At 43.1% G+C, this 72,089-nt stretch overlaps 1 protein-coding gene across 2 annotated transcripts; it reads right to left on the bottom strand.

Moving 5' to 3' along the window:
- Window positions 1-14,137: 14,137 nt before the first annotated feature.
- Window positions 14,138-59,165, bottom strand: LOC139373524 (semaphorin-4A-like). 2 transcript variants are annotated; one of them, XM_071114134.1, is made up of 15 exons: window positions 58,878-59,165; window positions 48,422-48,674; window positions 32,769-32,929; window positions 32,413-32,472; window positions 31,006-31,104; window positions 25,474-25,579; window positions 24,137-24,259; window positions 23,485-23,612; window positions 23,214-23,395; window positions 22,475-22,619; window positions 21,795-21,984; window positions 21,569-21,684; window positions 19,122-19,285; window positions 16,446-16,537; window positions 14,138-16,220 (listed from the first exon to the last, which is right to left on the bottom strand). In XM_071114134.1, exons 2-15 carry the CDS (start codon window positions 48,516-48,518, stop codon window positions 15,358-15,360), a joined length of 2,526 nt encoding a protein of 841 aa, XP_070970235.1. In that variant the 5' UTR covers window positions 48,519-48,674; window positions 58,878-59,165; the 3' UTR covers window positions 14,138-15,357. The 2 variants fall into 2 exon arrangements, with proteins under 2 accessions (XP_070970235.1, XP_070970233.1); XM_071114132.1 differs by having other exon boundaries at window positions 14,138-16,235; window positions 58,878-59,059.
- Window positions 59,166-72,089: the final 12,924 nt, after the last annotated feature.

Here is a 72,089-nt window from a genome sequence, read left to right as displayed (position 1 = left end):
TTTGAGAGAGGTGAGAGAGGTGATAGGATTGTGAGATTCCTATAGGGTTCTATTGTAAAAATCACTAATCCTATAGGATTTCTTGACTAGAGCAGGAAATTGAACAGTAGTGACACAGTTGCAAACAAATCCTTGATAAGTTTAGTGTACTTACCGAGGATTGGTTTGCAACTGTATCCCACAGGCAAACCCATCATAGACAACAACACAGACGCCATCTATGGGAGAAGAAAGACCATCTGTGTGATCAGCCGCTGCTACCGGAGAGTGAGTGGTGCTCCAGAGAGATCCAGGTGGCCAGGTGGGTCCTTTTAATCAGACTGGGGTGACAGGTATCAAATGCTGCAAATGTAGATTTAAACCCCAGGTTGCATGTTACTTGCAACCTGGGCTTTGCAACTTTGCTGGCTGGGCTCCACGCTTGTGCCATGAATGTCGCAGCCGCCTGGTGTTCAATCTTCCCAAGTTCTCCCATGTCACTCCGCTCCTTTGCACTCTCCATTGGCTCCCAGTAGCAGCTTGCAGCCAAATCAACACCTTGGTTCTTGTCTACGGTGCAGCGATGGGAACCTCTCCTACCTACCTCCCGTCAGAGATGTGTAATACTTCTGTTGCATATATTTGAAAATACATATCTCCATTACTTTTTAGTATTTTATCATTTGTATTTGAGAGGCCAGAAAAAAATCCATGTGATTTGTAACAGGATCCTTCAGAACATTTTATCAGACGTCTTATGACAGTATCCTGTGAGGCCATTACAGGTGTTGGTGGATGAGTGGAGGAACTTGAGAGAAAGTTGAAACAGGGATGCACTTCCAGAGAAAGGATAATGCAGTGAATTTGGTCCACAGGGGAATCGACTTTTGTATTTTCTGTATTTTAAATACAAGATATTGTGTATTTTATTTGACACCAGTATTTTGTCATTTATTCAGATCATTTGTTTGGGTGGTACTTTGTAACAATATACATTTTGATGGACACCACATAACCAAAAGTATGTGGACACCTGCTCGGCGAACATCTCATTCCAAAAATCATGGGCATAAATATGGAGTTGGTCCCCCCTTAACTGCTAAAACAGCCTCCACTCTTCTGGGAAGGCTTTCCACTAGATGTTGGAACATTTCTGCGGAGACTTGCTTCCATTCAGCCACAAGAGTATTGGTGCGGTCGGGCACTGAGGTTGGGCAATTAGGACTGGCTCAGAGCCTCAGATCCACAAAGTCCCTCCCACCAGGTGGCTGATGAGATATATTGGCACGACTGCCATATTGCATCTCCATCCCAAAGCCCTTGCTTGGAAGTGTACCTAGCCAGACTGCCAAGTACCTTGCCCTCATCCAGGCCAAGGTGGCGAGACATGGTAGTGATGACACTATAGGCCTTGTTGATCTCTGCACCTGACAGGATGCTCTTGCCATACTTGGGGTCCAACATGTACACTGCGGCATGTATGGGCTTCAGGCAGAAGTCTTTTTGCTTTTTGATGTATTTCAGAACTGCACTTTCCTCTGCTTGGAGCAACAGGGAAATGGTCAGGTCAGTACGGATTTCTTCTCTTACATCTGCAAACAGAGTCTGAACATCAGACAGGATGGTATAGTCTCCCTCAATCCGTGCAAAGGCTACTGCTATAGGTTTCAGGAGTTTCAGGCTGCTTACCACTCTCTCCCAAAATACATCATCCAGGAGGATCCTCTTGATGGGGCTGTCCATATCGGCAGACTGTGATATGGCCATTTCTTGGAGAGACTCCTTTCCCTCCAGAAGACTGGCAAACATGATGACAACACCACCCCAACGGGTGTTGCTGAGCAGCTTCAATGTGGTGCTCTTATTCTTCTCACTTTGCTTGGTGAGGTACATTGCTGCAATAACTTGATGACCCTTCACATACCTAGCCATTTCCTTGGCTCTCTTGTAGAGTGTATCCATTGTTTACAGTGCCATGATGTCCTTGCGGAGCAGATTCAATGCATGCGCAGTACAGCCAATGGGTGTGAGGTGAAGGCAGGACTCTTCGACTTTAGACCAAGCAGCCATCATGTTCGCAGCATTGTCTGTCACCAGTGCAAATAGCTTCTGTGGTCCAAGGTCAATGATGACTGCATTCAGCTCATCTGCAATGTAGAGACCGGTGTGTCTGTTGTCCCTTGTGTCTATGCTCTTGTAGAATACTGATGGGGTGGAGATGAGGTGAGATGAGATGATGTAGTTAATTATTCCTTTCCCACGAACATTCGACCACCCATCAGAGATGATTGCAATACAGTCTGCTTTCTCTATGATTTGCTTGACTTCACTTGAACTCTGTTGAACCCTGCATCCAGCAAATGAGTAGATAAAGCATGTCTGGTTGGAGGGGTGTATGCTGGGCGAAGAACATTCAGAAATCTCTTCCAATTCACAGCTCGAGCAAGACATTCATCAGCATTTCTCTGACTACCTTCCTCCATTGAGTCAAAAAAACTCTGATTCCAAGAGGACCATGAGCTATTGCTATCAATAAGGTGTCTAATTCATCATTTTCACCTTGAATAAAATGACTTTTGTCAGAGGTTGCTTGTTGTGAGTGCTGAGGGAACTTTATGTACAGTCGTGGCCAAAAGTTTTGAGAATGACACAAATATAAATTTTCACAAAGTTTGCTGCCTCAGTTTGTATGATGGAAATTTGCATATACTCCAGAATGTTATGAAGAGTGCAATTAATCTGATCAAAGTCCCTCTTTGCCACGCAAATGAACTGAATCCCCAAAAAACATTTCCACTGCATTTCAGCCCTGCCACAAAAGGACCAGCTGACATCATGTCAGTGATTCTCTCGTTAACACAGGTGTGAGTGTTGACGAGGACCAGACTGGAGATCACTCTGTCATGCTGATTGAGTTCGAATAACAGACTGGAAGCTTCAAAGGGAGGGTGGTGCTTGGAATCATTGTTCTTCCTCTGTCGACCATGGTTACTTGCAACCGCATCATTGCTTTGCACAAAAAGGGCTTCACAGGCAAGGATACTGCTGCCAGTAAGATTGCACCTAAATCAACCATTTATCGGATCATCAAGAACTTCAAGGAGAGCGGTTCAATTGTTGTGAAGAAGGCTTCAGGGTGCCCAAGAAAGTCCTGCAAGCGCCAGGACCGTCTCCTAAAGTTGATTCAGCTGCGGGATGGGGCACCACCAGTACAGAGCTTGCACACACAGTGAGGCGAAGACTTTTGGAGGATGGCCTGGTGTCAAGAAGGGCAGCAAAGAAGCCTTTTCTCTCCAGAAAAAACACCAGGGACAGACTGATATTCTGCAAAAGGTACAGTGATTGTACTGCTGAGGACTGGGGTAAAGTCATTTTCTCTGATGAATCCCCTTTCCAATTGTTTGGGGCATCCAGAAAAAAGCTTGTCCGGAGAAGACAAGGTGAGCGCTACCGTCAGTTCTGTGTCATGCCAACAGTAAAGCATCCTGAGACCATTCATGTGTGGGATTGCTTCTCAGCCAAGGGAGTGGGCTCACTCACAATTTTGCCTATGAACACAGCCATTAATAAAGAATGGTACCAACACATCCTCTGAGAGCAACTTCTCCTAACCATCCAGGAACAGTTTGGTGACGAACAATGCCTTTTCCATCATGATGGAGCACCTTGCCATATGGCAAAAGTGATAACTAAGTGGCTCAGGGAACAAAACATCGATATTTTGGGTCCATGGCCAGGAAACTCCCCAGACCTTAATCCCATTGAGAACTTGTGGTCAATCCTCAAGAGGCGAGTGGACAAACAAAAACCCACAAATTCTGACAAACTCCAAGCATTGATTATGCAAGAATGGGCTGCCATCAGTCATGATGTGGCCCAGAAGTTAATTGACAGCATGCCAGGGTGGATTGCAGAGGTCTTGAAAAAGAAGGGTCAACACTGCAAATATTGACTATTTGCATCAACTTCATGTAATTTTCAATAAAAGTCTTTGACCCTTACGAAATGCTTGTAATTATACTTCAGTATTCCATAGTAACATCTGACAAAAATATCTAAAGACACAGAAGCAGCAAACTTTGTGGAAATTAATATTTGTGTCATTCTCAAAACTTTTGGCCACGACTGTACTTGTATGATTCTGCATCTTTGTTGCATTCTTCACATATGATTTGGCACAGTATTTGCAAATGTACACCGCTTTTCCTTCTACATTAGCTGCAGTGAAATTTCTCCAGACATCAGATAGTGCCCATGGCATTTTCCTGTAAAGATTAGATTTTTTTGTTGTAAAAAAAACAACAAAATACAATTCCATGTACACATAAATAGTTAAGCAGTTAGATTAAACAACTCCTTTGTAAAATAAATGTTTTAAAATGAAACGTATGGAAACAGGTGAATTAACACTCCTCAGTTAGCAGGCTCAAGCAAGCTAAAACCCACATGGTAGCAAAAACTTACTAGCAGAAATTGTTAACAACTTACAAATTATTTAAACACACTTCTCTGTAGGCTACAATTTACTATTTAGCCTATCATGTATGTCATATAAAATATATTCACCCCACCCAGTATTGTAATCAAAACTTACCAGAAAGCATGTAGTCCTTGGCTCAGACAGTGTAGTAGTGTGGGCTCAAAAGCATCTCATTAGTGTGCAAGATCTTGAGAATCAGCTTTTCATGTGTTGGAACAGTGCACTGCACATGTGATGCAATAATTTTTTACGCGCTGCGCGCTTAAGCACTCGGCGGTCCCATTCTGTGAGCTTGTGTGGCCTACCACTTCGCGGCAGAGCCGTTGTTGCTCCTAGACATTTCCACTTCACAGCACTTACAGTTGACCGAGGCAGCTCTAGCAGGGCAGAAATTTGACGATCTGACTTGTTGGAAAGGTGGCATCCCAGGATGGTGCCACGTTGAAAGTCACTGAGCTCTTCAGTAAGGCCATTCTACTGCCAATGTTTGTCTGTAGAGATTGCATTTCTGTGTGCCCAATGTTATAAGGATAGAGGCGTTTTCCTTTTGAGGACCTGGCTGGTTTATTCAGGCATCCAGGTGGACGACTACATACACATTGAACGAGGGTGATTGGTGGTCCTAAAGCACAAGACTGTTTGTGCCACGTCTCAGAGTGAAAAAGCTTTGAGAATTATTATGTTAAGAAATAAGGACAGTTTCTTAGCTTACACGAGGCCCAATGAAGGTGCCCAGACAAAACTGCCACTGTGAATTAATTCAGTTTCAATTCGTGACCAATAATAACCAAATACCCTTTGGTGAGGGAAGCCACGTTAAATGGATCCGACCAAACAAAACCAGATGCATTCCTCAGTTATAATATAAACATTTTCTGACATGCAAGTAACCATAGCCAGTGGAGGCTGCTAGGGGAGGACGGCTCATAATAATGGCTGGAACACAGCGAATGGAATGGCATCAAACACATGGAAACCATGTGTTTTGATACCATTCCACCTATTCCGATCCAGCCATTACGACGAGCCCGTGCTCCCCAATTAAGGTCCCACCAACTTCCTGTGCTACAGACACACAGAAACCATCATCTGGTAGCACACAGGTCATTAAGTGACTCATGGGCGTGATTTCAAATGCGGTTCAACATTGCTTCAGAAATATGCTGGAACTCCTTGAAACAAATAACCCACAATCAGTAGGTAAACAAACATTTTACTTAATCCATGCCTACAGGTGGGATGCATTTGTTTTCCATGGACAGGCAGGGTTACCAAAGTATATCACCTAAATTAGAAGGAACCGAGTTGTGTATATTCGAAGTCTGTAATTTAGCCCATCTGAGTCACTCTCGGCGGTCTTATTTAACTGTTACAGTTCCTGCTTATTTACCACATAAAGGAAAATACAGGGTGGCATATTTTTATAGGTCACTTTTGTCATTACTGTGCAGGCTCAAAGATGGGTTGTTGGGAAGTGTATTTTCATTTGTAATGACAATTAAATATTGAGTATTGCAGATAGGGAGATGTTTCTGTCATCATTCGTACAATATGTCCCTCCCAATACATTTGCTTTGGTAATGTAAGTTCTTGCAGTACCCATGCCAATATAGCTTCTTCAATTAAATTCAGAAAGAGAGACCGTCATCTCACAACACACATGCATAAAATTGCGAGCAAGAGATCTGTCTGCTATAGGCCTCCTCTGACTCTCCATATTCCTACGCTGCGATCCATAGCGCACTCACACGACAGTGAGAAAAGAGGCCAGCTGTTAAGTCATTTTCCCCCATTCATTCCTTCCCTTTTAAAGAAACCACAAAGCCAGACTTTTAGCTGACTCGCTGTTCTTTTTCCTTGGATGCAAATAGCGGTGGAAAACTGGATAACTGGGGGAAAAAACCTGGGCAAATAACTGTGCTTGTCTCACTTACAGTAAGAAGCTGACTGCTCTGGCCAAAACTCTGGCTAGTCATACTCCCAGAAGATGATGGCATTTCATTGGCCAAGGGAGGATATAGATGACCATGAATGAGGTAATAATGTATTTATATGACATGTGACACATCATTTCTCTTGTCTCGCCGGCTAGCGGCGATAATTGTTTCTCCTGCAGTTGGAAACCTAGGAAGCACTTTTCCCCGGGAGGAAATGGAAACCAGTGGCTATAACATGTCAGCTGTGGTGTTTGGAGGAATAATATACATTAGGGTTATGAGGGTTTATAGCCACACACACGTCTGGTTTATCCTGAGAGTCAAACAGAAGAGGGTTCATGGCAGACCACCCCGATAGCATAGCAAACTGTGGCACAAAAAAAGTGTGCGTGTGTGCAGTCTGCATGTGCTGTATTCCTTTGTTCATAGTGCAAAGACAAGCTAGGCATTTATTCAAAGACACACACACATGCCAACCCGAAAATGGACAAGTTTAATAACCAAGAAGACACACAGAAAGCCACTTGACAAAAAGGGAGGGAGTACAATGCAAATTATAATGTGAGATCTGGAAAATATGCGCATTTTTCCCGCCAATGGTGTTTCCACCAAATGGACTTGTTGCAGATAAAAATCTGTGCGTGATGACGCAATGCACACAATGTACTTTTTCGATTACGTTTTCATGTACCGAATAAAAAATGTAATGTTCAATGTGTTTTCCATAGCATTTTTCAACTCAACCGATAGTTTTGTCACAACATCTGTTGCGTTAAATTGCGAATGTGCCTACTCTGGTCTTGACATCTACGCTCTAGCCAATAGCTTGCAGATACAGTTCGGGTAGGTTGGTCTTCACTATGAGGTTATTAAAGAGCGAGAATATTTTTATTTGTCAAACGGCAGTCAAGCATCGTTCATCATGTCACCAGAATAAGACCCTCGATATGTATTGAAAAGCAGCACCAAGATCACCTTGCACTTTCCCAACCCTGTGATGTGCATCACAACTTATTTCCTCTGTAGCCTAATAAACGGCATGGTTTCTGAGTCTTATTGGGAGCACCACACACCATGTCATCGCGTGACTCCCAAGTATACTTCCATATGATCTTTGATATGATGATATGATATCCATATTTCCACCGCCATTTCTCGCATAATTAATTTTACCAACACAAAAAGATCCCACCATATCAAACGACCAAATTATCTGTTGGCATTTATAAAATTGTACCGAAACTTCCTGTTTCCATCACAGCTGTGTTGACTTGTTTTATATGGTATGACTTTATACACATAACTGTGGATGGAAATTGATTTATGAAGACTGCTTTTCAGTTGACTAAGGAAAACAGTAGGTTTTCCACTATTGACCGACAGAATATCATTACTCTTCTATAAAATAACAAGTAAGGAATTCATTGTAAATCATGGATTTTCAACAGTTCAGTACATCACTATTGTTTTTTTATGGGGGCTTTCCCCTTCTTGGCCATCATCTAAAACTTGGAGTGTTTTGTGCACTACCTTGTGGTAAGAGTTTGAATAACGTCACACATATCCAACTTCCCATTGAGGTGACGTGATATAAAACGACACACCCTAGTCCAGGGCTCTCCGACCCTGTTCCTTGGAGAGCAACCCTGCTGTAGGTTTTCAATCCAACCCCAGTTGTAACTAAACTAATTAAACTTGTCAACCAGCTAATTATTTGAATCAGGTGTGCTAGATTGGGGTTGGAGTGAACCTACAGGACAGTAGTTCTCCAGGAACAGGGTTGGAGAGTCCTGCAAGTCAAACGAGGCAAGGGTGGGCTTATTGAGAAGACTTCTCGCTCCATGCCACTCCCTAGCTCGGGATTTACTTCTGGAGTATCTTCATTACTTGGTCCTTTGCCTCTTTCCTCCAGACGGATTGGAAAGAGAGACACAGATATTTGTCTTAAAGCTTAACATGGCTAAAGGGCAGTATTACACCCTGGCCCCAGAAGTATAATATATCTATTTTTAACATATAATAAATGGCCAAAGTGGCTGTGAGCTTTCCCAAGATGTGTAATGACAGGTATTTTCTGCTTCAGCCTCCCAGACCCTTTTACAAGAGGCTGGCAGCTTATTTTTTCCCCCTGCCGCTGCGTTTGCTTTGGCTCCGACCATTAGAGCCTTGACATCTTTGTTAACTCTGATTTCAGACCTGTCTGTCAAATTCCGAGCTCTCTATCAGTCAATCTGTCCCTCAAATGCCAAGTTCTGCCCTGCAAAGTAAACCCCTGTTTAAAAAGATTTAGTTAGTTGCTGATTGTGCAGTTTTGGTAACAACGAGACGTCATTGCAGCTTTACACATGTTCATCTAAGTCTTAGCCGTAGGTTTACTTAGGGATGCTTTGACAAGACCACTTGTTCAACATCTGAATGGATAACTAAACGAGCCAATTCTACGACAAGTGCAGATGTAGCATTGACAGCGTTGTACATCCTCAATTTGTAGCACAGAAACACGAGGCTTATTTCTGTTCATTTTCGATGTCCCATTATCGAGGAAAGCGTCAAGTCCAATCAAGAACAGGATTGTGTATTGCTTAGACACGTATTCATGACATGAATACAAATCAAAACATGGAAGACAAACTATGAAAGCATCATGAATATTGAATTCTGCTGAATTTCTGCCTGAAACGGGACCAGTACCCCAGTTTCATGTCTGTGCGCACATGATGGTTCCCATCACGTTACTGTACTCCCTCAATCTGTTTCCACTGATATCCATCTAGACTGAGCGATGTGGAACTGGTAACATGCCTTTAACACACAGATCTATAGGCCTACAGTAGGTCCATAAAGAGCAGTCAGTCATTCTTCTCCCCCCCCCCCCCCCCGTTGTGACCAATGTGGAAATAAGAAGGGGGAGGGAGACCATGGATGCAATTCCCCAACCCGTGTCTGTGTGGCCCAGACACCAGAGGGTCTCGCCCCTCAGTACCAGTAAGTCTTCCGGTTCCTCTTGGGATCTTCGATGCCCAGCTTCTCCATCGCCTCCTCCTTCAGAGTCTTGAGGGAGGGCGGGTAAGTCTTCTCCATCGCCTCCTCCTTCAGAGTCTTGAGGGAGGGCGGGTAAGTCTTCTCCATCGCCTCCTCCTTCAGAGTCTTGAGGGAGGGCGGGTAAGTCTTATCCAGTGTGTCCTCTGGACTGGTGTTCGTCTGGGATGGCAGACACCAACCAAAAAAGAGGATTACAAAATTAGGGGTGTCAATTCAGAAGGAAGGGTGTGTGTGTGTAGTATACAAGCATGTAGCCGACCCAACTCACCTACAGTGCCTTCAGAAAGTATTCACATCCCTTGACTTATTTCAATTTTTTTTGTTTTAAAGACTGAATTTAAAATTGTATCAAATTAAGATTTTTTTTGTTACTGGCCTACACACAATACCGCATAATGTCAAAGTGGAAGTATGTTTTTGAAATGTTTGAGTCAATAAGTATTCAACCCTTTTGTTATGGCAAACCTGAATAGATTCCGGAGTAGAAATGTGCTTTAAAAGTCACATAAGTTGTATGGACTCTGTGTTTAACATGCCTCAGTCAAGCAGTGAATTTCAAACACAAAGATCAGGTAGGACTTCCAATGCAGGCACAAATCTGTTGTTCTGCCCCTGAACAGGCAGTTAACCCACTGTTCCTAGGCCGTCATTGAAAATAAGAACTTGTTCTTAACTGACTGGTCTAGTTAAATAAAGGTTAAATAAAAAACGTTAGGCTAATGGCTGAATAAAACTTGACAGGGACTCTCCCCTCTCAGTCCTACATTACATTAATCTCGTTATCATTACCCTTCATGTGTTGATTTTATAGCAAGGAACTCCATGGTTAACAGTTTCTTTGTGTCTAGTATCTCTGCAAAATAATTTGCAACATAGCTGCGATATCAGTGTTCTGTATCATACATCCTAAAGGTCTTCAATGTCCTTTTGTCTCATGTCCACTTACTGTGTCCCCTTTGAAAACAGACCAGTCCTCATAATCTATGGGCTCTATGAACGCATTTCTCCTCTTCTTGCTTGGTGGGTTCAATCTCTTAGCTGCTATTGTCCAAGGCCGACTTGTGCCGTAGCGGTAGTCTTTAGGGAAGGCAGCCTTTGCAGCCATTGACAGTACGGCTGTTAACCGCATTTTCCTGGCAAAAAAAATTCAAAACAGACAATTTTACTTTATTGGCTTGTAAAAATCAAAGGGAGACAAAGAGAAGTGATGATCTTGCACTACTCAAAAGCCTAATTATGGATGCCCATACATGAACCTAACAGTATAGTCACCACAGAATTAGGACCTCTAAGATAGTGATTATAGGCCTAGCTAGCTAGGTACATAAGATGAAATGTGCTGATCAGCACATGTTTTGCTATGATGAAAAGTTGAACATTATAAAATAGATTAAAATTGTTTTTTAAGTATACCCTGTGTGAATAAATGTGTGCATTTTCATATTTTTTTTACTGACACAAATGTGACCCGTTTCAAGAAGCTAGGCGATTGTCACACGTCACAGAAGAGGCATTTAAAAAAAAATCCATATGCGTTTTGGGGCACAAATGCCTTCTTTCATGTGCCTTAATAACAATTGTTTGTCATCTGTAAATACAAATACATTTTTAAATTACGAGCCTAGTTGGTTTAGCCATGGAAAAAGACAGAAACCTCCCTGCTAGCCATGATTGGCTGAAATAACAGATGGGCTGGATATGCCGAGAGATGAAATCGGATTGGTCTGCCATGGAGAACTGCAAAAGTGTTGCTACTGCACTGAACAACATTGCTGCTCTGAATTTAGGACGCGTTATCGACAAAGATCGGAAAAGACACAGGACACCTTAATTAGTTAAAGTGGTTCCAGTCTGCCGTAAAGCATTCATCCATGTATACAGACAGGTACTGTAAGAGTCCAGCTACATTTTCACAGAATGGGACCGCCGAGTGCTGTTCTTGGCTGCAACACTCACTACCGAGTTCCAAACTGCCTCTGGTTGCAACGTCAGCACAATAACTGTTCGTCGGGAGCTTCATGAAATGGGTTTCCATGGCCGAGCAGCCACACACAAGCCTAAGATCACCATGCGCAATGCCAAGCGTCGTGTAAAGCTCGCCGCCATTGGACTCTGGAGCAGTGGAAACTAATTCTCTGGAATGATGAATCACGCTTCACCATCTGGTGGTCCGATGGACGAATCTGGGTTTGGCGGACGCCAGGACAACGCTACCTGCTCGAATGCATAGTGCCCACTGTAAAGTTTGGTGGAGGAGGAAGAATGGGCTGGGGCTGTTTTTCATGGTTCGGGCTAGTTCCAGTGAAGGGCAATCTTAACACGACAGCATTCGTTTACATTCTAGACGAGTCTGTGCTTCCAACTTTGTGGCAACAGTTTGGGGAAGGCCTTTTCCTGTTTCAGCATGACAATGCCATCGTGCACAAAGCGAGGTCCATACAGAAATGGTTTGTCGAGATCGGTGTGGAAGAACTTGACTGGCCTGCACAGAGCCCTGACTTCAACCACATCGAACACCATTGGGATGAATTGGAACACCGACTGCGAGCCAAGCCTAGTTGCCCAACCTCACTAATGCTCTTGTAGCTAAATGGAAGCAAGTCTCCGCAGCAATGTTCCAACGGCTAGTGGAAAGCCTTCCCAGAAGTGTGGAGACTGATAGAGTAGCAAATGGGGGACCAACTCCAAATGAATGGCCATTATTTTGGAATGAGACGTTTGACGAGCAGGTGTCCACATTCTTTTGGTTATGTAGTGCATTTAACTCATTCGTGGAATGACAGGAATACTTAAAATTTTTCCATTCATTTAAATGAATGAAGTGTGTTACTCAAGTCTGGTATGGATATGGCCATATGATGAATCCAAAAAGGTGTAATGTGAACTCACACACCCTCCCCCCAAAAAAAGAAATACATGTAGCGTAGCCGCAGAGGTCCTGGCATGTGTACAATACATCCATTAGAATTATAATAAATGAAACACAAAGCCTAGAGTTATTTCCATTGTGATCCTTTTGTTTAACGTTATTTAGATATTCAGATGTCCAGTCGAAGCCATTCAGCACTGGATGCTGTCTCCACACAATTTGCCCAGTTTGTGACTCTTCATTTCATACTTTGATAATTGTCTGGTTTGACATTTGAATATATCCAACCTACTGACTTCACCATCTCGAGCCTCATGTCATGTCCCATGTTTAACCATCAAAATACAAACTGTGACATAATGAACTAGTTAGTTATTTTTGCTGTAATGATCACAAGACAACTAGATTGTTTTATGAACAAAATATATGCTTTAAGTTTTATGAGAACTAGTTCTTCCCAATAGTTGTTTCAGGTCCGGGCATAAAAAGAGTCACTGGATTCCTCTGTAAAGATCCAGAGTCGAGTGTTTGGGATCGAGAACTTGTGGGTTGTGGCCTCTACTGCACATTCTGCAAACAATGTAATATCTTCTAGGTGTTTACACTCTTATCCACGGAGCCTGTCCCCTATGCATCTCTCCAGAAATATTCCAGAATTTTCAGGGGGAACAGTCCCCGAGGACAGCCCGTCTGCTCATACTCCTCTTCGGGACAGTCCATTTTAGAATCTCTACTTGCCCTCACACAGAATCCAGACGGTATGGTTTCGCCTTTCTTCGGTCAACACCTCGTAAATTTTTCCACTCACTAATAGGGATGATACCCTCTGTCACATTGAGCCTAGCAGCAGGCATGCCTGTTGCAGGTTAGACTAAAGTCATCTTGCTTAGTGGCCTTGGTTGGGCCGATGCTTTGCTGCAAATAAATAGAAGAATTGATCATTCAACTTTTGAAACTACTTAGGTCACAGTGAATTGTCTCGCCTCTCTAAATCTACACAATCCATTTTCAGGTATTATGTTAGACAATAGATTGTAACACCCCAGTGCTCACAGCAGTCTCGTGTCCCTGTGAAAATACAACAGTATACAGAGTTAAGGATATCTTGTGTGTGAGAGACAGACTAAGGATGCCAGGTAATAACTATCTATTGATGGTGTTCCATGATAAAATACATGGTTAATTAATGTCAGTGCAGATTACTGGAGATTACCTACTACTACTACTATACATCTAGTTTGAAACACTTTGTGATAGATGGCAAGACTAATGCTAAACTGGTGTCAGTTCAGTGGCTGTTTCTGTGTAGTGGTCGCCACCCAGTGGACAAATGGGAGAGCTTTTAAAAAGACATTTTAAAAACTTTGTAAATTACCTACCTACAGGATATGGAGCCAGTTCAGTTGACAGACTACAAGTCTGTTACATCAAGTGACTGATGAAAATCAATCTGATCATGTTGAGTCCAGTCATCTTATCAGTTCATTGTAGCAAGCCATAACATGTATCCATCTATCAAGCCCATTAAGTACCTTCTTGCATGTGGTACTGAGGCTGCGTTTACACAGGTCCACAGATTGATACACGGTCGGTCTTTTGACTATGAAGACTTACATATCTTCATAGAAGACAAGCATATCTTTGTGAAGAAAAAAAAACTGTTTCACAACACAGCACAATGGCCAATTTATATGGAGAACAGCCTGGAGCCATTTTCTGTTAAATCCTACTCAGCGAAGCTTACGTTAATAACATAATACTGTGAGGCGTTCAAATGCTTTAAAATAATGAGATTTTTCTGCAGTAGGCCTAAATTCAACAAATGACAGATTTTGGTTTTGCACAAATTGAACTGTTTATTTGCAACATTAGAACGGTAAGATACGATTGTATAAAAATAAAGACAACAACTTTAAAAAAAAAAAAGTGGTTTGATCAGTACCAATGACAATAAGTACCATATTTGTTTAACTATTATTCTTCCTCCTCATCATCATCATCTAAAGCAGCTTAAAATGAACCACCGTTCGTTCATCTGTTTTCAGTCTCTGAATAGCTGTCTAGCAAAAAAACATGTTTGTTTTCATCCAAAATGCAAATTTTGGCAATTTCACAGGTTTAAAGTGATTTTCAGATTTCTGTCCAGGTAATACACTGACAACACATGAACAAAACTAAAAGTCTCTAAACACCAGAATAATCTGGTTTGTCCTGGAAGAGATCAGCCTACAGTGTCAAATCAACATCATGTTCTCATGGCTTCACAGACCGCAGGATTTCCCAAAAATGTGCGTTTGGGTGAGAGGGAAAAAGAAAAGCAAGTTGGAAACACGAAGTCATTGGCAGCACATTCAATAGAATGACAAAAATAAACTGGAAAAAAAGAAATAAGAGTGGGGAAAAAGCCTTGTACCGTACAACGTGCTCCGTAACCTTCACTGAAGCTGCAGAGTAAGAAAGTAGTTTAGCAATGTAGACCTGATGCTACAAAAAAACACTGATCGAACAGAAAAGGCTGTTTTTGTGTTCTTCGCGATATGCATCCACACTGCCTGGGATTTGAGTGGACACATTAGTTAATAGTTAGTGGAAGAGAAATCTGTTTAGGAACCAATTCAATTTTTTTGGTGGCAGTGTAGAGAGACAGTCCTTCGTGTACATTCGATACATCGGCTTTCTTGGCTCTTTCATTAAATACACAAAAACAGTCTGGTCGATTGATCCTCAAATCCAAAGTATATACAGCACAATATAATACACAATATTACATAAGAGCAGTGAGAGTCATGTTTATCAGTCTGCCCATTTGATTCACACAGGCTGGTATCGTACCAGAATAAAACAGTGTCCTTTTAGTTGAGTTACCACAGTCTATCAGGCCAAACAGTCTTTCTCCCCACGATGACAGTCCACACAATTCAGAGTGCTGCAGTTAGCCGTGTTGATGTAAAATCCCATGGCTCAGAGCGACCATGTAAAAGCTTAATTTCTCTCAGGAAGAGTGGATATGATACTGTCAATAGTTAGGGTGTGAATACGGTCGACTGTGCTCAGATAGGGGTGTTGGGCAGATGCCCGTTGGAGCCCTTAGGCGTGCCGTTACACACAACCCCGTTGGCTTGGCCATTGTGAGCCGCCTGCCCGTTCCGCTTGCCTTTGCTGTGCGGTGAATGACCCCCCCGGAGGGCCTCCCGCTCCTGACGGCCACCCCTTTCCAAGTCCCTCCCTGGGGCGTTGGTTTGGGGAGCCGTCCTACTGCGGTAGCGCTGCCTCATGCCATACAGCGCAATGGTTAGCAGGATGCTAACGCAGCATGCTAGCAGTACAGATACCACCACCAGCTCCTTCAGGTAGGTTTGCCCCAGTGCCAGCTGCAGCTTGTCCCCTCCCAGCGACTTCACCTCAGTCTCCTCCGACTGCTCCACCCAGAAGGTAAAGTTCCTGCTGGTCCGCCTTGTGGTGGCCTGAGTCTCACTTGCCGGCGCAGTGGGCTCCGGCTCGGTCTGCTTGGGCCACATCAAGGGCGGGGTGAGCCATCCTCCCGAGCTGGCCTGGGTGGTTCGGGGGAGGGCCTGGGTGGTTCGGGGGAGAGCCTGGGTGGTTCGGGGGAGAGCTGGGCTCTGGGGGAAGGTGGGCATCACACCAGGGGCAGTGGCCTGAGTGGTGGGGATGCTCTTCTGCTTTACCTGGTAGATGGCCAGGTTCTGCTGGAAGCCGTTCTCTGTGGAGAGACACAGGTAGTGGCCCAGGGTTGTGGGCGTGGCCAGGAAGTGCAGGCTTCCGTCCTCCAGCTGCAGGTAGAGCTCCGGGGAGAGGCGGCTGTTGGGTCGCTCCCAGTGGCGGTGGGCCAGGCTCGAGGCCTCTGGACACTGCAGTCGCACCACCTCATTCAGGAACACCAACACCAGCTCGCCTGGGGGAAAGGAGTCTAACAGAATTTAGGAGTCACTGACTGAGGCCCAAGTTCAGATTGAGCCAGATGCTAGTTATGGCAGTTAGCGGCTAGCCCACACACATACAATGCAGTGTGTATCCATCTATAGACTAGTCTGGCAGAGAGATAATAGGATAAGCATGGAGATGTTTGTCTACAAAGTTCCCTGTAAGCATGAGGGCTGTTTACACTAGTGATTCTCACCTGCGTTTCCTTTGTGCAGTCCAAACCTGGATCTGGGCATCATGGGCGACGCACACGCCTCCTGCACATTCCCTCCATCCACATCCTGGCCTCTGTAGAAGAGGAGATAAACGCTGTCAGTGTGTGCATTTTTTTTGTTTTTACGTGTGTGTACAGTGCATTCGGAGAGTATTCAGACCCCTTGACTTTCTCCACATTTTGCCTTCTTTACAGCCTTATTCTAAAATGGATTAAAATTGTTTTTTTTTTTTTCAATCTACACACAATGCCCAATAATGACAAACCAAAAACATGGTTTTTGAAAATTGCAAATGTATAAAAAAAATACAAAACTGAAATATCACATTTACATAAGTATTCAGACCGTTTACACAGTACTTTGTGTACCTTTACAAATCATGTCCAATCAATTGAATTTACTACAGGTGGACTCCAATCAAGTTGTATGTATGCTACAATCTGCAATGTTAAAGCTGATCGAGAATGATCAATGGAAACAGGATGCACCTGAGCTTAATTTCAAGTCTCATAGCAAAGGGTTTGAATACTTATGTGAATAAGGTATGTTCTTTATTTTTAATACACTTGCAACGATTTCTAAAAAACTATTTAGGCTTTGTCATTATGGGGTATTGTGTGGAGATCGATGAAAAAAAAAATTTGTTCGCTCAGCAAGGCTGTAACGTAACAAAATGTGGAAAAAGTCAACGGGTCTGAATACTTTTCGAATGCACTGTATGTGAGTTTGTGTGATATATTATGTGCGTCTCTTCATACAAAGATCCTGTTTACATTCTGGTTAACTTTAATGTCTGTTTTTTTGTACAAGAGATTTGTAGCTACACACTGAACAAGGCTGCAAAGCCAAAACGTCTGAGTACACTATCCCTGATCTAGTAACAAAAAAATGAATTAAGCTTTGTGATACTTTTATTATTATTTATTTATTTGTACCTTTATTTAACTAGGCAAGTCAGTTAAGAACACATTTTTATTTTCAATGGCGGCCTAGGAACAGTGGGTTAACTGCCTGTTCAGGGGCAGAACGACAGATTTGTACCTCGTCAGCTCGGGGTTTTGAACTTGCAACCTTTCGGTTACTAGTCCAACGCTCTAACCACTAGGCTACCCTGCCTCCCCTTTGAGTGCGGACCCATTACACTTTTTTGCTCATCTGAATCCACAGGTTTTACACACAAACTAAACTTCTGGTAGAGCGCAATGGTTACTTATTGATTAACTCCATCAAAATAAAATGGACCCAATAAATTACACATGACCCAATAAAGAGACAAAAGCATGTGGACGCCTGCTCGTCGAATATCTCATTCCAAAATCATGGGCATTAATATGGAGTTGGTCACCCCTTTCTGGGACGGCTTTCCCCTAGATGTTGGAACATTGCTGCAGGGACTTGCTTCCATTCAGCCACGAGCATTAGTGAGGTCGGGCACTGATGTTGGGCGATTCGGCGTTCCAAAGTTGTTCGATGGGGTTGAGGTCAGGGCTCTGGGCAAGTCAGTCAAGTTCTTCCACACCAATCTTGACAAAGTATTTCTGTATGGACCTCGCTTTGTGCATGGGGTATTGTCATGCTGATCCATGAAAAGGCCTTCCCCAAACTGTTGCCACAAAGCTGGAAGCACAGAATCGTCTAGAATGTAATTGTATGCTGAGGCATTAAGATTTCCCTTCACTGGAACTAAGGGGCCTAGCCCGAACCATGAAAAACATCCCCAGACCATTAATCCTCCTCCAAACTTTACAGTGTGCAATATGCATTCATGCAGATAGCATTTCTCCTGGCATCCACCAAACCCAGATTTGTCCATCGGACTGCCAGGTGTTCAAGCATGATTCATCCCTCCAGAGAACACATTTCCACTGCTCCAGTGTCCAATGGTGGCGAGCTTTACACCACTCGTGTGCGGCTGCTTGGCCATGGAAACCCATTTCATGAAGCGCCCGACGAACAGTTCTTGCGCTGATGTTGCTTCCAGAGGAAGTTTGGAACTCGGTAGTGAGTATTGCAACCGGGGTCAGACCATTTTTACACGCTACGCGCTTCAGCGGTTCCGTTCTGTGAGCTTGTGTGGCCTACCACTTCGCGGCTGAGCCGCTATCGCTCCTAGATGTTTCCACTTCACAATAACAGCACTTACAGTTGACCGGGGCAGCTCTAGCAGGGCAGAAATTTGACGAACTGACAGTGCCACATTGAAAGTCACTACGCCCAAGGCCATTCTACTGCCAATGTTTGTCTATTTAATTTTTTATTTAACCGTTATTTAACTAGGAAAGTCAGTTAAGAACAAATTCTGCCTTGAACTGAACTGCCTTGTTCAGGGGCAGAAGGACAGATTTTTTTACCTTGTCCTTTTACCTTACCCTAAATAAATATTCTGTTTTTTCTTAAATAGTATGTGCCGGTTTTCGAGAAATATTAATCCTACTCCTGTACTTGTGCGTCAGGGAATCCAGCCCTGAAGGAAATAAATGAATTCCACCAAATCTAAAATGCCACAGCCTTTATCCAAAAGTAATTCCTTACACCCGGCTCTACGCAAGTTGTATATTACGCTTGCCATGGTACATTCTACAAATCCTACAGTGTATTGGTGTTTTAGCTGCTGGGTGGAGTGGTTGTAATGGAACGTGACGGGGTGTGACACTCACACGTTGCCCTTGATGCTGGTGGCGTGGGTACAGACTTTGACGGAGGGGTCCCAGCCACAGAAAGGATCCCGGGACAGCACACACTCGGCACAGCTCCTGTAGTAGGAGCAGTTGGAGGCCGGGACCCTCACAACGCCTTCGGATGAGCCCACAAACACCACACCCTGTGGGGGGTGGGGTGAAGGATAGCATTAGTGCTAAGTCGCTAATGTTAGTGTACAGCAGAGGTCACCAACCTTTTCTGAGTTTTGCGTCCAAAAGCAAGCCGAGATCTACCGCCCAGATTGGTTTATATTTTTAACGTTAATTTTTATTTTACTGGATTTAATAGCCTGCATCGAATGGTCAGTCTATAGGTAGGGAGGGAGGGAGCAGCGATGAGGCTGCCTCTCACGGGACTCACCTTCCCTCCACTCTCCCTTCCTCCGCTGAGAAAAGGGGACAGTCTTCCAGCTGATGGCGAAACTAAAGTCGCACTGCATTCTTTTCTTGCCTCGAGCAGCATTTCGTGTTACACCTATGACCAGAGAAAGTTACATATTCCTCGATTTTAACAAAGACAAGCCGCTAATATTAACAAGGCAAGCTTATCGGAGCACTTTGCTGTACTCATTGATTGCAGCTGCAGTAGAAAGAATGTTTTTTTTGGGCGGGGCTTATATATTTTATTACTTATAAAAACAGCAGATTTTTTTCTGTATTCACTGAGTCTCTAGCTAGTCATGATTTTAAAAGTTTTGAAATCTCACAGCATCAATTTTGCTGTGTGTCCAAAGCTTGATCTGAGCTATCTGATTGGCCAACGGTAGGCCTATAAGTGCAATTGATTTGTTCTCTGGGCCTGCCGGGTAGGCGGAGATCTCCCGTCAGACACATAAAATGCTTCAAAATGGGAACCTTTTCCTTCCCGGCGTTAGGGCTGCTGATTGAAGTGCACCTACCACCAACAGCACAAAAAAAAAATTATAATAATAATAATTTAGTTTTTTTGGAAAGCAAGACTATTGGTTTTTACAGAAATGCTTGGTGTTCGACTAGGAATGCTTTGGAAGTCAACCCGGTTGGTGACCACTGGTGTACAGCTATGGCAAACAACATAGGGATAGAAACATGTTAGTATTAGTATACACTTACATGAACAAAGGAACAAACTGATTTATTGGGTATTATTTACGAGAACGATTCATTGAAGCAAATTTTGACAGTCTTGGTTGAAGCGTGTTGCTCTCAAGGTCACGTACTGAATATAAGCACTTCTTCAACCGATAAAAGTGTCTGCTAAATAACCATATTTCGGGTTCAGTCAGAGAATAAAGATTCTCTGCGACGTGTGTTGTGACCCCTACGTGACATGTACAGTACATTATGTCTTAGCTACATAAATAAATTATGATTTCAACAGACAACACATGCATGGTGAACCAGAACCATACTGCACACACACACTGAACCATACTACACACACACACAGGCGCGCTGATCCAGAACCATACTGCGCACACACGCTGAACCATACTACACACACACACACAGGCGCGCTGATCCAGAACCATACTGAGCACACACACTGAGCCAGAACCATACTGCGCACACACGCTGAGCCAGAACCATACTGCGCACACACACACGCTGAACCATACTACACACACGCATGCACAACTTGAATACATTTGTCACACTGAAGCACAGCGTCATGAACACACATCCTAGACAGACAGCTCTACAGCTTATTTCTCTCACTCGCTCTCTTGTGCAGCAGATCCGAGAGAGAGCGGGCTTATCGGTACTAATACCATGGCCTTCTCTACAGTCATCCTGCCTCGGACACACCGTCCTGCAAAACCTTACCAGCTTCTGTTCATTTAGCCTACACTATGGTCTACAGTGTACACTTAACAATAGTAAAAAAACAGTGATAAAAAATTACATTTTATTTGTCATCAGCATTTCATTATTTGTGAGGAAGGCTGTTAGATAAAACCTTGAAATATTATATGCAGTGGTAATAAAGATGTTTAACAGAGTTTCTGCGTGTGTAATTGACTGTGTCTATTCCTTGCTAACCAACCATCTCGCACTTCACAGAAGGCATGTAGCCATTAAGTGACACACACACTCCCCAGGCCATGTCCACCTGTCAGTCACCAGCAGATGTGACGTGATTGGTTTAGACCTCTGGGCATATTGGTGGGGTTCGAGAGCAGACAAACCCAGCGCACACACAGGAATGTGACAGGTGAAGTTAATGTCAAGGTTACATCTCCTGAGAGCTTTGGCGACAGGGGGATTCACTGTTTGCATCGTTCGCGGCTGAAGTGCTAATGTTAAGTGCCAGAAGGCCCCTGTAGTGTAGAGGCCACTTCAAATGTAATGTGACAGCGAGGCGAGGGTAAAGTGGGATGAGTACCTGACTTGAGATAGCGAATACCTAATGACGAGAAAAGTACCTTGGCTATTGAGAGCAGGAGGTTCTTCACGGCCTGAGGCTGCTCGAAGACCTGGACCTCCTCAACGATGTGGGCACCCTTCTCCAGCAGCACTGCTTTGTGGAGGTAGCCCGATTCTGAAAGCAAGCATTTGAGCAGAAATGACTAAACACGGTAATGGTGCATACATGTACCGAGTGACACATTGATATTTAGGTAGTTTCCGGTTGAAAACAACGTCCAATACCTGTGAGCAGGAAGAGGACGGTGTAGTCCTTGCCGTTGGCGGCCTGTACACGCTGGGTGACCACGTGGCTGTAGCGCTGGTCAGGTGACACCATGGTCAGGCTCCGCCCCACAGGGTGTACGCTGTCGTCCGCAAGGAAGTTCTCTTTGACAAAGCGAAGGGTGTTGTCCGAGGCGTTGTGCAGGCCACACTGAGAGGAGGGAGAGAGAGGGATTTTACATCCAGCTGTATGCCAATTGGCCTGTGTGGGAGTCATCCACAACAAGTAAGCTTAAATAAAAGAAGATTAAAGTCGTAAAACTCTGATATCACATTTGTTATGCCAAGTTAGATGTGTGGAAGTTTCTTCTTCATTGAACATCAAACCAGGCCACGCTTATGATCTTAGGCATGGCTGATTGATCCTCAATGCAATACACATCATAGGGAGACAACACCATGTGTAAACAAATCAGAAACGTAACTAACATTTACCTAGGCAAGGATAAACAAGGCATTCACCCGGCATTGTTTGGTCTGAGTAGCTTTTGTTCCATTGGGTCTTCAGAAGTAGTTTTTAATTCTTAATTATATTTTCCTTTCATCCAATCTCTTTGAAGAAGTCAATTTGCTAACAAGCTAATTTATTTCTGCTGACCCTCAGGGGACCTCTTGTCATTCGAGACGGAGACACCGCTTACCTCTCCCGGGTTGGCGACCTTTTCCTGAACCCGCATGCTCCACCGTAGCGTGTCCCGATTCAGGACCTTGTAGTTGCCTGCAAAAACTGCTTTGATGTCGCCCAGGCGGAACGCACACACTGCCGACCGCCCTGAGTTCACTGACCTAGTAGTGCACAAACATCAAAGACACTTGCGGTCACAACCGTGCTACAATCTGGTAGCAGCTAAATAAGTAAAAACTTGGCAAAGGAACTTGTCATGCAATTTTTTAAAGCCCAAACACACTTCTTGTTTCAAAAAGCCTCAACATGCCAACTAGTAAAAAAAAATGTTTTAAAAAAGGTGTTCTTGTTTGACAAATGTTTTTCTGGGATTAAAATATAATTTGGAGTTCATAATACTATACTATAAATGACCGGGACTGGTCATTCTCTAGCAAGGTACAGGTAACACCATCATTCTTAATAGTGTGCTGTCCACCACGGGCTGTCAGAACAGCTTCAATGCTCATTGGCATAGTTTCTACAATTCTATTAGAGGGATGCGACACCATTTTTTCTGAAGAAATTCTATAATTTTGTTTTGTTGTTGATGTGGTGGAAAATGCAGTTTCAGGCACCGCTCCAGAAAGTGTTAAATTGGGTTGAGATCTGGTGACAGACCTGTAAGACCTGCTAACAAGAAACAACGGTTGCCATTCGTACAGGAGATGTCAGATGACTTAATCCCATTCATAGCGAATGTCTAAACTACTGACCACTGAGAGCTGAAGATGCCGAAGAAGAGAGTGTCGTCCACTGGGGCGCCCTCAGGTGGCGGGAGGGTGACGATGTCCTGGATGACGTTATAGGGCAGCTCGTTGTCAGACTGGCACAGGAGCTGGGCTTTGGCAAAGGTGGTCCAGCGTCGCTGCAGGGTACGCTGGCCCCCAATGTCACTCTGGGACAGACAGGAAATGGTTGAGAGGATTATTAAACACGCATCTTGCACACACTCAAAGTACAACCACACAATAATGCATCTCTTACCGTGCAGACTTGGGCGATGCGAGATACAGTGAACTTGTCGATGAAGTCGTACTCCCGGCCCACCTCGCTGAAGAAGAAATAGATCTTCTCCTCACTGGGGACGAAGTTGGAGCTGATGAAAGTGGGATCTGGAGAAAAAGATTGAACAATTGGCTAGACTAATCGAGAGATAAGTGTGTTACTGAAAGCTTGTTAGGCAAATTAATTAACAAAGGAATCATTTGAACGCAGTCCAGACGTATTGGTTAGGAGGCTTAACCAACACCAACAGACTTATAAACTACTTCCTTAAATGTAGCTCTTTAAAATGCACATTTCCTTTTAGCTGTACTTTGTGGAATAGGTCACATGTAGAGTACCAGTCAAAAGTGGACACACCTACTCATTCCAGGGTTTCTTTATTCTTACTATTTTCTATATTGTAGAATAATAGTGAAGACATCACAACTATGAAATAACACATATGGACTCATGTAGTAACCAAAATAAGTGTTAAACAAATCAAAATATATTTAGATTTGAGATTCTACAATGTGGGGGGGGGTGCAACTCAATATTAGGAAGGCCGTCCTAATGTTTTATACACTCAGTGTATGTAAGCGCCTTGGGGATGTGTGTAATACATCATGAGTAGTTTGTTGCAGACACGTACCCTCCAGCCAGCCCAAAGTGTCATCCAGCTTCAGATCAACATGGCTGCCCTCGCTGAGGTGGCGGGAGATGACCGGCCGGTTTCCCATGTAGTCCGCTACTGTTCCAGTGTACAGCTCTCCATCTGAACACACACACACACACACACACACACACACACACACACACACACACACACACACACACACACACACACACACACAGTGAGTGTCATCCAGTACAAGGCATGTGAATCTGAGTAAACATACAGGAGAATGACATAAGAGCCAAAGCTGAAAAATTCCTCCACCATTAACAGAGTACCTTTATTAAATGAGAGTTAAAGAAATGTACTGGCTTTGGATGACAACAAGGTCATGGTCAGAGGAAAAAAAAATCATTATTGAACAGTCCGTGCATGTAATCATTATGTAATGTACTGGAAATGGCCATGCACATCAAGACACAATGCCTTAGCAGGTGACGAGAGATTCTGTCAAGACGTGATATTTATTGCAAGGGACATGACCCAAATACAAGATGTGTGCATTGTTAACCATTAACCTTACATTGTACGTCTCAGCTGTCATAACAGCAAGCTTTGCTGGGGACAGATTCTCACAACCTGTTGTGACAGGCGTAATGACTATTTATGAAAGTCATATCCAGGGATATTTAAAACATCCCCCTCTTGGTCAGTGAAATCTCGAAAACATAAAATGTTAATTATGGCCAATGAAGTAGCCAATAAGCCTAATCAGGATACATATGTAAATACATATCTTACCCATAAACCCCCTCCACCAGGTTCTGTAAATGTTTGCTAGCAGTCACATGCCGCCCACATAAAGGTAAAGACATCAGGCCAAGGGTTTATGGGCAATATTAGCATCTGCTGCTCCTCTCTCTCAAACACCATCACAGATTAAAACGCCACCACATTACCACCACCTACACCGCACACTACTCGTAACCCCTACCCTACAATGAGATGGGACAAATGTGACGACATCGAAGAGACTAAGAATCCCACATGGATCCCTATCCCCCTAGGCACTCCTGTAGATCTGAAAGGATTGAATTATTTTTTTCAAGCAATGTTTTTAATTGCTTGATGTTGCCTTCTCATAGGTTGGGTGAAATTTTCACCATACAACTCAGACCTATCAAATCCTTTCAGATCTAAAAGGAGTGTATACCATAACATGTCTGATATCATTGGTTGGTAATGGCACACTTCCTGGAGAATGTTTAAAGCTATGATGTCATCATTGCCCATAGCCAATTACATTTCCTTGTCTAAAGGCTCTGTCCTGTGGTTCTTTAACTACCCTCCGCTTCCTGTGAGTCATCTCTTACCAACGGTGATGGCCGAGTTACGTTGGTAGGGGTCATAGGGGCAGCGACCTCTGCCCTCCTCTGGCTTTCCGCTGGGGCTTGTTACCAGGGAGAACGTCTCAGAGTTCTGTAGGGAAGAGAGCAGAGTAGAGTGAGGCCTGGAAGGAAGCAGAAGTAATTCCACTACCTAAGAATAGTAAGTGAACTTTTAGTTAACTAGGGAAGTCTGTTAAGAACAAATTCTTATTTACAATGACAGCCTACTGGGGAGCAGTGGGTTAACTGCCTTGTTCAGGGGCAGAAAGACAGATTTTTACCATGTCAGCTTGGGGAGTCTATCCAGCAACCTTTCGGTTACTGGCCCAACACTAACCACTAGGCTTCCTGCCGCCGCAGTAAAGGCCCCTTAACTGGCTCAAATAGCCGACCAATCAGCCTGTTACCAACCCTTGGTAAACTTTAGGAAAAAAAGTTTTGCCAAATACAATGCTATTTCACAGTAAACAAAATGGCAAACTTTCAACACACTTATAGAGAAGGACATTCAACAAGCACTGCATTTACACAAATGACAGAGAAATTGATGATAAAAAAGATTGTGGGGGCTGTTTTGTTAGGACTTCAGTGCGGCTTTTAACATTATCGATCATAGTCTGCTGCTGGAAAAACACCCCCTGCTATATTGTGGATAAAAAGTTGCCTGTCTAACAGAACACAGAGGGTGTTCTTCAATGGAACCCTCTCCAACATAATCCAGGTAGAATCTGGAATTCCCCAGGGCAGCTGTCTAGGCCCCTTACTTTTTTCAATCTTTAGTATCGACATGCCACTGGCTTTGAGTAAAGCCAGTGTCTATGTATGCAGATGACAACACTGTACACATCAGCTACAACAGTGACTGAAATGACTGCAACACTTAAAGCTGCAGTTAGTTTCAGAATGGGTGGCAAGGAATAAATTAGTCCTTAATATTTCAAACTAAAAGCATTGTATTTGGGACAATTCATTCACGAAACCTCAACTAAATCTCATAATGAATCATGTGGAAATTGAGCAAGTTGAGGTGACTAAATGGATTGTAAACTGGCATGGTCAAAACATATTGATACAACAGTAGTTACAGTGCCTTGCGAAAGTATTCGGCCCCATTGAACTTTGCGACCTTTTGCCACATTTCAGGCTTCAAACATAAAGATATAAAACTGTATTTTTTTGTGATGAATCAACAACAAGTGGGACACATTCATGAAGTGGAACGACATTTATTGGATATTTCAAACTTTTTTAACAAATCAAAAACTGAAAAATTGGGCGTGCAAAATTATTCAGCCCCTTTACTTTCAGGGCAGCAAACTCTCTCCAGAAGTTCAGTGAGGATCTCTGAATGATCCAATGTTGACCTAAATGACTAATGATGATAAATACAATCCACCTGTGTGTAATCAAGTCTCCGTATAAATGCACCTGCACTGTGATAGTCTCAGAGGTCCGTTAAAAGCGCAGAGAGCATCATGAAGAACAAGGAACACACCAGGCAGGTCCGAGATACTGTTGTGAAGAAGTTTAAAGCCGGATTTGGATACAAAAAGATTTCCCAAGCTTTAAACATCCCAAGGAGCACTGTGCATGCGATAATATTGAAATGGAAGGAGTATCAGACCACTGCAAATCTACCAAGACCTGGCCGTCCCTCTAAACTTTCAGCTCATACAAGGAGAAGACTGATCAGAGATGCAGCCAAGAGGCCCATGATCACTCTGGATGAACTGCAGAGATCTACAGCTGAGGTGGGAGACTCTGTCCATAGGACAACAATCAGTCGTATATTGCACAAATCTGGCCTTTATTGAAGAGTGGCAAGAAGAAAGCCATTTCTTAAAGATATCCATAAAAAGTGTAATTTAAAGTTTGCCACAAGCCACCTGGGAGACACACCAAACATGTGGAAGAAGGTGCTCTGGTCAGATGAAACCAAAATGGAACTTTTTGGCAACAATGCAAAACGTTATGTTTGGCGTAAAAGCAACACAGCTGAACACACCATCCCCACTGTCAAACATGGTGGTGGCAGCATCATGGTTTGGGCCTGCTTTTCTTCAGCAGGGACAGGGAAGATGGTTAAAATTGATGGGAAGATGGATGGAGCCAAATACAGGACCATTCTGGAAGAAAACCTGATGGAGTCTGCAAAAGACCTGAGACTGGGACGGAGATTTGTCTTCCAACAAGACAATGATCCAAAACATAAAGAAAAATCTACAATGGAATGGTTCAAAAATAAACATATCCAGGTGTTCGAATGGCCAAGTCAAAGTCCAGACCTGAATCCAATCGAGAATCTGTGGAAAGAACTGAAAACTGCTGTTCACAAATGCTCTCCATCCAACATCACTGAGCTCGAGCTGTTTTGCAAGGAGGAATGGTAAAAAATTTCAGTCTCTCGATGTGCAAAACTGATAGACACATACCCCAAGCGACTTACAGCTGTAATCGCAGCAAAAGGTGGCGCTACAAAGTATTAACTTAAGGGGGCTGAATAATTTTGCACGCCCAATTTTTCAGTTTTTGATTTGTTAAAAAAGTTTGAAATATCCAATAAATGTCGTTCCACTTCATGAATGTGTCCCACTTGTTGTTGATTCATCACAAAAAAAATACAGTTTTATATCTTTATGTTTGAAGCCTGAAATGTGGCAAAAGGTCGCAAAGTTCAAGGGGGCCGAATACTTTCGCAAGGCACTGTAAGATAGGGCAAAGTCTGTCCATAATAAAAGCGCTACTCTACATACTTAACAGTACTATCAACAAGGCAGGTCCTACAAGCCCTAGTTTTGTCACACCTGGACTACTGTTTAGTCGTGTGGTGAGGTGCCACAAAGAAAGACTTAAGAAAAATGCAATTGGCTCAGAACAGGGCAGCACGGCTAGCCCTTGTATGTACACAGAGAGCTAACAATAATATGCATGCCAATCTCTCCTGGCTCAAAGTGGAGGAGAGATTGACTTCATTACTACTTCTATTTATGAGAGGTATTGACATGTTGAATGCACCGAGCTGTCTGTTTGAACCACTGGCACACAGCAAGGAAACCCATCCATACCCCACAAGATTTGCCACAAGAGGTCTCTTCACAGTCCCCAAGTCCAGAACAGACTATGTGAAGCGCACAATACTACATAGAGCCATTACCACATGGAACTCTATACCACATCAAGTAACTGATGCAAACAGTAAAATTTTATTTAAAAAAACACCTTATGGAACAGCGGTGACTGAAGCAACACAAACATAGGCACAGACACCTACACAATAACATACGCACTATACATAGATTGTTTTTGTGTTGTAGATATGTGGTAGTGGAGTAGGGGCCTGAGGGCACAAACTTAGTGTGTTGTGAAATCTGTTGAGAATGTATTGTAATGTTTTTAAAAATGGTATAACTGCCTTATTTTTGCTGGACCCCAGGAAGAGTAGCAGCTGAATTGGCAGGAACTAATGGGGAAAAATACACCAAATTACTCAAGAGGGAGCCAAAGTTATGCGTTTAGTGCGGTTTTATCTAACATCATAAGTTAGACGCGCGACACTGGACTCGTAATTAACCACGAGTGATACTGTAGTCAATGAATCCTGCTACAATGGCCGTGGTTAGCAAAGTGTAATTTTGAACCTTGAAATTTTGCTGTGTCCACTTTCTGCTAATTGACCATTGGCTCATGAGGGTAAATACTTGATTAAGTGGCTTGTACTTCCTCGGGGATACACTTCCAATGTAGCAGCTAAAAACCTGCAAGTGCTACACTGCTAGAAATCATTACCTCGATGTAAAACCTGCCCAAATATAAAATGCTTACTAAAGACAAAGACAGGCCTCTGAGGCTAAAGTACGCTTTGTTCTAGCTAAGTATATAACGTATATATTTTTTTCAATCATCTATACCACAGACACATACAAGTGTTGCCCTGTTTTGGGCATCATTATATGTGAGGGATGTCCTGTCTGAGTGGCCTGGCTGGCGTTGGCTATGTGAGTGTAGTACAATAAAGCTGTCAGCATCAACATGACCAGAGTTAACACAGGCTTGACTGGGGGTTACTCGAGGATCCATTTTCTTAATCATCACACAGAAATGCTCTTCCACACACACACAAACGGTCTGCACAACGCATCACCGGGGGCAAACTACCTGCCCTCCAGGACACCTACACCACCCGATGTCACAGGAAGGCCATAAAGATCATCAAGGACAACAACCACCCGAGCCACTGCCTGTTCACCCCGCTATCATCCAGAAGGCAGGGTCAGTACAGGTGCATCAAAGCTGGGACCGAGAGACTGAAAAACAGCTTCTATCTCAAGGCCATCAGACTGTTAAACAGCCACCACTAACATTGAGTGGCTGCTGCCAACACACTGACTCAACTCCAGCCACTTTAATAATGGTCATTGATGGGAATTGATGTAAAATATATCACTAGCCACTTTAAACAATGCTACTTAGTATAATGTTTACATACCCTACATTATTAATCTCATATGTATACGTATATAGTGTACTCTATATCATCTACTGCATCTTTATGTAATACATGTATCACTAGCCACTTTAAACTATGCCACTTTGTTTACATACCTACCCTACTGTACTCGATACCATCTACTGCATCTTGCCTATGCCGCTTTGTACCATCACTCATTCATATATCTTTATGTACATATTCTTTATCCCTTTACACTTGTGTGTATAAGGTAGTAGTTTTGGAATTGTTAGTTAGATTACTTGTTAGTTATTACTGCATTGTCGGAACTAGAAGCACAAGCATTTCACTACACTCGAATTAACATCTGCTAACCATGTGTATGTGACAAATAACATTTGATTTGATTTACTCAGCCCGTGGCCATCAGACTAAGGGGACGAGCCAGCAGAGTACGAAAACATTGCCGGGGCTGGTCGTTGAGCTCAGTACCGCACATAACTGGCTCAAGAAATTATCAATCTCGTGTGAAGCACCGGCACGCACGTTTCTGGGCCAAGAAAATGACCTACTGCCGTGATGTGCTTGACACTAATGTCTTCGCCATTGGATAGCGAATATCTAATGTGGGTTTACTGTACAGCCCATGACCAAGCACCATTACCCTCTTAACAGAGTTGGAGAAGATACTCAGAGGGCTGGATGGAACAAAAACAATACAGAGAGGATTGAGGGAGGCGGTCACGGAAGGAGAGAGCAAATAGGGATAAACAACCAATAAAACAAGTTAGAGTGATCTAAATGTATGATTGTGTGGGAGGAACAGTAAGCATGTTCATTTCTTGCTGTCCTCACTGTATTTGTCATTGAGTACACTGAATCATACATTTGGTGACGATAAAGCTCGCTTTTAATTTGAATATGGTGTATGAGAAAAGTATTAAGGAAATAATACTATGTAGGTGTGGGTTCCAATACACTGTACAAATTATGTCATGCCAGTAAAAGCTAGTTACAGTGAGAGAAACGTGGAAAGAGAAAAGGATTGCTTCGAAAGAAGAGCATCTTACGATGTAGGTGCAGCGTGGGCTGAAGGCGAAGGTTCCACAGGCGTACATGTGCGTGGAGTTCAAGAACTGCAGCACCCGGATGAAGTTGGGACAGTCCGCCTGAAGGGGGGGCAGAAAGAGAGGGAACACAAGACAGAGAACGTGTTTAGACGGTGAAAATAACTAGGTATCGTCCTTAGAAATGTGGGTGCAGGGCGAGATGGAGAAAGCGGGTAGACAGTGTTGTAAAACATTTTCCTAATCCTGGTCCTTGTGGTACACTGTGTGCTACACAGTTGGTCACTCCAGTCTAAACAATACTCATGTTCTAGGAATTGTAGAATATAAACGTTTTGCCAAGTTTGATAGGCGATAGCCAAACCTAATAAATAAACCTTCAAAGCCCAATGAACTTCAGAACCAGAACTGGGTGACCCTGCAGAAAAGCTTGGGTCAGTCTGTCTAGAGAGAGCAGGTCAGGGGGAGGGAGCACCGTTAGCACCAGTGAGCTAATAGCTCTGGTAACCCTGATCTCATTACTTAGTTTTAAATGGGGCCACACGTGGAGGCTTACTTCAAGGGAGGCCTACATTACATTAAAGGGACTCTCCGGTACTTTTGTATACTTTTAGCCGGTAGGTGTGAAAGTAGCGCTCACGAGCCAAAAGCAGTTTATCAATACAGTGCCTTTGGAAAGTATTCAGACCCCTTGATTTAATCCACATTTTGTTACGTTACAGCTTTATTCTCAAATGTATTCAATAGTTTTTTTCCACCCTCATCAATCTACACGCAATACCCCATACTTTAATTATGAGTGGAGATCGAGAAATTAAAATAGTAGCTCTTTTTAAAAATGTGTCCATCAAAACATAACACGCCATTGCGTTTCGAATTGAAGATGCTTCAAATGTGGCTAAACCCATTGCCACGGATGCTAGGTACAGGCCCATTCTGTAGGTCTGCTAATCCCGATTGGCATAAGACCATCTGGTATCGACTCCCTCCTTTTGTATCGCTGGCACATTGACGGCCAGAAAGACGGTTAAAGTTATCCAATTAAATAGCTAAACAATTCCATTAGAGAATTACAGTCTTGGTGGGGTGGCTGTTGGTGGAATGCAGTGACAGCTGTGCCTCCAGTAAGTAATGCTTCTCCTCCCATTACTAGACAGACCAGAACCCCCGTGCACAGCCTCATCCTATCCCCGCACCTACTTGTGTTGTTGTATTCATTTCTTATTCTAACGGATTAAGGTATAAATCGAAGTTCAAATGAAGTGCTATTGAAAACTCTTGCAACGGAAGCCCCAGATATTGACTCAGGGGCCTAAACTGCCCGTCTAAGATCAAATCTAGGAGAAACACTGGCAGCATGCGGCATTAATAATGCTAATGAGTGGATTGGCTGAGCTAGGGTTAACTTGCCTTTTTCTTGCCCTTCATGGAGCATTCATCCAGGTCCTTCACTGAGGGGGACCAGTCCAACTGGGAGAAGAATGGAGGGAGAGATGTCAGTGTTAAGACTGTTGAACCAGCTGTGTTTGTGTTTCAGATGACAACCGCTGAATTAAACCACTGGAAGGGGGACATTTTCTCCAGTGTTGAATATTTCCAATACAGCCTGTATGAACTGTAGGGCTTAGGTATTTTCCAACCAAATCTGGTGGTCTTATGCAGGAACTTACAGGGTTTATACAGATTCATGAAGTCTCAAAGCTGATCATACTCATTAACAACTTTGTGATTAGATGGGTGTAAACCCCCCCCCCCCCCCCCCCCACCTTGCTCCTCATCACAATGACATCCTCCTGGCTGACATCCAATGAGAGCACTGCATCCCGCGCTCCAACAAACAACGTGTCTCCGTTGTCGCTTAGCAACAGTGTGGTGGTGTTGCCGACGTCCGAGCTGTCGAAGTGGCTGAGAGACCTCCCGGGTGTACCTGTTATGCAAGTCATGAAAGTGGCAGGCGTTAGGTTTCCCTTTCCCATTCAAAATAAAGTGCATACAGATACAGTTGAACCTTCATATCATATCAGACTTCCACACGAAGCAACGAGTATTACACGGCTCAGATAGTTGGAACATGCTGTCGACACCAAAGGTTGTGGGTTTGAATCCTGCATAAACTATCCATGTTGGATTGGAGTCACTCGTAAATGGTCAAAAATAATATTCACATAGGCCTACGTTCTCAGCAGCAGAAACAGAACAAAACTCAAACGACTCTGAACAGAGGGCTTTTAAAGACTTTGAGGGTCCTCAAAGACACTACATTAAGGGTTATGTTAAAATAGACTTAAATATAGATGACATATTATTAATATCCCAATACAGTCCACACCCAGCATCCAAACACCCAGAAAAATATATTTTTGACTGCTCTAACCACAAGAGGGCAAACTTGGCACTGAACGTAGGCCTTATAGCGTAGCCTACATAAAAAGCCTACATATTTTTAAGCTTTGAATAAATCATTATTCAGCACAGAATATTTAGAAAGATTTAGGATTAAGTCTAATCCAGGGAAAGTCAAATGGAAAAAGTGGTTGGTTCAATGTTGGTTCATGTTGAACAACTGCAGCTATTTTCACACGACGGCATGAAATATACTGGCGTATTAATTAGCCTACATTAACCTGCTCAGATGGTGTCGAGACAGAACTGACATTTCAGGAATGTCTTCCTCTTTTCATTAACCTTTTCCATACAATAACAGGGGGCGGCACCCCCTCGTTCCACGCTCCAATTTCATTTGGACTGGAGGCCCTCAAGCAGGGCGCTATGAAAGATGGGAAATAGCACGTGCACACGCACATAGTACTGAAGAACGCACAGAAACTCTTAGACCATCCCCATGGCGTTTAAACAATTACAATAAATCAACCCACTTGCCTATTACGTAGAGCCATTTCAAACTCTCTGTAGGAATATTCTGGAAAAACCTCTCTGAACACTGAACAGGGTTGTCATGATTGAATTCCCTTCCAACATGGGGATACGCGAGTGAGTGAGAGACTCAATAGATGGCAGGTTGTGACCTTGTAAGGTCATGATTTTGACTTTCTGTAACCCCTACTAGTCACGTCAAAGACTAACACAGTTAAGATATGGCACAACATGACAGCAAAGACGACATTTTGGTGTAGCATAATTAAACAAACATGGTCAGAGAAATTGTCAAACGTTTGAAATGTTTTATTGTTCTGAAAAGAGTTGTTCGCTGGAGGCAAAAAGCACAACAATCAACCTAACCTCTCTCATAATCAGAATATTGGCTACTTCTCAAATGCTACCAAATCAAAATCAGCAAGCAGGACTGTCTGGAATTATACATTGTATTATGATGGTGTGATTCTTCGTCTAATCAAGACTTGGCAGCAGAATTCTAGACAGAGGCTCTACAGAGAGGGCATGAGCACATGACAAGCATAATCCTGTGCTGTCGCTATGGTTTCCATACCCGTGGCACCATTGGGGACAAAAAAAATGGGTTGTGCTTGGATATTAAAAATGGGCACAGACCTACACTGACAGCTTTGTGTTGTTCAGTGATTGTGAAAGGTGCCTGTGAGCTGATGAATAATGAACAAAGCCACTTCCTGCTTGAGGCAGTATCGCTAGAGAGATGAGATCACTGGGTTTTCTAAGCAATGCGATAAAGACATTTACAGTGATGCGATAACAACAGCGGAAACATCGGTGTACCGCGGCACAATTATAGGAGCTACTGTCTACGTGCACAGAAACATTCACAGGCCATACTTAAAACACGACCACACATACAGTGCAGCAGGAAAGTATTCAGACCCCTTGACTTTTTCCACATTGGTACATTACAGCCATATTCTAACATGGATTAAAACTTCTCGTCAAGCTGTACACAATATCCCATAATGACAAAGCAAAAACAGGTTTTTAGATTTTTTTTAAACAAATCACATTTACATAAGTATTCAGACCCTTTACTTAGTACTTTGTTGAAGCACCTTTCGCAGCGATTACAGCCACAAGTCTTCTTGGCACACCTGTATTTGGAGAGTTTCTCCCATTCTTCTCTGCAGGGTTGGATGGGGAGCGTCACTGCACAGCTATTTTCAGGTCTCTCCAGAGATGTTCGATCGGGTTGAAGTCCGGGCTCTGACTGGGCCACTCAAGGACATTCAGGGACTTGTCCTGAAGCCACTCCTATGTTGTCTGGCTGTGTGGTTAGGGTCGTTGTCCTGTTGGAAGGTGAACCTTTGCCCTAGTCTGAGGTCCTGAGCACTCTGGAGCAGGTTTTTGTCAAGGATCTCTCTGTACTTCTCTCTGTTCATCTTTCCCTCGATCCTGACTAGTCTTCCAGTCCCTGCCGCTGAAAAACATCCACACAGCATGATGCTGCCACCACCATGCTTCAGCGTAGGGATGGTGCCAGGTGTCCTCCAGATGTGATGTTTGAAATTCAGGCCAAAGATTTGAATCTTAGTTTCATCAGACCAGAGAATATTGCTGCAGAGAGATGGTTGTCTTTCTGGAAGGTTCTCTGGAGCTCTGTCAGAGTGACCATCGACCACTGAGCACCATTGCTCAGTTTGGCCAGGCGGCCGGCTCTAGGAAGAGTCTTGGTCGTTCCAAACACTGTTTTCAATCAAATTGATTTAGAATCCCTTTTCACATCAGCAGATGTCAAAGCGCCATACAGAAACCCAGCCTAAAACCCCAAACTGCAAGCCATGCAGATGGAGAAGCGCGGTGGTTAGGAAAAACTCTCTAGAAAAGCAGGGTCCTTGGAAGAAATTTAGAGGAACCAGGCTCTGAGGGGTGGCCAGTCCTCTTCTGGCTGTGACGGGGGGAGATGAGTACGTGGCCCATTTAATGCCAGATTGAACATCTTGAGGAACAAAAGGTTCATAGATGACCAGCGGGGTCAAATAATAAAATCATAGTGGTTGTTGAGGGGGAAACAGGTCAGTACCTCGGGAGTAAATGTCAGTTGGCTTTTCATAGCCGAGCATTCAGAGTTCGAGACAGCATGTGCGGTAGAGAGAGAGAGTGAGTCTTGGGGACCTTTAATGCTGCAGACATGTTTTGGTACCCTTCCCCAGATCTGTGCCCGACACAATCCTATCTCAGAGCTAAAAGGACAATTCCTTCGACTTGTTTTTTTGCTCTGACATGCACTGTCAACTGTGGGACCTTATATAGACAGGTGTGTTCCATTCCAAATCATATCCAATCAATTTAAATTTACCACTGGTGGACTCCAATCAAGGTGTAGAAACATCTCATGCATGATCAATGGAAACAGGATGCACCTGAGCTCAATTTCGAGCCTCATAGCAGAAGGTCTAAATACTTATGTAAATAAGGTACTTCTGCTTCATCATTATGTGGTAATGTGTGTAGATTGATTGAATTACATATTTTCCTCATCAATTTTAGAATAAGGCTGTAACCTAACAAAATGTGGAAAAAGTCAAGGGGTCTGAATACTTTGATTGCACTGTATAAAACAGAGGTGTATGCACACATGCATAGGCCTACAAAATGGCCTCAAATTTAAACACACAGGCCTAGATTTAAATACCTCACTGTATACATTGCGTGTATGTGTAGATGCCTAACAAGTACATCAGTACAGCGTTACTTGTTCTACAACTTCTGCTTGACCACAGAAGCAATGATATCCAGAAAACTGCTGTTGTCATCCGTTACAATGCTCCTGTCAAGAGAGAACGTATAAGCCCTAGGGCATCAGTAGTTAGGTCAGTCTACGGTTTTCGCTTTCATATTCATAATTTCCAGCACATTAACTATAAACACAAAATTGTGGACACCCCTTCAAATTAGTGGACTTGGCTATTTCAGCCACACCTGTTGCTCTGGCCATGCAATCTCCATAGACAAACATTAGCAGTAGAATGGCCTTACTGAAGAGCTCAATGACATTCAATGTGGCACCGTCATAGGATGCCACCTATCCAACAAGTCAGTTTGTCAAATTTCTACCCTGCTAGAGCTGCCCCGGTCAACTGTAAGTGCTGTTATTGTGAAGTGGAAACGTCTAGGAGCAACAACTGCTCAGCCGCGAAGTGGTAGGCCACACAAGCTCACAGAACGGGACCGAGTGCTGAAGCGTGTAAAAAATCGTCTGTCCTCGGTTTCAACACTCAGTACCGAGCTCCAAACTGCCTCTGGAAGCAACATCGGCACAAGAACTGTTCGTCAGGAGCTTCTTGAAATGGGTTTCAATGGCCGAGCAGCCACACGCAAGCCTAAGATCACTATGCGCAATGCCAAGCGTCGGCTGGAGTGGTGTAAAGCTTGAGCCATTGGACTCTGGAGCAGTGGGTATGCGTTCTCTGGAGTGATGAATCCCGATTCACCATCTGGCAGTCAGACAGACTAATCTGGGTTTGGTGGATGCCGGGAGAACACTACCTGCCTGAATGCATAGTGCCAACCCCATCGAACACCTCCGGGATGAATTGGAATGGGGACCAACTCCATATTCATTTCCATGATTTTAGAATGAGATGTTCAACGAGCAGGTGTCCACATACTACATGGCCAAAAGTATGTGAAAATAGTGCGTTTCTATGTTTTGAGGTAAAAGATAGCGGAAGATAATGGTTTCCAATGACAATGGTGTGGTATTGTGTGATTTTGACCAATTATGAATAGGTATTGCCTACTAATTGGTTGATGATTTAAGTATTTACAATGACACCATCTTTCTACTAAAAAAACAGAAAAGTTCAATTTTCAAATATGTCAATGATGGGGTGGTGCTGGATATGAATGAAACATTGTGACATTTCCCTAGTACACCATAAACATTAGATGACAAAACAGTGACAACATTAAATGACACTTGAAAAGTAATGACTGAGTGAACCAAATTAATAGAACTAGGAAATTCCTCAAAACCAGACAACAGCCAAACTGATTATATTGATTAGGCCCATTTCACACTTTTCACAGAAACTGTGCTTTTTGAAGAGTTGTGAATGCATTTGTTCTGCTTTTGCCTGGCTTGCCGGGTTCACAGTTGTCAAGACACATGACTGGCGGACAAGACTAGTTCTGCTTGAACTCTGAAGAGCAGCTTCTGATTCAGTACGTGATATATAGTAACCTTTTAAGGGAACAGTCCAAAGTTTGACCAAATCAAGATCATACAACTGAATCATAAGGATGTTTAAAATTATGCAGGGATTTTTGAGAAGTATTCTCGTCTTTAACTTTGAATTCCCTTGCATTGAAGACAAACTCTGGGTCCACAAATGGTAAAGCAATTTAAATAATTTAAGCAAATTAGTCATGTATTTAGCCAATAAATGTTTTGAATAGACCATGACAAATGTGTGACTTCAGTGTAAAAATGTTTGTGATAGTGTAGCAAAGGGAGTCAACACCTGTCTTTAGGCCTCGGGCAAAGTAACTCATAATTCAAGTACAGCTCAGCACACTAACAGCTTCTGAACTTGCACCAACAGCCCCAAATGATCAGTCACATTGGTGCCGTGACTAGCAAACTGTTTTTGTTCCTTAGCCGCAATATTTGCTGCAGAGGAAGTGAAAGATAACTATGGAACTCTGAGGCAAAATACCAAGCTTGTGTCTGCAACTTTTGATTGATAATTGATGACTCATGCAAGCTCCTAGTGGTAACTGTTAATGCCAATTCTTTAAATCAAAAAGAACTTGTGCGGTCGAGTCACACTGACGACCCAGAAGTAACATCCAGTCGGTTAACTTGGCAGCCCTAGATTGCTTCAGGAGCTTTGCCATCCCTCTCTAGTTTAACACCAGTTGCACTGTGTGGAAAGTCACCTTTCACCACTCCACTTAGTCCTTCTCAAAGCTCAGGGATAAAGGTAATTGTTTTTCCTCCATGCCCACCCCACCTACGAAGTGGCTCTTTCCAGGCCATGGGGACACAGTGCTCCTTTGTTGCGGAGGTCATGAGAAAACCACATCAGCTGAGGAGTTGGTGGGGGGGGACGTGAAACGTAAAAATCAAACTGTTGCTTGTTTGTCTGGGCAAGGCCTTCTCTACACGGCCTTACTCGGGACCCCCGTGTGTCCCGTGCCAAGCTTAGAAGGGGTTGCTGACCACATTTAGCTTGAACGGTTGCCAAGGACTGTTTGCTTCACTCCTTCGGGCCTCATGAGACTTGATCTGTGTGAAGTTGTGCTCTGCAGAGAGTTTACGTCTCGGCGCGGGTCTGCAAGGGTGTTGAGTCTGACGATTAATGTGGCCATGCATGGGGGTGTGAGAGAGTGCAAGAGCGTGGCGTGTTTGTGTTCAAGGTTTGTGAGGGATATCAGCCAACGGACATCATTCATAACCACCCCAGTGAGTCAGAAGAAACTGTGCGGGTGTGCGTGTGTGTGAATGTTCGATCTGAGTGTAGATGAACTTTGAGGTTGTGGGAGAATCTACTAGTGTGCTTTCTGCCCACCCCAGGGAGAGGGAGATGTGCCCAGTGATGAGTGTGGTCTGAGAGGCCTGTGCTTCAAAAGGGATATGGTCCTCCACTGGGTTTCTTGCTCAGTCACGCAAGTGGTTGCTCCAGGAAATGTGTGGATGTCAATACACGTGAATGAATAAGAGAGACATACGGCCTCCTGAGTTGCGCAGCGGTCTAAGGCACTGCATTGCAGTGTTGTGTTGTGGCGTCACAGAAGTCTGGGGTTCGATCCCAGGCTGTCTCATTATCAGCAGTGACCGGGAGTTCCATAGGTGCAGTGCACAATTGGCCCAGAGTCGTCCGGGTTAGGGGAGGGTTTGGCCAGGGGGTTGACTCAACTCCTTGTGGCGGGCCGGGTGCCTGCAGACGGAATTCGGCCGTCAGTTGAACAGTGGCACTCTGGCACATTGGTGCAGCTGGCTTCCAGGCTAAGCGAGCGGGTGTTAAGAAGCGTGGTTTGGCGGACGCATGACATGACCTTCGCTTCCCCCTAGCCCGTTTAAGAGTTGCAGCGATGAGACTAGGTCGTAATCATGAAATGGGGAGAAAAGGGGGGGTAAAAAATTACACAAAAATAATTTTAATATCAAAATGGGGTCCTGGGCAAAAACGGTTTGGGAACGAACCACTGATCTCATCCTCCCAGGCAAGGCCATAGAAGAGACCATTGGTTGTGACTAAACACTGCTAACAGGCACAAATCTAACATCATCATTAAATTTGCCAATGAAACAACAGTGGTAGGCCTGATCACCGACAACAACGAGACAGCCTATAGGGAGGAGGTGGTCAGACCTGGCTGTGTGGTGCCAGGACAACAACCTCCTTCAACGTGATCAATACAAATGAGAGGATTGTGGACAACAGGAAAAAAAGGACCAAGCACGCCCCCATTCTCATCGACGGGGCTGTGGTGGAGCAGGTTGAGAGCGTCAAGGTCCTTGGGGTCCACATCAACAACAAACTAACATGGTCCAAGCACACCAAGACAGTTGTGAAGAGGGCACGACAAAACATATCCCCCCTCAGGAGACTGAAAAGATTTGGCATGGGTCCTCAGATCCTCAAAAGGTTTTAGATGCACCATCGAGAGCATCCTGACTGGTTGCATCACTGCCTGGTATGGCAACTGCTCGGCCTCTGACCGCAAGGCACTACAGAGGGTAGTGCGAATGTCCCAGTACATCAATGGGGCCAAGCTTTCTGCCATCCAGAACCTCATTACCATGCAGTGTCAGAGGAAGGCCCTAAAAATTGTCAAAGACTCCAGCCACCCTAGACATAGACTGTTTTCTCTGCTCCCGCACGGCAAGTGGTACTGGAGCGCCAAGTCTAGGCCCAAGAGTCTTCTAAAGAGCTTCTACCCCCAAGCCATAAGACTCCTGAACATCTAGCCAGATGGCTACTCAGATTATTTGCATTGCCCCCCCCCCCCCCCCTTTACACCCCTGCCACTCTCTGAGTGACTAACTCTACCTACATGTACATACTACCTCAACTAACCGGTGCCCCCGCACATGGAGTCTGTATCGGTACCCCCTTGTATATAGTCTCGTTATTGTTATTTTACTGCTGCTCTTTAATTAAGTGCTACTTTTATCTCTTATTTTTTTAAACTGCATTGTTGGTTAGGGGCTGGTAACCTGTTGTATTCGGCACATGTGACTAATAATATTAGATCTGATGTTTGGTGCTGATCAAATGTTCAGTGTGTGTGTGTGTGTGTGTGTGTGTGTGTAGACGGCACTTAGAACACAGATCTGGAAGACAAATGGCTTGGCCTGAATCCAGTTCTGACTGGCTTAACCAGAACTCAGCACTCAGAGCCCATATCAGATGCCACAGCGAGGGGGGAGCAGGTACAGTATTTTAACTCAACACAGCTGGAGTGGAAGACAGGGCAAAAGCGAGGAATTAAGTTTAAAGACTTCGCTCTAAATAGTAAAAGATCCAACATTTGTGTCAAGGCAAGTGTGCTGGCAAAAACAGAGAAGCCCAAAACCTCTGAGCTCCTTAACGGTGAATAAAAAAATGAAAAACTAGTACACACTTATGTTGATTAGAGTTTAGACACTTCACACCGTAGAGTTGGCCATGTGAGACATTTGGCAGAGGGAGTGACTACTGCATTTCCGTACTACGGTGTGGCTCTATGGGTCATGTCTCATGGGTGGGTTACTCATGAATGAGCAACGGACTGGGCTACTGTGTGAGCAGTCACCCATTTAGAAAGAGGGTGAAGTGGGGGATGGGTGGGTGTTGCGCAACACGGCAGATAAAACCTGCCATCCTGGGGATTAGGAGGGATCCCGTCCCGTACCTGTCAGCGCGCGTCATCATCCCTCCGCTGCCTGCACACACGGGGTTGAGGCTCATCTCAGTGACGAGATGAAGAGACCTCAGTGGAAGTTAATCCTGAGAGATTCGCACACGGTTGTGAATACAGGACATATGTTTCTCCCTTTCTCGCCTCAATTTGAATCTAACTAACTACCATAACGGCCATCCATTTGTAATGACATCGACACTCGTGTGATTCATTGTGTCACTCATTCATTAAAAAGTGTGGATCTATAAAATGTGTGTGGGTGTGTGCACACGCATTTGTACACAACTCGCGTTGTGCATGTTGCATGACGCCAACCATCTTAGTGGTTGGCTCCAGCTGACTGAGGCCCCACTGCCTGAGGCTGAGTGGTTAACTAAAGTCTGCTGGAAATGGGGATGTGAGAGTTTGCTAACGGCAGAAATGCGCTACCCGAGGACACTTCCTCAAAACCAATGAGACGAGGAACTCCAAATATCCGCATGTCAGCATAACGAAAATGAGCAAGTTCTGTAAAGCTTAGTGAAAAGTGATCGGTTTAGGTCCTCGCTCATGGCCAACTCAAACACTATTCTGTGGAATTCTAAACAGCACAGAATGGAGTCACGAGCAGTTTAGTTTGTTAACACGCAAAAATGGTCATCTGTCTCAATCAGAAAAGAGTAAACTCATTTCGCTAACAGACCGTGAGCAGAAAGAACATTCTTCACAACTTAGGTGTTCAGGGCAGGTGCAGAAACTGAGGTAAACATTTATACACCACATTCTTAAAGCCAGGCAACTCTCCTGCATTTGTAAAACATCATTATTATTATATATATTTTTTTAAATGTATCCAACTACAGCAAAGGTAGACCAGATACTGAGGTCAATAGGCTATGCCTGGCAAACTGGAAGAAAAACATTAATGACCTAGCATACTGATCTGACCACTGGTCTAACATAAGACAAACTGCTTTTGTAAGTTAGGCGACTCCCGAACACAAACTCCAAATAACGCAATGTTATTGGGAGAAAATGATAGGACTTACAACAAACCTTTAAAGCAGCAGGCAGGTTAAGGCATCAGCCTGTCAGGCTCTCTTGGTCATCCCAGCTACAAGTAGCAGAGATAATCAACATTTCGAGCTGCATGGGAGGACGGGAACACCATGGGCTTCTATCTATTAAGTCCCTTAATTCCCTGCCTGCCTCCAACACTCCTTAAATGAGCTCTGAAAGGAGGAAAGACCCTGGAGCAGCTTTGTTTACTTTCACCTCTCACGAAATTATAAAAGATCATTACCCCAGACCCCAATCCCTTCTGACCCTAAACAATAAGCATTATTGGAGATGCTGATCTTGGGTCCCGAGTTGGAGGAAGTGTTGTCAACTTTAAAAACTTAGCGTTTGTGCTGTTCCATTGAGTGTGGGGAAAAATGGGTCTTGAATGGGGTATTGGCATCGTCTAAGAGGATGGACATTTTTCCAGTAGTTCAATCCAGGCTTCCGGGGAAGCCTAAAAGCTTACCCTTTTCACACTACTGAGCCGAGCTTAGCTGTACTGCAATGGCCTGTTGCTGAAACCATGCTGAAAAAGGACAATGTGATTAGATGCATCCGAGCCAGGAAAAAGAAAACAGTTTGGGACGGCACAAAACTGTAAAAAAAGGGTGAGTGACCCCATTAGTACTATTCCTGAGCAAAACATACAAAAACACTCACGCAACCTAATCTGATACTGTGCCCAAACAGAACAAAGCCACAGAGAGGAATCAAAACAAAAGGCTTCACCTAAGTCTGCAAATGTATCCGCTTTCACATTTATTTTTCTCAATCAGGTCATCTTCGCTTCCTGTTCTTCTAGTCAGACACAGTTTGGGCTTCCGTTTGTGTTATACAGCGAGTCCTCTTCAATGTGAATTTATTGCGGACGAAATCACGGAATCCAGACAAAACAGAATTCAACAATTCTCAAAAATGTATTTAACTTAGGACATCAACTAAACGTATTAAGCTAAATTATTAGAATTCATTTTCCCAAGTTAATAATAAGACATGAACAAATTGCATCAGTGATTTGTATTTTCTGCAACTTTCTGAAACAGGCACAGGAATGCCTCGGTCTGTGTGTGTGTCAACACTGGTGTAGCCATTAGCGATGATGCTAATGATAACCTTCTTATGGTAGAGATGGAGAGGCGCTTCCAAAAAACCCTCTCATTGAAACGTTTACATTTGGCAGAATATGATTATTTGCATCAATCCAGTGGCCATTTGTTTTGCAAACTCTGCAATCACATGTGTGCAACATTGCTAACTAAACAACGGTGTCTTGCTGGTGTGCACTGGCATTAAAAGTTTAACTACACACAAAAATCTAAATGCACTAATATTTTGCCCAGACTTCCAAAGTGGTCTCCTGATATGGTTTTAAGCATTGTTGTGGACTAAGAAAAGCAACTACATTGGATAGGGATGCACAATATCTCGGAATTGGTCGATATTAGCTAAAAATGCTGATGTGCATACCTATATAACGTAGCTTAGCGATGCACAGATATGCCATTTTTACCCGATACCCAATATTTTGAATTTTAGCGGTCTTTTAAGCATTTTAGTACAGTTAAATAGTTGAAACGCACACACACCAACAAGTCACTTTGTTGGCATTTACGAATGTCCCCATTACCAGTAAAACATAATCAAAAACCTATTTCTTTCACTTACTTGCTCTGCTGTTTCGTTGTTCATTCTCAACCAGGATTTCATCATACTGAGCCGCCATTCGAACTACTGACTGGAGAAATAAGCTCATCAACTGCGTCTGCAGCAGACCCTCTCATGGCATTGAAACACCTGCTCAACAAAACTTGCAAAAGTACTCCACTAGAGGCTGTAAACTAGAGGTCGACCAATTATGATTTTAACGCCAATACACTTGTATTTTAACTTAGTACATAAATAAAATCAATTTAGTCTCATAAATAATGAAACATGTTCAATTTGGTTTAAATAATGCAAAAACACAGTGCTGGAGAAGAAAGTAAAAGTGCAAAATGTGCCATGTTTAAGTTCCTTGCTTAGAACATATGAAACAGCTGGTGGTTCCTTTTAACATGAGTATTCAATATTCCCAGTTAAGATGTTTTAGGTTGTAGTTATTATAGGACTATTTCTCTCTATACCATTTCTATTTCATAGACCTTTGACTATTGGATGTTCTTATTGGAGTTGATAGGCTTGTCATAAAGTCAAACAGCGCTGTGCTTCAAGCATTGCGAAAAGCTTTTGGCAAACGGAGGAAAGTGAGGGTTGAATGAATGCTTACGAGTCTGATGCTGCCTACCACTGCTCAGTCAGACTGCTCTATCAAATCATAGACTTAATTATAATATAATTAAACACACAGAAATACAAGCCCCCGGTCATAAAATATGGTCAAATCCGGAAACTTTTATTTTGAAAACAAAACATTTATTCTTTCAGTGAAATACGGAACCGTTCCATATTTTATCAAGCGGGTGGCATCCCTAAGTCTAAATATTGCTGTTACATTGCACAGCCTTCAATGTTATGTCATAATTATGTAAAATTCTGGCAAATTAATGACGGTCTGTGTTAGGAAGAAACGGTTGTCACACAGGTCGCAACGAGCCAGGCGACCCAAACTGCTGCATATACCCTGACTCTACTTACACTGGTCGCAAGAGAAGTGACAATATCAGACACCGCATTGATTATATGCACCGCAGGACAAGCTAGTTAAAATAGTAATATCAACCATGATTGATTGTTTATTTATAAGTTAAGTTTAATACTAGCTAGCAACTTCCCATGGATCCTTGCTGCCTGCACTCACGTAACCGGTGGTCAGCCTGCCACGCAGTCTCCTCGTGGATTGCAATATTATCGGCGTCCAAAAATGCCAATTACCGATTGTTATGAAAACTTGAAATCGGCCCTAATTAAAATGGGCCATTCCAATTAAATTGGTGGGACCTCTACTGTAAACAAGCGATTCGGTGGAATTCTCTGAGCCTCTTTAATGTGTCACCACCATGCTCACTGCTAGGTACAAGGACCGCTCACTGCTAGGTACAAGGACCGCTACTTTGATGGAGACAAGAAACAGGGTTTATGTGAAATGTTAGACACAGCTGGATAAGATAGAAATGGACACAGTGACAATGAAGCACAGAAGAAGAGGACCCACGACAGGCCACGGACAGAGCTGAAACTTCACTGCTTGACATGTGATGAAATCCTGATTGATAATGAAACGACTGAACAAATTAACAACGAAACAGCACAGCAAGTAAATGAAAGAAATAGGTTTTGATTATGTTTTACTGGTGATGGGGACTTTTTGGTCCGTGTGTGTGTGTGTGTGTGTTTCAACTATTTAACTGTACTAGAATGCTTAGAAGGCCACAAAAATGTTAAATACCGGTTATCAGTATCAGGTTTTTTGGCAAGGAAAACTTAGGATATCGGTATTGGCCAAAAATGTCATATCGGTGCATCCCTAACATTGAGTGGGATTTTGAGCGAACCCCTGCATTTTTGGGGTGCAAATGGAATCAAGGAAAAACAAATGGGAGAAAACAGAATTTGGGCAAAAACTAAAAGGTAGTCAGGCAAAAAACAAAAACATATGATAGGGCCCTATGAACTACACATTATTATAGGACCTGAAACAGTCTGCCAAATTGTGCCAGTGTCCTCATCTTACCCCGTAATATTTGCAAGTCAGGGGCCTACTCGATTCCATTGATGACACTGCAGACTATTACCCTGTTTTACTGAGTAGTTCTCGTAACTCACTTCCGATGTTAAGTATAAATCCATTAGGGCCTCGGTCTCAATGGCCAACACAGCTTTTAAACAAAACACAAGCCACTGAAATGGCCATAGAAAAAGCAAAGCAGAGATAGGTGAAAATGGTTCAGCAATTTGCACAGTAAACACTGAAGACACATTGAACTGAAACCTTCTGGCAATCCCTTGAGGTTATCTGCATCTTAAACGTAAGGAATACAGTTTGAAATTCCAAACATAGATTCAACAGCTGAAAGAACTAGAAGCTTAGAGGATAGGCTACATTTCTATTGGAAACTGCTTTGCGTGATATTTGAGCAGGAATGGAGACATTTTCAGTGCAAACTAAGGCAGGAACAGTAGTGTTATACAAACAAATGGCCAACGGTGGATACTATTTACTTTATGTTACAACTTCCAACACTTAACTGGAGCAAACAAACTGAAAGTTTAAAAAACATATTACAACATTCCGTTTTTTTTATGTTACTGCCCAGCCCCTTCAAGTGGAACTGACAGTGTTTTAGCCACATTAAATCTTATTAAAATCTGTTCATAATAACCACCTTGGAAGAATATACCTTTTTATTGTATTATATTTTCTGAAAAGTGAGCACTGTGCGTTCCTTTTCACGTTTTCATAGAATTTTTGGGAATGACAGTGTAAGGCATTTGTGAATATTCTATAGCAATATAGAGTGGGAAAGCACTGCAGTAAATAAAACCTAATAAAAACTTTTCATATCTGCAAAGTAGTTCAAACGCTGTCAGTTCCACTTTAACAATAGTAATGAATACACGCTTTGAAGACCATGCAACAGTTCAAAATCACTGTGATGTCATCCGCTGGCTGCTTCGTTAACCATAATGCACGTCTCATTAGTACGTCGTTAGTTGGGGCAAAACTCGGGAGGTCTTCTTATTACGACCGCAGAGAGCAGTGCTTTGTACGAGTGAGACAACAGCTCAACTTTCATTCCCCTCTCCAGAATATCCACAAATGATGGATGGCAACAGACCACTCAAAGTTATTCCATGTGAGCCTGTGAAAGGCTCATGTGGGACAACTTTGGAACCAACTATAAAACGTGCACATAATGACAGCGTCACCATATACAGATGGCAAAGATGTGTATTTTGGTCTGAAGTAATCATCTCTGCTCAGAGACAAGTAGGCAGTCATTGTAAATACGAATTTGTTCTTAACGGACTTGCCAAGTTAAATAAAGGTTAAATACATTTTTAAAAAGTACCCAACGAGCATTGATCATTCGTAAGTGATTGATTCTTGAAAACGAACTCAACACTGAATCGGCCTCACCCAGTTAGAGGAATGTTTAGCAATGCTTGTCACTCACGATCGCATTTCCCCCCTGTTAGCGCTGTTGCACTTCTGACCCTTCGTTGGTCCCGTTGAAGCTCTATCTAGTCATATTAGGGATGCAATTACTACCAGAGCTACAATGGTGAGAACAATACTTACCGTGCCATTCCAAGTCATTGACATTTTTCATATCATGATACCGAGTATAGGAGCATAGTTCAATTGGATGTACAAACGTCTGTGGACTGGGTGGGTCTCTCCAGCCCAAGCAGGGCATGATAGACAAGCATTCACACCAAGAGTGTCTTTATGATCTGTTCTTAAGTTTAAAAATATATATATTTTATAATCCATAGCTAAATACAGTCACTGGAGAGTATTCACAGCTGCAAAGTACTTGGCTTTAAGCGACTGTCACTTTAAGACGGCGAGACTAAAGGAAAGCCTTGGAATGCATCACTGGATTTCAAAAGTTCATACTCATAATCGAGGCGCTAACAAGATCATAAAAAGTGTTTGACTTACCCATAGGAAACGAGACCCGGGGGGTAAGCCTGGCCAAACATGTACCCATAACCCCTAGAATGACCACGATTATAGGGAGTGGGCCTTGGCGTTCCATGATGTCCCAAAGAGGGAGGAGAGCAAAATCAGTGCTTGGGAGAAAGCGTCTGGCGAAAAGTGTCCGTTGTTTGTCTGTGTTAAAGACTGGTTCTGTCGAGGGAGCACAGAGGCAAAAGCCACTTCCTCTTGTCTCTGGAGCCAGCCGTCATCGCATCTGAGGGAGAGAGAAAAAAAGAGAGAGAGAGATGGAGTCAGGGGAGGGAGGGTCAGAGAGAAAAGCAGTACTCCCTTGGCACTGTAGAGTTGTGGGTGGACAGAAAGCCTGCTAGCAAAGGAATGACTCATTTCCCAAGTCTGCACTAAGAGGAACAAATAACTTCTGGGATATCCCAGAATTACTTAATGGACTAGTATATTTCATGTACAAGTAGGCATCACCTACCTACACAGGATGTTCAGCGAAAAAAACATTACAAGAAACCTCAAGGAAAAACCCAAATTCAATAAATTACTCATGCAGTGTGAAATAATTTTGGGAACAACTAGAGAAACACCTGACAAACTGATATCACTTAACAATCACTTTGAAATTCTATTTGACATAAGGAACATCATGGAGATTGTGAGAAATACAGATAAGACCTACTTTACTCTAGGTTGAAATGACTGCTACTCACAACAATGTGAACCTTTTGATCAAGGGAAAGGTATTACCAACATGTTCACTGATATCCATCGTGCAAGCTAATTAAGGACCTATAACAAATTTAATATTTTGCCTAATTCCACTTTGTTTTTCCAGGTTCCAGATTTTTCCCTGTATTCAGGCATTCGCTCTTAATAGAAAAACAACATTTGATGTCCTAAGTCAGGGTTCCCCAACTGGCAGTGCTTTGATTTGGCGCCCGAAGTTTGGAACAGATGTCCAACATTTTAAAAAATATATAGAAAAAAATGCAAAATGACCTCCAGCAGGCCACAAATGTGCATGTGTCTGCTCAAACGGTCAAACAGGTGGTATGAGGGCCCGACGTCCACAGGTGGGGGGTTGTGCTTACAGCCCAACACCGTGCAGGACATTTGGCATTTGCCAGAGAACACCAAGATTGGCAAATTCGCCAGTGGCGCCCTGTGCTCTTCACAGATGAAAGCAGGTTCACACTGAGCACATGACAGACGTGACAGAGTCTGCAGACGCCGTGGAGAACGTTCTGCTGCCTGCAACATCCTCCAGCATGACCGGTTTGGTGGTGGGTCAGTCATGGTGTGGGGTGGCATTTCTTTGGGGGGCCGCACACCCCTCCATGTGCTCGCCAGAGGTAGCCTGACTGCCATTAGGTACCGAGATGAGATCCTCAGACCCCTTGTGAGACCATATGCTGGTGCGGTTGGCCCTGGGTTCCTCCTAATGCAAGACAATGCTAGACCTCATGTGGCTGGAGTGTGTCAGCAGTTCCTGCAAGAGGAAGGCATTGATGCTATGGACTGGCCCGCCCATTCCCCAGACCTGAATCCAATTGAGCACATCTGGGACATCATGTCTCGCTCCATCCACCAACACCACAGACTGTCCAGGAGTTGGCGGAAGCTTTGGTCCAGGTCTGGGAGGAGATGCCTCAGGAGACCATCCGCCATCTCATCAGGAGCATGTCCAGGTGTTGTAGGGAGGTCATACAGGCACGTGGAGGCCACACACACTACTGAGCCTAATTTTGACTTGTTTTAAGGACATTACATCAAAGTTGGATCAGCCTGTAGTGTGGTTTTCCACTTTAATTTTGAGTGTGACTCCAAATCCAGACCTCCATGGGTTGATAAATTTGATTTCCATTGATAATTTGTGTGTGATTTTGTTGTCAGCACATTCAACTATGTAAAGAAAAAAGTAATAAGAATATTTCATTCATTCAGATCTAGGATGTGTTATTTTAGTGTTCCCTTTATTTTTTGAGCAGTGTGTATATATACACACACACACACACACAGAACAGAAATATAAACTCAACATGAAAAAGATTGAGTTACTGAGTTATTGATTTTATTGAGTTACAGTTCATATAAGGAAATCAGTTCATTTAAATGAATTTATTAGGCCCTAATCTATGGATTTCACATGACTGGGCAGGTACGCAGCCATGGGTGGGCATAAGGCTACCCACATGGGAGCCAGGCCCAGCCAAATCAGAACAAGTTTTTCCCCCACAAAAGGGGCTTTATTACAGATAGAAATACTCCTCAGAAATATTAGTCAGTCCTTGCCTCTCCAACTGTCTCCACCCTGGTTTCTCTCGCCGTGTCAATCTATTTCTCCCTTTCAGTTTCTCTCTCCCTCACCCTATTTCTAACTCTCTGGGCAATGTTGTGAAGGATGCTGGTATCGCGTCGGGTGAGATGTGCGCACGCGAGGCTACATTCCAGCAAGGCACTAATAGAAAACAGAGCGTTGTCTGGGGGATCTTTATCAGAAGACTGGGGCGAGGGCCACGGCACCAGCATTATCAGGGACCCGCTTCTGCAGACCCGGTTTCTCAGGCTCGGTAGACACGGTTAAATCACTGGGCTAGCTGGCCAACATCAGGGTTTTTCCACCACCTAGATTGATCCTGTAGTACTGGGAGATATGACCTAACATCTTGATTTTTTCAACCTTACAGGCAATTCACATCGAAATATTTTCTCGAAATAAGCTTAGTTGTACAACTAAAAAGTTCAAATACACTGCATTTCAAAAAGTCAGCAAAAAGCTAATGAATTCTGTGCTTGCGAAATTATACCTAGGCTAAATACAGTGCCTTAGGAAAGTATTCATACCCCTTGACTTATTACACATTGTGATACAGCCCAAATTCAAAATGGGTTAAATATACTCTAGTGGTTAGAGCGTTGGACAAGTAACCGAAAGGTTGCAAGTTCATATCCCCGAGCTGACAAGGTACAAATCTGTTGTTCTGCCCCTGAACAGGCAGTTAACCCACTGTTCCCACTGGCCGTCATTGAAAATAAGAGTTTGTTCTTAACCGACTTGCCTAGTTAAATAAAATGTTTAAAAAAAGAATTACTTGCCAACGTACAATCATTGGACAAATCTTAGGAAGTCTCTAGATTTTGCTCACCTGAAGTAGAGTATCCCATGATAAGCTGTAGACCACATGTGTGGTTCCCACTGTGAAGCATGGAGGTGGTGGTGTGCTTGCTGGTGACACAGTATGTGATTGATTTAGAATTCAAGGCACACTTAACCAACATAGCTACCACAGCATTCTGCAGCGATAGTCCATCCCATCTGGTTTGCGCTTAGTGGGACTATAATTTATTATTCAACAGGACAATGAACCAACACACCCCCAAGCTGTGTAAGGGCTATTTGACCAAGAAGGAGAGTGATGGAGTGCTGCATCAGATGACCTAGCATCCACAATTACCCAACCTCAGCCCAAATTGAGATGGTTTCGGATGAGTTGGACCGCAGAGAAGGAAAATCAGCCAACAGTGCTCAGCATGTGTGGGAACTCCTTCAAGACTGTAGGAAAAGCATTCCTCATGACGCTGGGAGGGAATGCAAAGAGAATGCAAAGCTGTCAAAGGAAAAGGCTACTACATGATTCCATGTGTGTTATTTCATATGTCTTCACTAATAAAGAAAACCCCTTAAACTACAAACTTTTGACTGGTACTGTATGGCAGTTATCAGCTTTACAAGGTGTGTTGAGCCTAATGTGCTTAATTTTAAGAAGTATTTGGCCACTTTAGCTGTGATACAGACCTTATTAAAACATAGGCCTATGAGAAAAGGGCATTGTTTCTAATGCTGGGCATCATTCACAATTGATAATATATCATTCACAGGCGATAGGCAAATATTGTCATCCATCAGACTATTCTTGATTTAATCTTGTCTTTACATATAACATATAATAAATATACACGTGTGTGAGAAGTTTGTTTTGATTTAGAATGGACCATTGTCATGCACCTGTTTCGATACAGGTGCAGCGGGGAAAAAAAATACGTCACCTATACACTTATATAGCAAATGGAGGACGCTTTTCCCGTGGTTCATTTTCATGCCAGCCAGGTAGGCTATACTCTGGTTATAAATATAACCAATGTGCTTAATATTAGGAAAGTTGAGAAATAAATACACTAGGCCTAGCTGATGGGATCCTCTTTTTAGTAGAGGCCATCACTCGGTTTTCTCACGCAAATGCATAGCCTATAGAAATGTTGCGCAACATGAGATCTCGTGAAATATTTGATTACATTTTTGAAAACATTTGCATTTATGTCAGAGCGATTTAGAGGGACAATAGAGTGTTGAGTACCAGGCAGTCAGAAAGTTTGGTAGGCTATTGATGACCAGCATCAGAGCTTGGAGAAGCCCAAATACCTTGATTAACCTCTCTGAACCACCCATCCCGGATCCGGTATAATTGTCATCAGCAACGCTGAATAGCATAGCGCCACAGTCAAATAATATTACTAGAAAATATATAATATTCATGAAATCACAAGTGCAATATTGCAAAAAATAGCTTAGCCTTTGGTTAATCCACCTGTCGTCTCAGATTTTGAAATTATGCTTTACAGCGAAAGCAATACAAGCGTTTGTGTAAGTTTATCAATCGCTCAACAAAACAATAAGTACACTTAGCATCAGGTAACTTGGTCACAAAAATCAGAAAAGCAATCAAATTAATCGTTTACCTTTGATGATCTTCGGATGTTTTCACTCACGAGACTCCCAGTTAGACAACAAATGTTCCCTTTGTTCCATTTTAACTCCTAAACATATGTAGACTTGCCATATTAAAAAGGGTTGAATATTTGACTCAAGCCACGACAACGGGCATCATGGTCTTGTCACGACGCCCCCATGGGGCACTCTGTTCACAATGTTGACATAAGCAAACATCTAACCCACACGACACCATACACGCTATCTGCCATCTGCCTGGTACAGTTGAAACCGGTGAAGTGCACACTTCTAAAGCGTGCGAATGGCCATTTAAGGTGAGTATTTGCCCACTGAAGTCGGTTACGACGTCAAACTGCAGTCAGGTCAAGACCCTGGTGAGAACGACAAGGACGCAGATGAGCTTCCCCGAGACAGTTTCTGACTTTTTGTGCTAAATGTTTTCGGTTGTGCAAACCCCCAGTTTCATCAGCTGTCCCGGTGGCTTGTCTCAGACGATCCCGCGGGTGAAGAGGCCGAATGTGGAGGTACTGGGCTGGCATGGTTACACGTGGTCTGCAGTTGTGAGGCCGCAGACCAGAGAAATGAACATTCAATTATCTGGAAACTGCTTTGTTGGACATTCCGGCAGTCAGCAAGCCACTTGCACGCTTCCTCAAAACTTGAGACATCTGTGGCATTGTGTTTTGTGGTAAAACTGGGATGTCTACAAATGTGTGCAAAAAAAACATGGAGAAATAAGCTTGTGCTAATGGAACATTTCTGGGATCTTTTTTTTCAGCTCATGAAACCTGGGACCACTACTTTACATGTTGCGTTTATACACACACGTATGTATGTTATGTGGTCACCCCTTCAAATTACTGGATTTGGCTACTTCAGCCAGACCCGTTGCTGACAGGTGTATAAAAATCGAGCACACCACCATGCAATCTCCATAGACAAACATTGGCAGTAGAATGGCCTTACAGAAGTGGTAAAGTAAAAACCCAAACTCGTCTGTGCAACAATACCGTTTTATAGTAAAATATGGTATACCACCCTGCCTTAAATATAATACCCATCATCCGATTTGGACCAATGCCACCCACAGGCACCCCCAAATCATAGGGTAGACTATGGCAAGATCCAGTTGTTCTGGGTGAGTTATAACTTTACAGGCAATATAATGTCTGCATAAAACCCTCATTCTGCAATTCTGAGAAAAGACAGAATATTGCAAGTTTTTTTTATGAACATCTCATTTGAGAGAAGACGACCTCCTGTGTTTTGACATTGGCCAGTATTGAAATCTGACATGTATGATAGACATTTTTGCGATGTAAAGTAGTCCTTCCTATTAACCAGTGTAGTGAGAGTGGCTTTATGGCAATGCTGTGTCATACCGGACTAATTTCTGCCTGCTTGAACAGCAGTATCTCAGATGCACATGAAAACATCTATAGAACATCACTCAGAGGTGCACAAAAAAAAATCTATATTTTTTAAAAGGTGAACGTTTTCTTTAATTTATAAGCAGAGGCAAAATTAATCTTCAAATACTTTTCATTTCACAGTACCATTCTAATTTACAAGTTTACTTTGGTGCGTAAGTCTGAATTGGGGCTAGACAGAACTTTATCTTTAAATAAAAATACATTTTATATGCAGCTTTCCCAAATCAGTCAAACGAGAACGGTGCAAAACAGAGCCACCAAAACAAAGGGATGAGGCGAATAAGCAAAGCAAACAGAAACAAAGCTTTTCTGTGTGAGAACTGCTTCATTAAGAATGCGAGTTGCGTCCACAGCGACAATCGTTCATATGGTTATAATGTAAAAATGCACGGGTCAAAACCATCAAAGTCCTGGCCCGGTATAATCCGAGACAAAATTGGGGACTAGGGTTATATGAAAACGTCACTAGGACTCATTGTGGTAGGGGTAACCCCAGCTGCAAAGAAAGAGGAGAAGACAAGAAAGAGAAGACTCGTCTTTGTCCAAGCCAGGCTCCAGATGTGACATCGAGAGAGTGGGACAGAGAAAGAAAGAGCAAGTGAGAGCGAGGCAAAAGACAGAGGCCTAGGCCCGTGGGGTTGCCATGACTACAGCAGATCTGACCAGCCCGGAGCGTAGAGTGGCGAGGAGGAGCAGCTCCGCAGACCCCCATATCAATTAAGTTCATGTCAATTAACTTGTGCCATTTCTGGATTACTCATTAAACTAAAAAGGTCCGCAACAAATATGATGCGTTTAAAAAAGGTTAAGTGTACAATACTGTTTACATATCTGGCTGTGTTGGCAAAATCACTACAAATCCCATCGAGCCAAGCGGTAAGAGGCTACCCGTTGCCACAGTTCCAAGAACAGACAGAAACTTCCAGCTAACCTTACAACTATGTATGTCAAAACCGAACTTGGATTCGTGTTAAGGAGCAATGATATCCTTCGCTGCCGTTGTCTTACACAACAGATACCCCAAACCAGTCATGACTATTTCAATAAATCATTTAAGTTTATTTCCAGCAAATTTCTTGGTTACATGATTTTATAACTAGCAACAGAGTTTTGAAGTGTACGGTGCAGTATTTATGACCTTTAGCAATGAGGGCGAAAATTAGCATAGTTCAGTTAGCCAGCCAGGGAAAACAAGCTTGGCACAGGATATAGCTGGGCGCACATGCCCACTAGGCTAATTAAGGACAGAGGTTATATTTTTTATGCCCTGATATCTGGAACTGGCTGCATAAGGTTTAAAAATGAACACATTAGATGACAGATTTATAAGAAGAGCAAATTGATATACAATCCCAAAATCAGCTGTAACTGTCAGTCAAACAAAGCTTCAAATTATGTTTAAGTGAACCTGAAAACATTAAAGAAATAGCAAAGTCACTTCCATACACAGCAGACTCATCCTCCTCACCACTCTATTACCAGGTCTGACGAGGGGTTTGGGGTTTTAGTTGAGTGTGCGGGTATGCGTGCGTTCATGCGTGTGTCTAGCTGAGGTTGAGTGTGTTTATCTGCATGTCTAATGGCGTGTATCAGTGTGTGCGTGTGTGCGTGCATGCACACATGCTGCACAACAGTTTTTCCAAGAACAAGCCAATTAACTAGGCTGCAATAGCACACTGCCACACACTCTCTCCCCCCCCCCCCCCCCGAGACTGCCTGGTGACACCAGTGTGCAAATGAAGCATACAAAGCCTCTTCAATAGACAGAAACCACTAGACACCTGCACTTCTGCCCACCACGCACCTTTATCTGCTTTCACATACTCCTCACTGACTCATGATATGAAGATCTGAGGGAAAAGCCCCCATTTATGAACAATACTGTCAGACGAAAGGGTTGGAGAACTTCAGACTACCAGCCAGGCTATAAAGCATCAGCATGTCCAGAGGCTGAAGCTGACTTCAAACAAGATGCTTGTGCTGTGCAGGCTTTGGTTTCAAGAGCTGTGGAGATCCTCAACCAATGACAGAAGGAGGCTTGAGCGATATACCTTTTTTTCCCCAAAAATACAGATGGTATGATTTTCAATACCATAACAAAAAGTATATATAGTGTGTGTAATAAATATATATATGTAGACACTTTCAAATGAATGGATTCAGCTATTTCAGACACACCCGTTGATGACAGTTATTTAAAACAGCCATGCAATCTCCATAGACAAACATTGGCAGTAGAATGGCCTTACTGAAAGGCTCATTGACTCAACGTGGCACCGTCAACTTTACAACAAATCTGTTTGTCAAATACAAATACAGCATACAATGACATTCTAGACAATTCTGTGCTTCCAACTTAGATCAGTGTGGAAAAACTTGACTGGCCTGCACAGAGCCCTGACCTCAACCCCATCAAACACCTTTGGGATGAATTGGAACGCTGACTGCAAACCAGGCCTAATCACCCAACATCAGTGCACGACCTCACTAATGCTCCTGACTGAATGAAAGCAAGTCCCTGCAGCAATGTTCCAACATCTAATGGAAAGCCTTCCCAGAAGAGTGGAGGTTGTTATAGCAGCAAAGGGAGGGGACCAGCTCCATATTAATGCCCATGATTTTGGAATGAGATGTTAGACGAGCAGGTGTCCACAAACTGTAGGTCATGTGGCATATATAAAATGTGTCACATAAATTGTGTCCAGCGCAGGGCTCCAGCTATGCATTTGCTTTGCTAACTTGATAGTTACGAGGCTAGATGTCAAGATCAAGCTTATTGGTTAGAGCAGAGACATTCAATCCCCTCATGCCTTTGTCTCTGTGTGTGTCCAATTTTTTTTGTTTTGTGAAATAGCACCCCTTGTGCGCACATTCAGTAATACAGTATGTCCTGGTATGGTACAGAAGCGGTATAACTATGACAATCTGGATACCACCCAACCCTAGACAGAATAATTAGTTTGTGCGCCTCTGATGCACACTTCAACCATCTATCCAATTTTCCACCTGAGTGGGTAAGAGCAAGACAACCCTCCCTCTCCATCCCTTTGCCACAATGAAACAGTCAGTCAATGACTTCCTTCATATTTGCAGCCAAGCATGGCTTTCCGTTGGCATTAGATCTGTCACAGAATAACAAAAATGCATTAAAATCACTTTGAAACACAAATGTAGCCATTTCATGGGTTAGCCTATATTGCATGGGTATTCTGCATTCTCCATCTCCGAGCAGCAGTGACAATGGAATCAGGAGGTAGACTCACGTTTGAGAGTGCGTAGACAATCCTAACCTACATCTTTAAGATATTATTGACCCAGTCAAATAACTTGATTTATATTTGTCACATGTGTCGAATACAACAGGTGTAGATCTTACAGTGAAATGCTCACTTACAAGCTTTTAACCAACAATACGTTTAAGAAAAATAAGTTAAGTAAAAAATAGATGAGTAAAAAAATATCATAAGTAAAGAGCAGCAGTAAAATAACAGAAGTGAGGCTATACAGGCGGTACCGGTACAGAATCAATGTGCGGGGGGCACAGGTTAATCGGCCTAACTGCTTGGAAATGAACAGACTAGCTAATGAGTGTTTTAGGCCTGATACGGTTGGTCATTATATCAACAACTGAAAAGTTTCACCAAGCTGTATGAGTTTGGTTGGCCAACTTCACTGGGCAAACAGACAACTAAGTCAAAGGTTATGAACTAGTGAATATAGCTTATTTTTCCACTGCTGATATTATTCGACACCCACAAACATTGGATTCCAGAGTGAACGCTGCAAACTGAATTCCATAACAGTAAAACAACAAAAGTACAAGACAAATGGAAAACAATCCCCACATTCCACTCCCAAAACATTCCACAGCGCGAGTCAGCCAGAGGAAAACACGTGTTTTCCAAAGTTCATCCCATAATTGTTGCTTTCTCTCGGTTTACAACACCCAGCGCGCAAAAGGCATTCAGAATCGTTTGCAAAATACAGGCGTGTATTATCACAAATCTTGTTTTGTTCCGTTCCCATTCACAATGCAAATTCGACAAAACATATGAAGTCTACCACAAGAGAAACGTTATGCTGGCTGTAAAATGGGCCGTTTACAAATCAAAACGCTCACTGAATGAAAAGCTGAACTAGCAACAATGTTCCGGCTAACAACGTTAAGTGGTTGTGCTGGTTCAAATGTACTAATGTAAAGTACATAGCTAGCCTATCTAACGTGCTCTACTGCAAATAAATTGAAAAAGGCTACTAAAAGTGCCTACTCGTCAGTGTTCTTACTTACATCTCAAAGGGCAGAGAACAAGGTATCTTCACGGAATGCGTTTATGCGTGTCTTCTCCCGGCGTTGTTCTATCCAGCGCACCCTTGCGTTCAGGTAGGCTGGATTGGTGTAGTAGTTTACGCCGCTCAGGTAGCAAGCTCTGCTCTCGCTTCCGAACGAAATAAGTCGTGCCCACAAAAGGAAACCGCTGACCGTAAACATTTGCTCTTGGAGCTCCCAGTGGAAAAAACGCCTGTCTGCCTGGCCTGCCTCCTCCCATATAATTGTATGGCCCCCGCTCAGCAAAGTGAACACACGGTTGATCAACAGATTACCGTAGACTATCTATCTTGATCAACAGGCGCCATCTATAGGAGGAAACCGTTAAGACTATAACCAAAGATTGTATTATCCTCTGCTGTTGATAACACAATATTATAGGTTATACAGATCAAATTCACTATGTTGCTTGTGGTCACATCATTACATTTTCCCTTCATTACAATTAATGTTAATACATTTTTCTCAATGCCTTTGTCAACTTTAAAGCCCATTCTGGCTTTTACTAGTATCATCCACTACTAACTTCAGCAGAGCATTCTGGCAGACATATTACTTGACACTCTGTTTGTTCCACATATCCAGGTTTTTAGAAATAACAATGCTGATTATAATAGGTCTACTGTAGTATATATATAAGCAATATGGCACGAGGGGGTGTGGTATATTATTATTATACCTTTATTTCAACAAGGAACACAGACTGAGACCAAGGTCTCTTTTACAGCTGGCCCCTGCATGTACATGTTTACACATACAGTTTAGGTAATTAGGCAATTATAGTCAATGAACTAATCACTGATCATAATCTTGATGTGATTGGCCTGACTGAAACATGGCTTAAGCCTGATGAATTTACTGTGTTAAATGAGGCCTCACCACCTGGCTACACTAGTGACCATATCCCCCATGCATCCCGCAAAGGCGGAGGTGTTGCTAACATTTACGATAGCAAATTTCAATTTACAAAAAAAAAAAATGACGTTTTCGTCTTTTGAGCTTCTAGTCATGAAATCTATGCAGCCTACTCAATCACTTTTTATAGCTACTGTTTACAGGCCACCTGGGCCATATACAGCGTTCCTCACTGAGTTCCCTGAATTCCTATCGGACCTTGTAGTCATAGCAGATAATATTCTAATCTTTAGTGACTTTAATATTCACATGGAAAAGTCCACAGACCCACTCCAAAAGGCTTTCGGAGCCATCATCACCTCAGTGGGTTTTGTCCAACATGTCTCTGGACCCACTCACTGTCACAGTCATACGCTGGACCTAGTTTTGTCCCATGGAATAAATGTTGTGGATCTTAATGTTTTTCCTCATAATCCTGGACTATCGGACCACCATTTTATTACGTTTGCAATTGCAACAAATAATCTGCTCAGACCCCAACCAAGGAACATCAAAAGTCGTGCTATAAATTCACAGACAACACAAAGATTCCTTGATGTCCTTCCAGATTCCCTCTGTCTACCCAAGGACGCCAGAGGACAAAAATCAGTTAACCACCTAACTGAGGAACTAAATTTAACCTTGCGCAATTTAACCTTGCGCAAACCCTAGATGCAGTTGCACCCCTAAAAACATTTCTCATAAGAAACTAGCTCCCTGGTACACAGAAACTACCCGAGCTCTGAAGCAAGCTTCCAGAAAATTGGAACGGAAATGGCGCCACACCAAACTGGAAGTCTTCCGACTAGCTTGGAAAGACAGTACTGTGCAGTACCGAAGAGCCCTTACTGCTGCTCGATCATCCTATTTTTCTAACTTAATTGAGGAAAATAAGAACAATCCAAAATTCCTTTTTGATACTGTCGCAAAGCTAACTAAAAAGCAGCATTACCCAAGAGAGGATGACTTTCACTTTAGCAGTGATAAATTCATGAACTTCTTTGAGGAAAATATTATGATTATTAGAAAGAAAATTACGGACTTCTCTTTAAATCTGCCTATTCCTTCAATGTTCAGTTGTCCTGAGTCTGCACAACTCTGCCAGGACCTAGGATCAAGAGAGACGCTCAAGTGTTTTAGTACTATATCTCTTGACACAATGATGAAAATAATCATGGCCTCTAAACCTTCAAGCTGCATACTGGACCCTATTCCAACTAAACTACTGAAAGAGCTGCTTCCTGTGCTTGGCCCTCCTATGTTGAACATAATAAACGGCTCTCTATCCACCGGATGTGTACCAAACTCACTAAAAGTGGCAGTAACAGGGGCCTCCCGGGTGGCGCAGTGGTTAAGGGTGCTGTACTGCAGCGCCAGCTGTGCCATCAGAGTCCCTGGGTTCGCGCCCAGGCTCTGTCGTAACCGGCCGCGACCGGGAGGTCCGTGGGGCGACGCACAATTGGCCTAGCGTCGCCCGGGTTAGGGAGGGCTTGGTCGGCTTGGTCGGTAACCCTTGTCTCATCGCGCACCAGCGACTCCTGTGGCGGGCTGGGCGCAGTGTGGCCAGGTGCACGGTGTTTCCTCCGGCGCATTGGTGCGGCTGGCTTCCGGGTTGGATGCGTGCTGTGTTAAGAAGCAGTGCGGCTTGGCTGGGTTGTGTATCGGAGGACGCATGACTTTCAACCTTCGTCTCTCCCGAGCCCGTACGGGAGTTGTAGTGATGTAGCTACTACAACAATTGGATACCACGCAATTGGGGAGAAAAAGGGGTAAAATTCAACAACAAAAAAAATATATATATATTTTTTAAAAGTGGCAGTATTAAAACCTCTCTTGAAAAAGAATACGAAATGCTTCAGTCTGGTTTTAGACCCCACTGAGACAGCACTTGTGAAGGTGGTAAATTACATTTTAATGGCATCGGACCGAGGCTCTGCATCTGTCCTCGTGCTCCTAGACCTTAGTGCTGCTTTTGATACCATCGATCGTCACATTCTTTTGGAGAGATTGGAAACCCAAATTGGTCTACACGGACAAGTTCTGGCCTGGTTTAGATCTTATCTGTCGGAAAGATATCAGTTTGTCTCTGTGAATGGTTTGTCCTCTGACAAATCAACTGTAAATTTCGGTGTTCCTCAAGGTTCCGTTTTAGGACCACTATTGTTTTCACTATATATTTTACCTCTTGGGGATGTTATTCGAAAACATAATGTTAACTTTCACTGCTATGCGGATGACACACAGCTGTACATTTCAATGAAACATGGTGAAGCCCCAAAATTGCCCTTGCTAGAAGCATGTGTTTCAGACATAAGGAAGTGGATGGCTGCAAACTTTCTACTTTTAAACTCGGACAAAACAGAGATGCTTGTTCTAGGTCCCAAGAAACAAAGAGATCTTCTGTTGAATCTGACAATTAATCTTAATGGTTATACAGTCGTCTCAAATAAAACTGTGAAGGACCTCGGCGTTACTCTGGACCCTGATCTCTCTTTTGAAGAACATATCAAGACCATTTCAAGGACAGCTTTTTTCCATCTACGTAACATTGCAAAAATCAGAAACTTTCTGTCCAAAAATGATGCAGAAAAATTAATCCATGCTTTTGTCACTTCTAGGTTAGACTACTACAATGCTCTACTTTCCGGCTACCCGGATAAAGCACTAAATAAACTTCAGTTAGTGCTAAATACGGCTGCTAGAATCCTGACTAGAACCAAAAAAATTGATCATATTACTCCAGTGCTAGCCTCTCTACACTGGCTTCCTGTCAAAGCAAGGGCTGATTTCAAGGTTTTACTGATAACCTACAAAGCATTACATGGGCTTGCTCCTACCTACAGTGCCTTGCGAAAGTATTCGGCCCCCTTGAACTTTGCGACCTTTTGCCACATTTCAGGCTTCAAACATAAAGATATAAAACTGTATTTTTTTGTGAAGAATCAACAACAAGTGGGACACAATCATGAAGTGGAACGACATTTATTGGATATTTAAAACTTTTTTAACAAATCAAAAACTGAAAAATTGGGCGTGCAAAATGATTCAGCCCCCCTTAAGTTAATACTTTGTAGCGCCACCTTTTGCTGCGATTACAGCTGTAAGTCGCTTGGGGTATGTCTCTATCAGTTTTGCACATCGAGAGACTGACATTTTTTCCCATTCCTCCTTGCAAAACAGCTCGAGCTCAGTGAGGTTGGATGGAGAGCATTTGTGAACAGCAGTTTTCAGTTCTTTCCACAGATTCTCGATTGGATTCAGGTCTGGACTTTGACTTGGCCATTCGAACACCTGGATATGTTTATTTTTGAACCATTCCAATGTAGATTTTGCTTTATGTTTTGGATCATTGTCTTGTTGGAAGACAAATCTCCGTCCCAGTCTCAGGTCTTTTGCAGACTCCATCAGGTTTTCTTCCAGAATGGTCCTGTATTTGGCTCCATCCATCTTCCCATCAATTTTAACTATCTTCCCTGTCCCTGCTGAAGAAAAGCAGGCCCAAACCATGATGCTGCCACCACCATGTTTGACAGTGGGCATGGTGTGTTCAGGGTGATGAGCTGTGTTGCTTTTACGCCAAACATAACGTTTTGCATTGTTGACAAAAAGTTCAATTTTGGTTTCATCTGACCAGAGCACCTTCTTCCACATGTTTGGTGTGTCTCCCAGGTGGCTTGTGGCAAACTTTAAACGACACTTTTTATGGATATCTTTAAGAAATGGCTTTCTTTTTGCCACTCTTCCATAAAGGCCAGATTTGTGCAATATACGACTGATTGTTGTCCTATGGACAGAGTCTCCCACCTCAGCTGTAGATCTCTGCAGTTCATCCAGAGTGATCATGGGCCTCTTGGCTGCATCTCTGATCAGTCTTCTCCTTGTATGAGCTGAAAGTTTAGAGGGACGGCCAGGTCTTGGTAGATTTGCAGTGGTCTGATACTCCTTCCATTTCAATATTATCGCTTGCACAGTGCTCCTAGGGATGTTTAAAGCTTGGGAAATCTTTTTGTATCCAAATCCGGCTTTAAACTTCTTCACAACAGTATCTCGGACCTGCCTGGTGTGTTCCTTGTTCTTCATGATGCTCTCTGCGCTTTTAACGGACCTCTGAGACTATCACAGTGCAGGTGCATTTATACGGAGACTTGATTACACACAGGTGGATTGTATTTATCATCATTAGTCATTTAGGTCAACATTGGATCCTTCAGAGATCCTCACTGAACTTCTGGAGAGAGTTTGCTGCACTGAAAGTAAAGGGGCTGAATAATTTTGCACACCCAATTTTTCAGTTTTTGATTTGTTAAAAAAGTTTGAAATATCCAATAAATGTCGTTCCACTTCATGATTGTGTCCCACTTGTTGTTGATTCTTCACAAAAAAATACAGTTTTATATCTTTATGTTTGAAGCCTGAAATGTGGCAAAAGGTCGCACAGTTCAAGGGGGCCGAATACTTTCGCAAGGCACTGTATCTCTCTGATTTGGTCCTGTCGTACATACCTACACGTACGCTACGGTCACAAGACGCAGGCCTCCTAATTGTCCCTAGAATTTCTAAGCAAACAGCTGGAGGCAGGGCTTTCTCCTATAGAGCTCCATTTTTATGGAACGGTCTGCCTACCCATGTCAGAGACGCAAACTCAGTCTCAACCTTTAAGTCTTTACTGAAGACTCATCTCTTCAGTGGGTCATATGATTGAGTGTAGTCTGGCCCAGGAGTGGGAAAGTGAACGGAAAGGCTCTGGAGCAACGAACCGCCCTTGCTGTCTCTGCCTGGCCGGTTCCCCTCTTTCCACTGGGATTCTCTGCCTCTAACCCTATTACAGGGGCTGAGTCACTGGCTTACTGGCTCTTTCATACCGTCCCTAGGAGGGGTGCGTCACTTGAGTTGGTTGAGTCACTGATGTGGTCATCCTGTCTGGGTTGGCGCCCCCCCCCCCCCCCCCCCCCCTTGGGTTGTGCCGTGGCGGAGGTCTTTGTGGGCTATACTCAGCCTGGTCTCAGGATGGTAAGTTGGTGGTTGAAGATATCCCTCTAGTGGTGTGGGGGCTGTGCTTTGGCAAAGTGGGTGGGGTTATATCCTTCCTGTTTAGCCCTGTCCGGGGGTGTCCTCGGATGGGGCCACAGTGTCTCCTGACCCCTCCTGTCTCAGCCTCCAGTATTTATGCTGCAGTAGTTTATGTGTCGGGGGGGCTAGGGTCAGTTTGTTATATCTGGAGTACTTCTCCTGTCCTATTCGGTGTCCTGTGTGAATCTAAGTGTGCGTTCTCTAATTCTCTCCTTCTCTCTTTCTTTCTCTCTCTCGGAGGATCTGAGCCCTAGGACCATGCCCCAGGACTACCTGACATGATGACTCCTTGCTGTCCCCAGTCCACCTGGCCGTGCTGCTGCTCCAGTTTCAACTGACCTGAGCCCTAGGACCATACCCCAGGACTACCTGACATGATGACTCCTTGCTGTCCCCAGTCCACCTGACCGTGCTGCTGCTCCAGTTTCAACTGTTCTGCCTTATTATTATTCGACCATGCTGGTCATTTATGAACATTTGAACATCTTGGCCATGTTCTGTTATAATCTCCACCCGGCACAGCCAGAAGAGGACTGGCCACCCCACATAGCCTGGTTCCTCTCTAGGTTTCTTCCTAGGTTTTGGCCTTTCTAGAGAGTTTTTCCTAGCAACCGTGCTTCTACACCTGCATTGCTTGCTGTTTGGGGTTTTAGGCTGGGTTTCTGTACAGCACTTTGAGATATCAGCTGATGTACGAAGGGCTATATAAATAAATTTGATTTGATTTGATTTGAGGTACAATGATTTTAAAAACTAAACAAGAAAAACAAAATGATCACAGATAATACAAAAAACAAAACAAAAATACAGCAACAGATTTAATTTACACACAGGTTATTCTACTAACAGCACAAGAACTTCCATTACCCGAAACAGTTACAATCAATACAAAAATAAAAATGCTACAATAAATATTTAAAATGGGCAAAGGGGACAAGAGTCTCAAGTTTAAGTTTAGTCTGCAGGCTATTCCATAGGCAACCATACCCAACTCTGTGGAGATCGCATGGGCCTCAAGTGTAATACATGCTTGAGACCTGGTTTTAGGAATTATAATTTTAATGTTGATGAGTGATGATAAATAAGAAGGTAGCTTATTCAGAAGTGCTTTATAGACAAACACGAGAGCATGTTGTTCTCGTCTCATGGACAGCGAAGTCCAACCTACATTTTTATATAAAACACAGTGGTGAGTTCTGTAGCTAGCACCCGTGTCACGTTCTGACCTTAGTTCCTTTGTTTTGTCTTTGTTTTAGTATGGTCAGGGCGTGAGTTGGGGTGGGCAGTCTATGTTCCTTTTTCTATAATTTGGGATTTCTGTGTTTGGCCTGGTATGGTTCTCAATCAGAGGCTGTCAATCGTTGTCCCTGATTGAGAACCATACTTAGGTAGCCTGGTTTCACTATTGAGTTGTGGATGATTATTTTCTGTAGTGTATGTTCACCATACAGAACTGTTTCGTTTATCGATTTTTGTTGTTTTGTTCGAGTATTCGTTTTCATTACAGGTGCTCCCGTCTGTCCTGAGCTGCCAGAGTCTCCCGTCTGTCCTGAGCTGCCAGAGTCTCCTGTCTGTTCTTAGCTGCCAGGGTCTCCCGTCTGTCCTGAGCTGCCAGGGTCTCCCGTCTGTCCTGAGCTGCCAGAGTCTCCCGTCTGTCCTGAGCTGCCAGAGTCTCCCGTCTGTCCTGAGCTGCCAGAGTCTCCCGTCTGTCCTGAGCTGCCAGAGTCTCCCGTCTGTCCTGAGCTGCCAGAGTCTCCCGTCTGTCCTGAGCTGCCAGAGTCTCCCGTCTGTCCTGAGCTGCCAGAGTCTCCCGTCTGTCCTGAGCTGCCAGAGTCTCCCGTCTGTCCTGAGCTGCCAGAGTCTCCCGTCTGTCCTGAGCTGCCAGAGCCGCCCGTCTGTCCTGAGCTGCCAGAGCCGCCCGTCTGTCCTGAGCTGCCAGAGCCGCCCGTCTGTCCTGAGCTGCCAGAGCCGCCCGTCTGTCCTGAGCTGCCAGAGCCGCTCGTCTGTCCTGAGCTGCCAGAGCCGCCCGTCTGTCCTGAGCTGCCAGAGCCGCCCGTCTGTCCTGAGCTGCCAGAGCCGCCCGTCTGTCCTGTGCTGCCAGAGCCGCCCGTCTGTCCTGAGCTGCCAGAGCCGCCCGTTATTCAGGAGCCGCCCGTCATTCAGGAGCTGCCAGAGCCGCCCGTCAGTCAGGAGCTGCCAGAGCCGCCCGTCAGTCAGGAGCTGCCAGAGCCGCCCGTCAGCCAGGAGCTGCCGGAATGGAGGACAGAGGAGCCTCTTAAAGAAGAAGTTACAGGTCTGTGAGAGCCAGAAATCTTGCTTGTTTGTTGGTGACCAAATACTTATTTTCCACCATAATTTGCAAATAAATTCATTTTCTGGATTTTTTTTCTCATTGTCTGTCATAGTTGAAGTGTACCTATGATGAAAATTACAGGCCTCTCTCATCTTTTTAAGTGGGAGAACTTGCACAATTGGTGGCTGACTAAATACTTTTTTTGCCCCACTGTAAGTGCGCAATGATAAGTAGCATCCAGCGATTTAAGTGTTGATGCCATAGCATGCATGTAAATAATAGCCCCATAATCTATAACAGACATAAAAGTAGCTTGCACAATGTCTTCTATTTGTGGAGGACAAGCATGTCCTGTTCTATGGAGGAAGCCTAGCTTGTTTTTTAGCCATTTACAAAGTTCATCAATATGCATTTTAAAAGACAGTTTATCATCCAACCATATCCCTAAGTATTTATATGCAGAGACCTGATTAATTCGAGAACCATCTAAGCTCGTAAGTGCAAGTGTATTTTCAACCAACTTTTTTAACCTATTAAAAATCATAAAATGTGTTTTCTTTGCATTTAAAACAAGTTTCAGCTGTATAAAAGACTCTTGTAATATCTTAAAACAATAGTGATAATGTTTGGTCAGCCGTTGAAGCGATAGAATATATGACAGTGTCATCAGCATATAAATGAATTTGACACTTTCTTATCTCATCACCAATATTGTTTATGTATTGAGTGAACAGTAATAGACCTAGTATAGAACCTTGTGGGACCCCTTTAACCAACTCCAATGGCTCTGACTGGATGCCGTCGACTCTAACAGCTTGACTTCTATCCTTTAGATAGTTATGAAACCAACGACAGGCATCCAGTCCCAGTCCTATGGACGACAGCTTACCCAAAAGTATTGAATGGTCTACAGTGTCAAAAGCTTTATATGAATCTATGAACAAGGCGGCACAATACTTTCTATTATCTAGGGCATTAGTAATATCATTTACAACACGTACAGTGGCCGTAATAGTACTGTGTTTGTCTAAAGCCAGATTGATTACTAGAAAGAATACTGTTAATTAAAAAAGATTGTAGTTGCCTATTCACCAGTGACTCTAGAATTTTAGCCAAACAGGAGAGCTTAGGGATGGTAAAAGGAGTGGTAAAACAAAAGCTGTTTTCCAAGATTTGGCCAATACACCACGGCTAAGGGCTGTTCTTAGGCACAGCCCTTAGCCGTGATATATTGGCCATATACCACAAACCCAAGGTGCCTTATTGCCATTATAAACTGGTTATCAATGTAATTAGAGCAGTAAAAATAAATGTTATACCCGTGGTATATACAGTCTGATATACCATGGCTGTCAGCCAATCAGGATTCAGGGCTCGAACCACCAGGTTTATAATTTGGAATAAGTAGGCCTAGCCAAATCGAATTGAACAAAACCAGAAACTAAGATGGCCACATGATATCCATGAAAAACATTTCATATCCTAAGCTATTAATTTACACGGCTTTTGTAAAACATCCTTTTGGCCTATGCAAGTAAAAACCATTGGGTAGGCTCTTCACATATACCTTGCAGTCAAAACCACCTCTCTGATGATACCTGGATGATTGTAGCCAATAACATGTAAATAAATTACCTGGAAAAAGTTACATCTTTTATCCAATCATTTGTTTGATATATGCTGGATATGAAACAAAACTGAATTTACACAGCACAGGATCCATTAACCCACAACATCTGACTGCAACCCTGCACCTCAGAGCTCATTACATGTGCAGACATGTAGTCACTACTTGATCTTGCACCCTCCACAGAACGGTTTCTGGCAATTCTCTGGTGAAAATGCGAAAAAGCTCTTCCCTCAGCCTTCTTGTTAGGCCGGTATAAGGAAGGTCACTAAGGAAGGAACAAGAGAAACGCTTACTATAACAAACATTTTTTCATCGTGTCATTTAAACCAATTGTCCGCCTCAGACGTTATCTTGGATAGACAGGTGGCCGTTGCATGCCTATGCCAGCAGCAATTTCGAGACAGTTTGACAACTGCTAAAACATATATCGCTGTATCAACGCTGAGACGTTTGCAAGGGAAGCCAATCAGCGTTGAGCTAAACTGAGCGAGCTCAACTATGAATGGTCCAGGCGCACCAACAACAAAAAAAGGGAAGCCAGTGTGGATTTGGTGGCACTCCTATTGAGAGCATACCTCATTGACAGAAACAACTTCAATTGTTGCATCTCGTTGTGTCGTTGTTCTCCAGTGGCTAGCTAGCCAGCTAGCTAAATTTGTCCCTTTCCTAAATTAGCCATGGATGGCGATAGGGATTTGGACTTGTGGTTTTACTTAAAACAACATACAGGACAATGATTATAACTGTGATTCTGATCCAACCATTAATTCATACATTGTTGTGCCCCTGGCCTGAGAGGTTTGACGTTCAATATGTAGCTAGATGTAGAAGGCTAATGTTAACTAGCTAACATTGCCCATGAAAGTTAGGCTAGCGAGCAAGCATTTTAGCCAGGTAGCCTAAGACAACAAAAAAATTAAGTATGTACTGTATGACAGAGTTATAGACCGTTTTGTCAGCACGAAAGAGAGGATGGCATTGGTGCTTCTCTACAAGTAGGGTGAGTCATCACGTTTTCTACTTGGACGAACGCGCACAGAAATCAGAACCATGGACAGCCACATCATATTTAGCTTACGTTGATTGGACTAAATTGTTATTGGTATATTTTAGTTGTGACTGTATTAGACTAAGCAGAGGTGATTTGATGATGTTGAAATATTGAAGTTGAAATGGAAACATTAACTTGATTGACCATGCTGTAGGTCATGTATGTTACTGTACATTTAATATGCTTTATGGACTTAATTTGGTCAGAGGCTGCTATCCGATTTTGTGGTAAAACAACGGTGTGATTGATTTTTTTTCTGCCTCTGTCCTCTTATTGTCTCTGCCTTTCGGCCTATATACCAGGGCCGCAAGGCATATGAATTAACAGGTTATGGAGCAAACAACACAATTACCACATAATGGCTTTAATTGGGGGGGGGGGGGGGGGGGCTTGGCATCCCAAGTGATTTTACCCACGCACTGCTACTGGGAATGTCCAATTTAAACCATACCATACCAGAATGTTCAATTTGACCATACCAAAATGTATTTAACAATGTACCCTGCAGCTTTACTTCCCATCTCTCAATAGGTAGGTCATGAACACAGCGAGGAAAGGAGCTGGTAAGATGGATAATAATAGAAAATAGCCTAAGATTTGAGTCTTAGCAGCTACCTTGGAACAGCCCTTTGCGCGAATGGCAGTGTTTCATGCCTCTGCAGGACTTAGCACAGTTTCCAAATATACAAAATGATAGGTGAGTGTATTGACAGCACCTACATATATTGGTCTATAGCCTACATCTTATCTGACAGGATAAATAAACGGTGCTTGTTGCCATAACACATTATTCACTAGGTCTGCAAACTCAAGCAATTATTACAATCTAAAAGTAAATACCATGTTATTGTAGTTAAGTAGGCTGTTATACGTGTATAATTTGTATTTGATAGGCTAAGTCATGGCAGTGTCTTCCGAATCTCTGCGACTCGAGCGAGAGTCAAGGCAAATGGTAGCCTAACCTGCGTGCATAGCATAAATGTTTACCAAAAGAGGGCGTGCGCTCATTGGAGTTCGAACGCACTTGTTTGTGGCCATTGTGGGTCTTATTGCATTCAATTGTCCCATATAGCTAGTTGGTAGAGCATGGCGCTTGCAAAACGTTTAGAAACTACAGCAATTTCTGCACATAGTCCCCCAATTTTATGGGCGAAAAGGTGTTGGGACAAATGTGTATTAAAGTTATAAAAAGTTAAGTATTTGGTCCCATATTCATAACACGCAATGAGTACATCAATGCTTGTGACTCTACACATTTTTGGGATGCATTTGATGTTTGTTTTGGTTGTGTTTTAGATTATTTTGTTCCCAATAAAAATAAATGTAAAATAATGTATTGTGTCATTTTGGAGTAACTTTTATTGTTGATAAGAATATAATATGTTTCTAAACACTTCTACATTAATGTGGATGCTGCCATGATTAGGGATAATCCTGAATGAATCGTGAATAATTATGAGTGAGAAAGTTACCAATGCACAAATGTCATACCCCCAAAACATGATAATCGCTCACCATTACGATAACAGGGGGAACCTGGTCCCAGAGCATTTCGTATTATATTGTACGTAAATCCGATAACTCGATTTAGTATAATGTTTGGAATGTTTGGTATGGTTACTTAAGACAGATGGTTGCTTAACGCAAAAACGAATGTAACGTGAATGTCTAGTAGCCGAAAGGTTGTGAATTCGAATCTCATCATGGACAACTTTAGCACTTGAGCTAGTTAGCAACTTTTCAACTAATTACAACTTTTTAGCTACTTTGCAAGTCCTTAGCATGTTAGCTAGCCCCCCTATGATATTTGTGCATCTGTAACTTTGTCTCTCATCAATATTCACGATTTGTAGTCACAAGCTCATGCATCATGTGCTATGAATATGGGGCAAATACTTAACTTTTTACTGTTTTAATACAAATACAAGTGATTTGTCCCAATACTTTTTATGTACAAAAAAAGTGCTGTAATTTCTAAATGGTTCACACAATATGGATGAACTTTGGAAGTATAGAGCCAAAAGAAAATAAAAAATACTTTACTGTCCCAATCATTAAGGAGGGCATTGTATCTACAAGTTCACTCCCGATCATTGTAAGTCCATATGTTTTTATTTTAATCAAATTACTAACAACAAGAAGCATCTCTGTGAATGTTATGGGAACATATTGGAGTTCACAGGTCAGCATCAGATTAAGTCAAACACTGCATCAAAGACTTCATGCAAAATATTA

Source organism: Oncorhynchus clarkii, chromosome 18 (genome assembly GCF_045791955.1).
Source record: "Oncorhynchus clarkii lewisi isolate Uvic-CL-2024 chromosome 18, UVic_Ocla_1.0, whole genome shotgun sequence".
NCBI classification, from domain to species: domain Eukaryota; kingdom Metazoa; phylum Chordata; class Actinopteri; order Salmoniformes; family Salmonidae; genus Oncorhynchus; species Oncorhynchus clarkii.
Note: the sequence above shows the minus strand (reverse complement) of the source record. Positions and strands in the feature narration are given on the sequence as shown.

What these genes read in the sequence shown, in the direction of transcription:
- LOC139373524 (XM_071114132.1), bottom strand. Translation starts at nt 48,518, where the DNA reads ATGGAACGCCAAGGCCCACTCCCTATAATCGTGGTCATTCTAGGGGTT. An exon ending in CCGGGTCTCGTTTCCTATGG is followed by an intron (nt 32,930 to 48,421) that starts GTAAGTCAAACA and finishes CTTGCATAACAG; the next exon opens with GTACACCCGGGAGGTCTCTC. An exon ending in GGCATCTTCAGCTCTCAGTG is followed by an intron (nt 22,620 to 23,213) that starts GTCAGTAGTTTA and finishes GTGCACTACTAG; the next exon opens with GTCAGTGAACTCAGGGCGGT.